Here is a 72089-nt window from a genome sequence, read left to right on the forward strand (position 1 = left end):
AAACTTTATGAACAAATAGTCAGAAGTTGAAAATATTTTTAATAATCATTTTCTAAATGTTGTGGATATAGTAGGATCCAGGTGTTCATTAGAAGATGCTAGGCTTTTAATGGAAGAGGCCATGCCTATGCAATTTGATACAATTGAAATCTCACCCACTTCTCCCTCTGAAATTAGGAAAATAATAAACTTGCTTAAAAGCAAAAACTCACATGGAATTGATGGCATTTCCAGCAAAATACTAAAAGCTTGTTCTCAACAGATAAGTAAGATTCTCAGCCACCTGTGTAATAGCTCTCTGGAACAGGGCATTTTCCCTGATAGACTGAAATATGCTATTGTTATACCTTTGCATAAAAAGGGGGATAGATCTGATGTCAACAATTACCGTCCAATCTCCCTTCTAACAGCTTTATCCAAAATGTTTGAGAAAGTAATGTATTCAAGAGTAGCTTCACATATCTGTAAAAATGAAGTACTAACAAAATGTCAGTTTGGTTTCCAGAAACGTTTTTCAACAGAAAATGCCATATATGCTTTCACCAGTCAAATTTTGAATGATCTGAATAACCGAACACCACCCATTGGGATTTTTTGTGATCTCTCAAAGGCTTTTGATTGTGTAAATCATGAAATTCTGCTAGACAAGCTCAAGTATTGTGGCATGAGTGGGACAGTGCACAAATGGTTTAATTCGTACCTAACTGGAAGAGTGCAGAAAGTTGAAATAAGTAGTTCTCGTAACATGCAAAGATCAGCACATTCCTCAAACTGGGGAACTATCAAGAATGGGGTTCCACAAGGGTCAGTCTTGGGTCCTTTGTTGTTCTTATTATATATTAATGACTTGCCATTCTATATTCATGAAGAGGCAAAGTTAGTTCTCTTTGCTGATGATACAAGTATAGTAATCACACCTGAGAAACAAGAATTAACTGATGAAATTGTCAATACTGTCTTTCAGAAAATTACTAAGTGGTTCCTTGTAAACGGACTCTCACTGAATTTTGATAAGACACAGTACATACAGTTCCGTACAGTGAATGGTATGATGCCATTAATAAATATAGACCTTAATCAGAAGCATGTAGCTAAGGTAGAATATTCCAAATTTTTAGGTATGTCCATTGATGAGAGATTAAATTGGAAGAAACACATTGATGATCTGCTGAAACGTTTGAGTTCAGCTACTTATGCAATAAGGGTCATTGCAAATTCTGGTGATAAACATCTTAGTAAATTAGCTTACTACGCCTATTTTCACTCATTGCTTTCGTATGGCATCATATTTTGGGGTAATTCATCACTGAGGAATAAAGTATTTATTGCACAAAAGCGTGTAATCAGAATAATAGCTGGAGTCCACCCAAGATCATCCTGCAGACATTTATTTAAGGATCTAGGGACATTCACAGTAGCTTCTCAGTATATATACTCTCTTATGAAATTTGTTATTAACAACCAAACCCAATTCAAAAGTAATAGCAGTGTGCATAACTACAATACTAGGAGAAAGGACGATCTTCACTATTCAAGATTAAATCTAACTTTGGCACAGAAAGGGGTGAATTATACTGGCACTAAAGTCTTTGGTCACTTACCAAATAGTATCAAAAGTCTGACAGATAACCAACAAGTATTTAAGAAGAAATTAAAAGAATTTCTGAATGACAACTCCTTCTACTCCATAGAGAAATTTTTAGATATAAATTAAGGGAAAAAAAGAAGAAAAACAAAACAAAAATATTAAAAAAATAAAAATAAAAATAAAAAATAAAGAAAAACAAAAAACACAAAAAATAAAGTTGTTATATTAACTTAAGTATGTTGTTAAATTAACCTAATTATGTCATGTATTGGAAAATTCGACTCGTTCCATATCATTACGAAATATCGTATTCATGATCCATGGAACTAGTATTAATCTAATCTAATCTAATCTAATCTAATCTTGAAGTCTGAGGATATTTCGCTTGTCTCATATATCTCGTTTACCAGGCCGTGTACCAGGTGGAATAGCACACTCAAGGTATGTTCTCCAAGAATCTTAATAACTCCGATGGAATGTCATCTACACCAGGGGCCTTGTTTCGACTTAAGCCTGTAACTTCTGTATCAGATTCTTTTAGAAATATCGTATCCCCCATCTCATCCTCACCTATTACCTCTTCCCTTTCCCTAACGTTGTCTTCACTTTCTATCCTTTGTATAGCCCTTCCATGAATGCATTTCACCTTTCAGACCTCTCTTCTTAGTTTAGTACTGTCGTGCCATCTCAGCTCTTTATATACACGATACTATTTTTCTGGTGTTCAAATGTTTCTTTATATTTCATTTAGGTGACAGAATCTTTTTCATACTAACGCAAGTGTCAACAGCTTTCCACTTATGCTCCAGACATTTCTGCTTTGCGATTTAATACTTTCAATCAATCTTATTTTTTAGACGTCTGCATTTCCTTTCGCTCATTCATTTGCCACAACTTTACGTTTTACCCTTTGGTCAATTAAACTCAATAATTCGTGTGCAATGCAAGGACTTTTACAAGGCTTTCTGTTTTTATTTGTTTCATTCTCTGGTGCCTTCCCTATTTAATATTTCAAAGCTATCCATTCGTGTGCTATTATATTTCTTTCCCTTATTTCATTGAAACTTTGCATCTCTGTGAAATTTCAATAAACTCTGAATCTTTTAGTACTGCTATGACTTATGTCCTTAATTTCTTATATTTCCGCATCTTCTTCAGTTTTAATTTGCAATTCAAGAACAGTAAATTGTGGTGAGTCCACATCTGCATCTGGAATTATTTTGCTGTATAAAACATGGTTTCTAAATTTGTGTCTTACGATTATGTGATTAATCTGAAACATTCAAATGTATACAGTTCCTTCATGACGTAACATTCTTGCAGTACACTTATAGCAAGGGCTATCGATAATTAAATTGTAGCCTATGCAAAATTCTTTTTGTTTCAATGCAGTGCTGTTGGCAGATTCTGCATTAGAGTGTCAGACAATTACTGAAAAATGTTGACAAGCTCCCCGGAAGGTGAAGCTTGAGGTTAACAACCAATACACTACATAATGCCCACGTATCTGCCAGGTCGTCCGTTGGTGGCAGAAATTTGGCTCATTGTGTACTGAATATGTGGTGAAGATCAAACTCCAAGGTAGACAACGTTGACCCTAAGAGGGAAAGAAAAAGAGGAAGACAAATTTATGTTTACCGTTGAGTCAACAACGATATCATTGGAGATAGAGCACAGTTTATTTTACAAAGGAACAAGCACGATAACTGCCTTAAGAGTTTAGCGAAACCACATAAAATCCAAAACAAGGTGGACAGACGGGAATTTGAGCCCTAATTTTTTCAAACACTGCTCCACTGTGGAAGATCCCCTCGCTTCTAAACTGATACTCAGTTTAGCCGCTAGTTCATAGAGGGTGGTATATGTGACGTACAATACAACTGGTCAGCATTTCCACCCAGAATTTGCGAGTGTAAGTCAGACCTTGCTTCATCGTCCTTGGTGGGTCGTGTCATCGGATTTCCTCCTACCTGTTCTCGTCCCGTGCAAATTCTTCATTGGCACACTGGATGTCTCTGTCGGTGGAAGCTAATTATCTGAAATTGCTGTCAGTCAACTTTGGGGTATCTGTTTACTCGAAATTAACATTCAGAATGCCGTAAGATCACTTTTATTCCTATTAGATCAACAATGAAACACTCATGTCACAAACTACTCGTAACCGAGAGCATGGCTACCATCGAACAAGACAGGAAGAGAGAGCTCTTAACGCCGACTGCCGACTTTGGCGCGTAGTCCGTATCTCTTACTAGTTTCGTCACAGTTCGTGGATTTCGATCAAGTTCGTACTTACTAAGATATGCAATTGTTAATGAACAGGTGTGAATTTTAACCAGGAAAAATTATGATATATAGTTTTAAACATCCAGAGGCTCTTCCTAGTATTCCTGTTGTCATAAATAACTTTAATTATCAAATGTAAATAAACAAAATCGGTGACTTTGGCGCAAAGATGGCGGTACTTCCCGTCATGTGTGTTTCCCACGCTGACGCTTGTTGCTAAGGTCCATCGCCGACCCCCCCCCCCCCCCCCCACTCCCCCACTACGTGCGACATATGGTCGCCTCGTCACCTAGGCAGGCAGCGCGTGGGAAATGTTCTCCGACTCATGGCCGGCTCCGGACTACAGCACTTCCTAACAATCGTGAATACATCAATAAGATACAATAATTTATTAAAACTGGTAAAAATGTCTTCCTCACGTAAGAGGCACCTTACAACAGCCACAGCTGCACCTGCACTCGAGGTTCACTATAATTATGCTTTTGGTTCTAATAGCACGAATTCTGCTCGTATCGATATGCATGCGGCAGCGTGTGCTACCTAATACGTAACAAAACGTCGCATATAAAAATGGGATTTTCCGTGTCTCATGTCTGGATTCCTAATGGTGTTAGAAAGACAGGGTCAAGTGTTTTGTCTAGCCGTTCGGCTGGGTACCATTTGTATACCAAACACAAGGCTTGTCTTAGAGTAACTATCCTACAGTGTAGTGAAAAATTTTGAATAGTACACATCTGCTTCAATTTACAAACATGTAGGATATCGGTTGGTTCTTTTTGCATAAGGTTTGGTCTATGGTGTGCCTTTAGGGCCTTCTGGAGGCGTCATTTACTTTATGGACGGTTCCTTAGAAGAACCCAAAAAATATGGTTTTCCGTTACCAAAACCGGGTCAAGGATTCCAACACGGCAATGCACAGCAAACAGCTTAAATTTTTACCAAATGTTCCTAAGACCCCGTTTTCAAACACTGTTGAAATTTTTCTTGATATCTTTATCCGTTTCTGAGACGCAGAGGTTCAAAATTATCCTACTTGTACATGTAAAACACACGTGTAATATCGGGTGTGAGGAGAAAACATGGTTTCTTACCTGTTGCAGCATGGTGAAATATGCTGTAAAGTATCTCCGTTATCATCAGAAGTGTACTCGGAGCTTCATGTTATAGTACTGAAGCACATGCAGAATTTTTGAAGACATGAAATCCGGTTTGAGGTGTGAAATTAGTTTTGTGTTATTTCAGTTTCACCTAAGTGAATCTTAAAAACTTTACTGAGTCATAAATTTCTTTTCATGTGAGTCACATGCCTTGCTGTAGAAGGGAACAGAAGGAAACCAGTGGAAAAATGCTCGTGCTGGAGCACAAAAAGGCTAGTCAGCTCACGCTAAGACATAGAGCCAATAGTGGCAGTGGGACATAGACGGAAAAGTAATTAATACTTAAAAATGAAAGACAGTGGGTGTGGTATAGAAAGACCGAAAGAGACAATGGCAGTGTGAGAAAAAGGGGGAAGCAGTGGCAGTAGAATATAGATGACAATTACAAAACAGTGCTAGGAAAGTAGTGAAGGAGAGTGCGCCAGAGGAAGAGGAATAAAGAGAAAGAGAAAGTGGAGGCAGGTGAGAGTCAGTGATAATGTGTGTTTGACAACGAGAATGAGGAAAAGAGAGACAGTGTTGTGAGTAAAGACAGCAGCAGTTAGAAGGAAAGAATGAGATATTACCAGTAAGAGAGAGCAAGAGAGAGAATATGGCAGAGTGATGCGAACTATGGCTGTGATGCAGAAGACAACGACAGAGACACAAGTAATGAGGATGAGTTGGGCTGAATGAGTGAGTGAGAATGGGCAAGTAGGAGTCAGAGGGTATGAGGGACTTACAGCAATGGAATAGTGGGCGTGAGTGAGTTACGGTTTTGGGAGCTTGTGGGTGTGATAGGTGGATTGCGAATGTGTTCACATGCCATGAATTTTGAGATAAAATTTTAAAGGCACTGAGGAAGGTGGAGTGACGCAGCTGGTGCCACAATTTGCAGTGAGTTTTTTTTTTTTTTTTAACGGGAACACGTTATCCTTTTTGTGCTTTGATAGCAGCATTTTCCATTGTTAGTGTTTTCTTTACCTGCGATCGACGGGGGACTTCTTTTGTTTGTCTTAGCTTGAAGAAACGTAAGTACGTCGCCGTTACAACTCATGTTTCGTTAATACATTCCTTGGCACTTCTTTTCGAGGTGCACAGAACTGAAGTTGTTAAAACGCAGTATAACTTTCTCTTCAGGGCACCCCAGATGTGAAAGACATCGACGTTGTTTGTTGTTCGACATTCTACAGGAATAAGAAGGACTATTTTTAACAGTGCTACTCGGCAACTGGTATGTATAAAGACGATGGAACAAGATCGATAGGAATGAATTTCTGCGGTGAGTTTTGCGAATGTTACGCAAACCGTGTTCGGCGCTTGTGGTTCACCTCGCCGCCGCCTGGAGCCCCGCCGCTCGCTGGTCATTAGAGTAATGCGCAGTTCTTGTTTGCGCGGCCGATCTAATTAGGCAGAGTGATTTCTGCGCAAGCGGTCACGCGATGCGGCCCCGCGGTGGTTAGCGGCTCGCGAGGGCGGGGCTGGCCGGGCGGCAGGCTCACCCCCACACCCCCACACCACCTCATAACCCCTGCCTTACCCTACCCTATCCTACCCTGGCCTCCCAGCCGGGCGTTCCGCTAGGCCTGTGTGCAATGCACGTGGCACTTGAACAAGGATTTCTACGGTACTGCATAACACAGCAACAGGGTTTTCTTACCTTATTCCTAACTAGGTTCTACGTGACCTCCGTTGGTTACAGAAGACGACTTCTCGCCAAACTCGCTGCACCATGTCAGACTTGTCTTTTTGAGTTGCCATATTCCAGCTCTGAGCTATTCTAGAGAGGCCAGTAAGAGTGGAACAAACGTTATTTCCTTGATGAATACCTAAAAGAAAAAGTCAAGAGACGTAAAGTCCGGTGAATGTGAGTGCCATGCAGCTAGTGCACCTCGGCCCATCAACGTATCTGGAAATTATTAGGAAGCACTTGATGCCAGACATGCAACTGTTTTCTTAAAACACGCCAAACAGTCATATGTGGGACTCGCGGCTGTTGAGAAGCACGTGTGTCAGTTCTGTAGTACTGTTCATAAAGCTCTGTCTAACTTGCTCTAAGACGTTGTCAGACACACGGAGACAACCTGAGACTTTGCTATGTCTTACCAAACGTCCAGTTTCAATAAAACACCTGTAACACTCATTAACAATTGTCCTCATTGGGGGACCTTTACCAAACAAAATTACGTTGAGCAGTTGTCGCCGACTTCGACGACTGAAGTCAAAATACATAGCGCGCATTATCGGAACCGGAAACGCAGATATCTGTTTTGCTCCAACTACCGCTAGCGCTTGCAGTGATGCGATTCTGTACAAGCATCCTACGTGAGTCAAACTTGATCTATTTTCCTTAGAAATATCTCTGCAAGTTGCATGAAAAAGTTTGTAAGAATATTCAAAGTTGCAACATTATTTTTGATACTTTATCGAAGGTTTGGAATAAATTTTCTCCTTCCTTCTTTGTTCCCTAAAATACTGTAGGTCGTAAGTGGTGTACCTACGTATATCCTCCAAGTAAAGGAACACTTTCACTGATTTTGTACTTTGTTAACAAGATTTTTGAGAAATAACACTTATGCATTCAAAGATTTCTAATAATTTTTCCACGTTGCTATGTAGTTTTTTGGATAGTGATTTATACTAAGGATGACTGTTTTTAGTTCTAACTAAATTCATTTTTGTATCTCAAAAGGTAGGAATCTGTAACCCTAAACAGTAGAAATCTATGAATGGAGCAGGGAAGCTGCTCGCTACTTGACAAATGCTGCAGAAAGACTGACACTTGCTAAGGAACAACCGTCAGTTGCTACGGAATAACCGAAAATTGCTACGGAGCATCCGAGCAATTATTCTGAAAGAACACGTAAATACCGGGATGTGTTAACTGCAGCGAAGGCTGTTCACGAACGCAGTATATTAATTCGACCAGGCTGTAAGATCTTGGACTAAGATTGTTGCAGAACCGATTAGCACGGCGTTCAGAGTGATACGGAAACATGTCTGCAAGACGTCATTTGAGTCGTTACGATCTTGGACTAGCAGTTGGACGGATAGAAGCCGATCAAAGGGTGTTCATGGTAATGGGTGTTTCCGGAAGTGTCTCTGCCGGAATCATTTCGCAGCGATTAAGTCAGGCTGGTTTCTACCCCCCCCGAGGCCTGTTAAATGCATCCTACTTCAACCACGCCATTGTCGAGCAAGAGTTCGTTGGTGTAGGGAGCATGCTGGTTGGGGTCAGCTACAGTGGTCCACATTGTTGTTCTCCGACAAATCTCGCTTCATTGTGGCAAGTGATTCTGGCCTCCGGTTAGTGTGGAGAGAAAGGGGAACACATTGCACATCACATGGTGTTTATGAACGTCACTGGTACGGTTTAGGCGCTATGGCGTGATCAGTCATTATGCACAATGGCCCAACACCCGTGAATATCTTATAGCACAGTGCTATCAGTACTATTGCAGAAAGATTATTCTTGATCGTATAAGTCTGTTTAGGAGGGCGGTAGGGCCTGACTTTCTATTTATGGGCGACAATGCCCACACACACACGTAGCCGGCCGAAGTGGCCGTGCGGTTAAAGGCGCCGCAGTCTGGAACCGCAAGACCGCTACGGTCGCAGGTTCGAATCCTGCCTCGGGCATGGATGTTTGTGATGTCTTTAGGTTAGTTAGGTTTAACTAGTTCTAAGTTCTAGGGGACTAATGACCTCAGAAGTTGAGTCCCATAGTGCTCAGAGCCATTTGAACCACACACACACGTCCGCTGAGGTATCGGACGCAATGGAAAGTGAAGACACTGAAAGTATTGAATAGTCTACCTCTATAGGGTATAGACCCTGTAGAGGTCACCCGGGATGCTCTTGGTAGACGTGTTTTTCAACGAACATCCTCTCTCCAGTCAACATTCGTGTTAGTAGGTGGCAGGGGTAAAATACAGGGAACGAAAGGCTATTTAGAATTTGTACAGAAACCAGATGGCAGTTATAAGAGTCGAGGGACATGAAAGGGAAGCAGTGGTTCGGAAGGGAGTAAGACAGGGTTGTAGCCTCTCCCCGATGTTATTCAATCTATATATTGAGCAAGCAGTAAAGGAAACAAAAGAAAAATTCGGAGTAGGTATTAAAATCCATGGAGAAGAAATAAAAACTTTGAAGTTCGCCGATGACACTGTAATTCTGTTAGAGACAGCAAAGGACTTGGAAGAGCAGTTGAACGGAATGGATGGTGTCTTGAAGGGAGGATATAAGATGAACATCAACAAAAGCAAAACGAGGGTAATGGAATGTAGTCGAATTAAGTCGGGGATGTTGAGGGTATTAGATTAGGAAATGAGGCACTTAAAGTAGTAAAGGAGTTTTGCTATTTGGGGAGCAAAATAACTGATGATGGTCGAAGTAGAGAGGATTTAAAATGCAGACTGGCAATGGCAAAGAAAACGTTTCTGAAGAAGAGAAATTTGTTAACATCGAGTATAGATTTAAGTGTCAGGAAGTCATTTCTGAAAGTATTTGTTTGGAGTGTAGCCATGTATGGAAGTGAAACATGGACGGTAAATAGTTTGGACAAGAAGAGAATAGAAGCTTTCGAAATGTGGTGCTACAGAAGAATGCTGAAAATTAGATGGGTAGATCACATAACTAATGAGGAAGTACTGAATAGGATTGGGGAGCAGAGAAGTTTGTGGCACAACTTGACCAGAAGAAGGGATCGGTTGGTAGGATATGTTCTGAGGCATCAAGGGATTACCAAGTTAGTATTGGAGGGCAGCGTGGAGGGTAAAAATCGTAGGGGGAGACCAAGAGATGAATACACTAAGCAGATTCAGAAGGATGTAGGTTGCAGTAGGTACTGGGAGATGAAGAAGCTTGCACAGGATAGAGTAGCATGGAGAGCTGCATCAAACCAGTCTCAGGACTGAAGACCACAACAACAACAACAACCCTCTCTCCGAACCGTGCAGGAACTAAAAACCGCTTTGAGACGGGAGTGGGGTAATGTCCCCAGGGATTCCTCAACAGTTTTGATAGCCAGCATGAATAATAGGTGTAAAAATGTATTAGAGCTCGTGTCCGCAGCTCGTGGTCGTGCGATAGCGTTCTCGCTTCCCACGCCCGGGTTCGATTCCCGGGGGGGGTCAGGGATTTTCTCTGCTTCGTGATGACTGGGTGTTGTGTGATGTCCTTCGGTTGGTTAGGTTTAAGTAGTTCTAAGTTCTAGGGGACTGATGACCATAGATGTTAAGTCCCATAGTGCTCAGAGCCATTTGAACCATTTTTTGTATTACAGTCCGAAGAGACATATTCCTTACTGAGGGTCCGTTGGAAGTCTGACCTGTGTCAAACATGAAAGTTATTTTTATCTGTTATTCTGCATTTCCATATGGTGAAATCTGTACCATTTTTCCATATAAAAATACCACTCCCCCTCTATTACGCCTATACTGAGTTTCATACTTGTGATTACCGATCGCCGAAATATTATTTTTACGGTAGCATATAGAACTGTACAGTATTTTTGGTAATGTACCGATCCTGAAATAAATGACAGGTCCAAGGGGATGCCCCTGAAGCCTTTTTCTGGTGAATATGATCTTCCACAGGCGTACCTGTTCCCCAAGGATAGCGCCCGGAAGAAAAGCTCCTCTGAGAGTGGTGCCCTAAGTTCATACGGCACAGGTCGCTGATATAACACGAATGGTTTGAGACACCGGTAAACAGTGCCGCATGAAGAGGACTCCAATAAGGAGTGTGCGTAGCGTGGAGCTGTGGATTTTCCCTCATTCTCCAGCTCGATCCCACCACTGGACAGCCTCCATCAGCCTCACGCTCGTGCTGCACAGTCAGCACACGCTGCTGACTCCACTACCCAGCGGATGTTGTTGGACATGGGGCTCCGCAGTAGACAGCCCTACGCGTTCCCAAGCTGACTCAACGACATTGTTAGTTCTGATTATAGGAGTGGTGGGATGATCGAATTTTACCGTGGATCACTCGAAACGCATCACCTCATCGGATGAATCACGTTTCTTGTTACACGAGGTCGCTGATCGAGAACATATACGTAGTTATCCAGCCAGACGGCTGTTCTATAGACGCACCACGCCGCGGGTGATATGGGGAACATTCAGTTGGGCGTCAGGCTACATCTGGCAGTAATCTAAGGGACCATTACAGCTGTGTACTGCGTCAACTTGATCGCGGACACCGTACATCTCACGAGTCTATCGTCGCTTGTAATTCGAATGAATCTTGATGCCTCCCCCGGCGATGAGGGCACATTCCAGCAGGATAAATGCTATTTTTAAAAAGCGAGAAACGAATTACACTGGTTTGAGGAACTAGAGAGTGATCCCGGTTTTGTGTCTTGGTCACCAAAAGCGCCTGATCGGAGGCTTGGTAGATATGCTAATGCATTAATGCGGAACTGATTTACGCTAGAGGAAATGAATTCCTATTACGGCCGCGAGGTGCAAATCTGGCGCTGTACTGCACCTCATCGACGTCTCCGGTGCTCATATGGAACAAATAGTGTAATCAGCTGATGACAATAAAACAAACATTATACCTTTTTTCGCTTATTTGACCTTTCCTGCCCACGCCCCACTGCTAATACATTACATGTGGAAACATTTCTATACGTCTCTCTTGCATTCACAGTGCCGTGTCTTCATCAGGTGGTCAAAATTGGAAAAAAATATTTACAGCGTAAGTCTGTTCCGCATTAACGCAATACAATACCAGTATCTAAGTTTCGCTGCCGTATGATAATTACAGCCCACACAGAACCTCTGCGAGTAACTGCACTTTATTTATAACCATCCGATACCAAATAAAGGTAACAGTACGCATCCCCACGCAAATTACAGTCAACTCCAACCTCGAACAGTGACAGACCACTATCCTGTCATGCTCATTGAAAACTTTACCGTGAGTATCTATGGCAGTCATTTGTATTCGATGCTCGATCTCTTCGACGCCTTCTACCATGCAGAAATTTCCCCGTATAATGTTCTAAAATCGCATATGCGTAACATTCAGACCATTTGAAATTATCCACATTTAATTAGGATGTTATAACGCCGTACAAATATTTTAGTGATTGAAACTTCCTGGCACATTAGAACTGTGTGCCGCACCAAGACCCGAGCTGGTGGCCTTTGACTTTCGTGTGTAAGGGCTCCACCAACTTAGCTATCCAAATACGACCCACGACCCGTCCCCACACCTCCACTTCCAGCAGTGCCTCGTCTCCTATCTTCAAAGCTTCACAGATGTTCTCCTGCGAAACCTAAGACTGTTGGGACGGGTCATGTACTTGGCAGCTAAGTTGGTAGAGCACTTGCCCACGAAAGGCAAGGTTTCCGAGCTCGAATCTCAGTCCGGTACACAGTTTTAATCTGCTTGGAAATTTCAAATCAGCACAGACTCCGCTGCAGAGCGTAAATTTCATTCTGTATTACAGCGTTTCGCAGGTGACACAAAGGTGATCTAGTGTTCCCCTACGTATAGAGTGATGATATTCTCATGACTATACCAAACATCTGTACCACCTTCATCTGATGATTACATCATTAAGCCAACTCGGTCTGCTCGGTAATCCACCGTAACGTGCCTTTCTAGAAACGCAGGACTAGTGCAGTTTCTGGGCAACTCAATCAGCGGGAAAGGAAAGAGTCACAAGTATTACCACGTTGTTAAGTCCCCTAATAATCCGCAGTGTTCGGTGATTCTTGATTTAGTTCACTTATTGGCGGATTAGTCCGCAATAACTGTCGCTCCACCCAGTGAATCGCTTAAACGTTCTCGGAAGTCAGGTGTCACATAACAGCGGACAGCTGCAACCGACACTGCCTTTAACGGTCTCGTGACCACCACGCTGGGTGATGCCCGCAACTCTACCTGTCCCAGTAGATACGTCCTCAACTCCATCAGCAGCTGCGTTGCAACAACTAACTGAAAGTTAACTGCAGCGTCTCGCACTTTTCAGGATCAATTTATCACTTTCACTTGCCTGCGGCTCAGCATATGACAGAGAAATGTACCTGCAGTATGCTACCAGCAAAATATTTCACCAAATGCTTAAAGGAAGCCAGTTAACTATTTACACAGACCGCAAACCCCTAACATATGCTTCCCGTTAGAAACTGTAAAAATCATCGACATCCAAAATATATTGTCCCATACACTAAAGATACCAGGCACGTTAGTAGCGCGCCGAATATACAAGCAGATGGTCATTCCCGTATCCCACATCGACATAACAGCTAAGTTATAATGTTTTCGAAGCTCTTACTACGGCGCAGGAGTACTATGAAAAATTAAAAGCAAACGCAAGGTTATACGGCAACGTCTCAACATAGAATTCACATTGGTTTGTGTTGGGTTGGCAGAACAGCCAACACCGTGTTGCTAGAGGAGGCCGAAACGCACACGTTTTAGCTCACGCAGGCTGGCGTGAGGAGGGAAGAACTATACTGACGTGAGGTCTGATTCACAATATTGTCTGTTCAGAACTTCATTCTAATTACTGAATATGGCGTCTTGCTAGGTCGTAGCAAATGACGTAGCTGAATGCTAAGCTAAACTGTCGTCTCTGCAAATGAGAGCGTAAGTAGTCAGTGAACCATCTTTAACAAAGTCGGCTGTACAACTGGGGCGAGTGCTAGGAAGGCTCTCTAGACTAGACCTGCCGTGTGGCGGCGCTCGGTCTGCAATCACTGATAGTGGCGACACGCGGGTCCGACGTATACTAACGGACCGCGCCCGTTTTAAAGGCTACCACCTAGCAAGTTTGGTGTCTGGAGGTGACACCACAGTTTGTTACGGCTATGGTCCAGTGGCAAGCCATCTCCTCGCATCACAGGCAGCTTTGCGCTACGATTGTCCTGATACATTCACACTTAAGTACTGCTACATCTATAACTAAATATCTTTGCTGCTAAAAACATCCCATAATTACTGCACATGCTACCGCGCGGAACCTATCACTAATTCAGTATTTTGTAGTCCCTGAGCCAAATCCTGTTTCATCAAGTTACTGCCAAGGGGAAGTCGTGTGACATAGTTTGTAGCAGGCAGACGTCTATGTTGCACTCAGCTGCTCGATTACGATCTGAGCCAATAGGCGATCGCCAAATGCTGAACGACAATTTAGGCTTTTTCCTGTGATGCTAAATAACAATATTTTATAACTTTTAAATCGAAGTATACGTCTGCCTTTAATAGGAGTGCATTTCTTTATTTTGTTTTCTGAATAAGATTGCTCACCGTGCTAATTTCCTGTTCTAGTAACTAGTGGCTTTACCAACACGTTTTGGCTGAATTTATTTGATCGCCTAAGTACACCGTGACCTTACCCTCCAGGCAGCGACCCGACACGTCTCGCAGAGCCCTTACAAACTCTGATCAAGAGGCTGAGCCCAGAAGGTAACCCCCGCACAGAAAAGCTGTGTATTACCGGTAATCAAGTGGTAACTTAAAGTGCCAACACCCAGATGTAGGATCGAGGGTAGTGAACATCTATACCCACAGAATCACTGTAGCTCTTAAAGTATTAATTTTGGCAGATATCTCTCCTCCGCCACAATTTCATTCAACTTGTTAGAGTTTAGAGCTAATAGCAGTATTCTTCCTTTATTGGGGACAGCCGCCGTGGTGTTACTATAACGACTTACTGCTGGCTCTGTAATGCCACCATCCAGCATTTGTTGAACTTACTTCTGTCTTTACAAACGTAATTGTACACGGCTTACTGTAGAGTGGCATGTTAGGATTCATTATTCAGACTGTGTATTTGCAACCGACTGTAGCGAAAACTCCTGTGAGCAACTGTACACCACCTGACTTAACTGTTCTTTCCCCTGAGTGGGTTTCTTTGCTGGTTCTACAATATATCGTTCTGTTTCCCTGACTTTTTGAATGGTGGGACTACAGTGAGTTACTGCCTATTCTGCTCTTGCATTTTAGGTCAGCGAGCACTGTATCTCAGACTTTAATCATCTATATAGTGCGTCGCGGCCCACTCTTATCAGAGCTACAATTGCCTGTTACGCATCAGATCTAGTCGTGAGTAGTCTCTACTCTTGACCCAAGCCGGTTTCTGTACTTCGTAGCCAATTCCATCGCAGTGAAGTCAGAATACATAACTCCAGAATACCAATCATATTGCGTGTAAACATGCAATTGCCCTTCGGAAATTCAGGTCAAAATTGCTTCCTTAAAGGTTTATTTCTCTTCCCTACAGAATCTACGATTCTGAAGCCTGGTGGTGCTAACATCGGAGAGCATCCTTTTCTACCACTAATGCGTTAAGTACGTTCCTTGAAAGCGGAGAGATCCCTCCCAGAATCTCTAGCAGCAAGTAGTTCTCTGTCTTCAATCACCACCAGCAACACTGGCAGGTATGTATCATCAGTATCTATATTATCTATACTTCTCTAATTTCTTTGTCTGTTTAGGCAACATCTACACTCCTGGAAATTGAAATAAGAACACCGTGAATTCATTGTCCCAGGAAGGGGAAACTTTATTGACACATTCCTGGGGTCAGATACATCACATGATCACACTGACAGAACAACAGGCACATAGACATAGGCAACAGAGCATGCACAATGTCGGCACTAGTACAGTGTATATCCACCTTTCGCAGCAATGCAGGCTGCTATTCTCCCATGGAGACGATCGTAGAGATGCTGGATGTAGTCCTGTGGAACGGCTTGCCATGTCATTTCCACCTGGCGCCTCAGTTGGACCAGCGTTCGTGCTGGACGTGCAGACCGCGTGAGACGACGCTTCATCCAGTCTCAAACATGCTCAATGGGGGACAGATCCGGAGATCTTGCTGGCTAGGGTAGTTGACTTACACCTTCTAGAGCACGTTGGGTGGCACGGGATACATGCGGACGTGCATTGTCCTGTTGGAACAGCAAGTTCCCTTGCCGGTCTAGGAATGGTAGAACGATGGGTTCGATGACGGTTTGGATGTACCGTGCACTATTCAGCGTCCCCTCGACGATCACCAGTGGTGTACGGCCAGTGTAGGAGATCGCTCCCTACACCATGATGCCGGGTGTTGGCCCTGTGTGCCTCGGTCGTATGCAGTCCTGATTGTGGCGCTCACCTGCACGGCGCCAAACACGCATACGACCACCATTGGCACCAAGGCAGAAGCGACTCTCATCGCTGAAGACGACACGTCTCCATTCGTCCCTCCATTCACGCCTGTCGCGACACCACTGGAGGCGGGCTGCACGATGTTGGGGCGTGAGCGGAAGACGGCCTAACGGTGTGCGGGACCGTAGCCCAGCTTCATGGAGACGGTTGCGAATGGTCCTCGCCGATACCCCAGGAGCAACAGTGTCCCTAATTTGCTGGGAAGTGGCGGTGCGGTCCCCTACAGCACTGCGTAGGATCCTACGGTCTTGGCGTGCATCCGTGCGTCGCTGCGGTCCGGTCCCAGGTCGACGGGCACGTGCACCTTCCGCCGACCACTGGCGACAACATCGATGTACTGTGGAGACCTCACGCCCCACGTGTTGAGCAATTCGGCAGTACGTCCACCCGGCCTCCCGCATGCCCACTATACGCCCTCGCTCAAAGTCCGTCAACTGCACATACGGTTCACGTCCACGCTGTCGCGGCATGCTACCAGTGTTAAAGACTGCGATGGAGCTCCGTATGCCACAGCAAACTGGCTGACACTGACGGCGGCGGTGCACAAATGCTGCGCAGCTAGCGCCATTCGACGGCCAACACCGCGGTTCCTGGTGTGTCCGCTGTGCCGTGCGTGTGATCATTGCTTGTACAGCCCTCTCGAAGTGTCCGGAGCAAGTATGGTGGGTCTGACACACCGGTGTCAATGTGTTCTTTTTTCCATTTCCAGGAGTGTATGTTAATAAAACTTTCATCCATTATGCATGCGGATTATTGCGACTGTGACGAGTAAAGGTTTCTTGGAATGACTGCAACCAGCCGCCTTTTGTTTTGTTCTTTAGTTTTTATTATCTTATTACCGGTATCGAACAATGTAGCGATTCATCATCGGATGGTACATATTTATTGATTGTTTGCAGCAGTGTGGGAGTTGTCTAGCGTTATTAGTATCCGTTGGTTAGTTGTTAGTGCACACAGTATTCTGGAAAACATAAGGACTCTTTACCAGTGGCGTTGAAAGGAAATGATCGTATGGCATAGTTGGCCGGGATGTCCCATTCGGGCTCGGTCGCCAAGTGTGAGTCTTCTTTCATTCGGCGCTACATTGGGCGACTTGCGGCCGATGATGAGGATGGCAACAAAACACCCAGTCCACGAGCGGAGAAAATCTCCGACCCGCTCGGGAATCGAACCCGAGCCCAGTGCATGAGAAGCAAACACGTTACCATCCGGCTAAGCAGGCGGATTTCAGTGACGTTAATTTTCCTGCACTTCACACATTTCGCTACAGGCATCACGTTCCACATGATTTAGGTTTTGTAAAGCATTTGGAACGTGTTACCTTTGGCCACATGCTTTACTTTATGTGGTTTCTTATGTAATAATATGTTGTCTTCTTTAAAATTTGTGTTGAGCACCCGTATTTTATCCTTAGTAATTTACCTAGACAGTGCCCTATTACAAGCGCTGTTATATTCCCGATTATCCTATTTTACTGAACTGAAAGGTGATTGATTTCTCTAACATCGGATACTAATATTTGAGAGTAGCAGATTTCTTTATCGTGTGGTAAATCTTGTTTCAGAAATACACCACATGTTTTTCCTAGATGAATAGTTCAAGTTTCACTAAAGCGTAACTGCCAAACAAAGGCCTGAAGTGCTTTACTTAAATGCCTTTGCTGTTGAAATCCCAGTACAACATTAAAGTTATATGAATAAAAATCGGATTATTCAGAATAGCTACTCGCTAGTAAAATTTAAATGCGGCTTTGCAATAATGTTTATATTATGAGATGTCAGTAGTTAAAAGTTTTTTTTAATATTCTATTGTAACATAACTATTCAGTCTTGATGAGAGTCTATTGCTAAATTAGTTTCTGGGTCGTTATGTTAGTTGTTGAGCCTATTTTGTAATACATATTACAGCAGTATACTAAGAAGTACTGCTTTCATTCCTATAAGTTGCGTGTGCTATAACAACTAACTGGCTTCTACTATTCAGACTGTAACAAATGTAGGTACCATATGTTTCATTTGAGCTATATAGTGTGAATAAGTGAATGCTAATTCAGAAAACAAATAGTAATCAGAATGTACTGATCTAAACACTATGTCTATGCCAGTAAGCTCAATAATTAAACTGATAAAAGATAATCATGTCAATGTTAGTTGTGCTCCTCTATTTGTAATCAGCTTGCTATAATGGTAATTACCTTTCTTACTGTAATGTACAGATAGTAAGTATTATTGAGAGCTAGTTGTCGGTGAAATGTTTAATATTATTTCTATGTTGTTCATGTCAAACCACTGGTAAATTGCACATTACTTCATAGTTATAGAATCTTACATCAATTCCCGTTTCCTTTGCTACTATTTTCTTTCGACAGAAGTATTTCGAAAAAATTAGTACGATACCTTCTCCATTACAGACAGCCACAGTTATCTTCAAGTCGTTTCATAGGAGGAATATGGTCGGTATGTCCTGCAGTGTTGTGTCAGGCTTTTCTCTTGACAGGACTAACAGTATTGTTTGGGAGGTACTTGTCAGTTGCTCCCGCCCCTTTCCCGACAGTCAGCCGTGGTCCAGTCATGTAGCTCTGTACATTACCTCAAGCGTCGCTTAGCGCTGACCACAGTAAAGTGTGACGTATCAGGAGCTGCTCGATCATTATACCCGACTCTTTCTACTCTCCTAAGCACAGTCATTGCCCTATCTGGACTGCTGACAGCAATTTGGCACTCGCAAGTGACTCCTTTCGCTGATTTCGTGCGATTTTTGCCAACCACCCTCCGCAGTGCTCGACCATTCCTCTCCGTCAGTACGAGAAGTCTGCCTGGTCTTGGTTTAGCTGTCTTTGTCTCTTCGTATTTCCACTTCGCAGTCGCATCACTGCACTACTGTGTGTTGCAAGTCTACAGGCACATCATGCCTTGTTGCGTCTGCTGCCTTGTAGTACCGTTCCGCATTCCCCCTCGTGCATCAGAGCATACTCGGGTAGCTTCGCGGTATACGTCTCCATGTGTGGAGTAACTGGGTTTTCCTAGCTCTTTGTGTCATGTATTCTCCTATACAGTGTGATTTTTTTTATTACCTTAGGATCTTCCTTTCATTCCCATGTGATTTCAAACCTTGTAGCCGGCCGCTGTGGCCGAGCGGTTCTAGGCGCGTCAGCCCGGAACCCCGCTGCTGCTACGGTCGCAGGTTCGAATCCTGCCTCGGGCATGGATGTGCGTGATGTCCTTAGATTAGTTACGTTTAAGTAGTTCTAAGTCTAGCGGGACTGATGACCGCAGATGTTAAGTCCCATATTGCTCAGAGCCATTTGAATCATTTTTTTCAAACCTTGTACATACTAACGTTGAGGTGAGGCTTTAATACAAGGTAACTCGTAACGCTGGAACATCATGTATTTACATTAATTATTCAATAAGAAGTTCGTCATTTGGCTTCTTCACCTAGAAAAGACTACATTAAAATTTTACCACATTCGGCAACACAGCCACCCCAGGAGTAGTTTGCTGAAAGTTCTCAACTACTGCTTGGAAGATTTCTTCAATTTATGGTTGACTTGGGGAGGCGAGCAAACTGTGAGGTCATCGTTCCCATCGATTTAGGAAATAATGGGGAAGGAAGCGACCGTGCCCTTTCAAACGAACCATCCCGGCATTTTCCTGAAGCGATTTACGGAAATCGCGGAAAACCTGAATCAGGAAGGCCGGACGCCTGTTTGAACCGTAGTCCTTCCGAATGCGAGTCCAGTTTGGTAATCACTACGCCACGTCGCTCGGTTTCAATTTATGATGAAATTTAAAGTCACTGTATACATGCTAAGGGCTGCACACCTTATTTCGGCGCTAAGGCACTCATCGATCTCAGAATCGATTCACTTATATTTGATTTTTGCTTTGACTACTGTGTTAACCCTTTATGAAAACAATTCCAGTGTTCTTGTAGTTCGACACTCGTGGCTACAATATTAAATCATTTTCCTTCGTCATACTGGCTGTAAAGGGCACTAAAAAATAGAATATGAAATATAAATGTAGATGGAAAAGGCTTTCCAGGAGAAATAAAATGTTGCAAGAACATCTGTTATGGCATCCACGACTATTTAGCTGTTGAAATTGGAAGCTGAGGCTGAATATGCAGGCTGAGTCAAAGAATAGTGTATGCATGAATAAATCGTTCTCGGTTTTCAAGCTGCCTCAATTCGAATAAAATCCTCGAGCTTTCGATGTCTATCTCCGCCATCGTCGTCAGGAGTTCACTGACTGCCGGGACTGCTACGGTTTCTCGCTTATATAGGCATGATGACATCATCAGCAGCCAATCAGATAGACCCAATGTGGCGCGCGAGCGTTTTATTCATGTATGCCGTCGCGAAAGACCCTTTGGACAGTAGTACACGCAGATTGCAGAGGATATTGACGATCGTAAGGTGCGAAAAGGAAGCACATCAGAGAAAGATGTATGTGTGCCCTCTGTTTTGATTCTGCAGACAGTGACCGTACCGAGTTTAGAGATGGACATTATTGGCAACATTTATTCTAGTGTACAACCAGGCCCCACAGATTAGTGTGTACTGCTGCTGTAAAACTCCAATAATTTGAATGGAGTGGGAGTTTTGGTCTGCGGGAAGGTGGATGGACATATTGACGGACTGTCGCACATGTTGAGCACAGTGTATCGGCGGTGTGTTTCTCCTTTCAACAGTGGTTTGTGGAACATTCCCATACGTGCAGACCATGTTCTGGTCTCCGCGTATTACAAACGGACGTTAAGACTAACTAGTTGTGGGGGCACCGGTGGTCGACTTAACGTCATCTAGGGAAGAACTCTGGGCACACATTGGATCTGCTGTGCCACCGAGAACAGTTGAAAACCATCTGCTTGCAGCAGGACTAAGAGCACGTGTGCCTCTGGCCAGACCACCACTGACACAAGACACAGCTGAACGTGGCTGCTCTGGTGCCGTGAAAGAATCGAATGGAGAGTGGAATGGCGCCCTGTTGTCGTGAGTGTTGACACTGGGTTCTATCTGTACGCGAGTGATGGCGTAGATCTGATGAGCTGCCTAGTCCAGAGCGCACTGGCTCCGTTCCATGTTTCATAGTGCGAGAGTCCATCAGTTACAACTCGAGGTCACATTTGTTTTATCTATTGGTTAAAGCAACCGGTGCGCACTACATTGCGCATACCATTATCCCCGTGCTATTGGCAAATCAGGACAGTGCACATACACATACGGCTGCTGTGATGTAATTTGCTTTCTGTGGTGTACAACAACTGGCCTTGCCAGCAAGATCACCATATCTCTCGGCAGCTGAACATCTGTAGAACATGGTGAAGCGGGAGCTCATTCGTTGTCTAGAAGGAACATTTCAGAATTTCAACAAAAGGAGGAAGAGACTGCGATAGACCAGTCTATCGCAGAAGGCCATTATGATCGTTTGTATGCGGGAATACACGCCTGCATTGCCGCCAGAGGAGGTGGGTGGACTGTGTGTTGACGTGACTGTTTCTTTATCTTTCACTGTGACCTGTGAGTTTCATTCGGTCTGAATTTGTTGTCGTCTACTCTTACAACCTGGTCAACAAAATGACCTTGTCCTTGATGGTGTTGCATTTTTATACTTTTCACCAGTCTAAGTCATTTATTGGGTACTTACTCTGGGCTTTTTTTTTCAGAAGACATATATCCACGTACTCAGAAATATGCGCGAAAGAGAACTTTCTGTTTATTTGACAAAAGAGATTACATCATCAGTAGCACAAGAATCCCGAAGCACCTGACAAGAGAGGCGCTTGCTAGGCTGGCAGCTCACAGACGAACGGGAGCGGGACTTTGCAGCGGATGTTCCTGACTTTGCCTGTTGCCTCCCACACGGCACCGCATTCACCTTCCATGGACGGTGGACCAGCGCTCTCGTCCCAGTGGATGTAGCCAACGGAGTCGAGTGGTTCACCTGAAGGCACAGAAGAAGAGCAGTCAGCAAACGGAATACCAGGAAGCTCATGCTGAATCGATTTAAGTTACCCAAACATGATGTTCACTGCCGATCGTGGGACTGAATGCTATTTGGTGATGTTGTGGGCATGTAAGGCAATATAGGTGAAGTAATACACTGAGGTCCAAAGCTAAAGCTACATACGGAAATTTTGCAGACTTGCGTTTATTTTGCCACATTTGCAACATTTAATCCGTTGCCTTCCTCCGACCTTAATGGGAATGAATGATGATGATGAAGACGACACAACAACACCCAGTCATCTCGGGGCAGGTGAAAATTCCTGACCCCGCCCGGAATCGAACGCGGGACCCCGTGCCCGGGAAGCGAGAACGCTACCACGAGTATATTGCTCGACGCATTTGTAGCAGTTCTGAAGCGAACGCCATGATGTGTTTCCTTCCGTTTAGAAATCGAGTTGAACTCAAGAGGGCTTAAGTCAGGCGAGTGCAGTAGGTGGAATAGCACTTTCCAGTCCCATAAGTCAAACAAATCAGTAAGAGCTTGCACTGTACGTGCTTGAGCATTGTCCTGCAAAATGATGGTTAGGTCCTGCAGAAAGTGTCATCACCTCTGTTTCTAAGCTCGTCGTAGGTTGTGTTCCAAAAATGAACAACTGCTACAAATTCGTCGAGCAATATATTGCGCCGCACGAACTCTCAACACAACTGGCACTGCGAAGAGTATCCTACGACTTCCACATCGCTGGCAACGGGTTACACACAATGCTGGTGACTACTTTGAAGGTCAGTGAAACTATTAAGGTATACCGGAGGTAAAAGAGTCCCCCCGTTCGGATCTTCGAGCGGGGACTACTCAGGAGGACGCCGTTATCAGGAGAAATAAAACTGGCGTTCTACGGATCGGAGCGTGGAATGTCAGAGCCCATAATCGGGTAGTTATGTTAGAAAATTAAAAAGGGAAATGGATAGGTTGGAGTTGGATGCAGTGGGAATTACAGATGTTCGGTGGCAGGAGGAGCAAGACTTCTGATCAGGTGAATACAGGGCTATAAGTACAAAATCAAATAGGGGTAATGGAGGAGTAGTTTTAGTAATGAATAAAAAATTAGGAGCGCGGGTGAAATTATTCAGGTAGTGAAGGGACACTAAAGTTTAATAGACATGGAGGACTGGAATTCGATAGTAGGAAACGGAAGAGAAGGACAAGTAGGTGAATATGGAATGATGGTAAGGAATGAAAGAGGAAGCCAAATGGTAGAAATTTCCACGGAACATAACTTAATCATAGCTAACACTTGGTTTAAAAATCATGAAAGAAGGTTGTATTCGTCGAAAAGGCCTAGAGGCACTGGAAGGTATCAGATATACTATACAATGATAAGACAGAGGTTTAGGAACCAGGTTTTAAATTGCAAGAGATTTCCGCTGAAAGAACCAGAGGTTGTAGAGAGTTTGAGACAGCACTAGGGAACGATTGAAAAGAACGGGGGAACGAGATAGAGTAGAGGAAGAATGGGTAGTAGCTTTGGGGGATGAAATAGTAAAGGCAGCAGAGGATAAAGTAGGTAAAAAGATGAAGGCTAGTAGAAATCCTTGGATAACAGAAGATATATTGAACTTAATTGGAGAAAGGAGAAAATATAAAAATGCAATAAATGAAGTAGGCAAAAGGAATACAATCGTCTCAAAATGAGATCGACAGGAATTGCAAAGTGGCTAAGCAAGAATGGCTACAGGACAAATGTAGGGCAGTAGAAGCATATATGACTAGGGGTAAGGTAGACACTGCCTATGGGAAAATTAAAGAAAGCTTTGGACAAAAGAGAACCACTTGTATAAATATCAGATTAAAATCCAGTACGAAGCAAAGAAGAGAAAGCAGAAAGGTGGAAAGAGTATGCAGAGGGTCCACACAAAGGCGATACTATGGAAATGAAAGAGGACGTAGAGAAAAATGAAATGGGAGATATGATATTGCGTGAAGAATTGACAGAGCACTGGAAGATTTAAGTCGAAACAAGGCCCCGGGAGTAGACAACATTCCATTAGAACTATTGACAGCCTTGGGAGAGCCAGCCCTGACAATACTCTACCATTGGGTGAGCAAGGTGTGTGAGACAAGCGAAATACCCTCAGACTTCAAGAGGAATATAATAATTCCAAACCCAAAGAAAGAGGTGTTGACAGGTGTGAAAATTACCGAACTATCAGTTAAATAAGTCACGGCTGCAAAATACTAACAAAAATTCTTTACAGACGAATGGAAAAACTGCTAGCAGCCGATCTCTGGGACGATCAGTTTGGATTCCGTAGAAATGTTGGAACACGTGACGCAATACTTACCCTGCGGCTTATCTTAGAAGATAGATTTAGGAAAGATAAACCTACGTTTCTTGCATTTGTAGACTTAGAGAAAGCTTTTGACAGTCTTGACTGGAATACCCTCTTTCAAATTCTAAATGCAGCAGGGGCTAAATACAGGGAACGAAAGGCTATTTACAATTTGTACAGCAACCTGATGACAGTTATGAGTCGAGGGGCACGCAAGAGAAGCAGTGGTTGGGAAAGTATTTGTATCCTATCCCCGATGTTATTCTATCTATATATAGAACAAGAGGTAGAGGAAACAAAAGAAAAATTTGGAGTAGGTATTAAAATCCATGGAGAAGAAATAAAAAAATTTGCGGTTCACCGATGATATTGTAATTCTGTCAGAGACAGCAAAGGACTCGGAAGAGCAGTTGAACGGAATGGACAGCATCTTGAAAGGAGAACATAAGATGAATATCAACAAAAGCAAAACCAGGATACTGAAATGCAGTCAAATTAAATCAGGTGATGCTGAGTGAATTAGTTTAGGAAATGAGACAGTTAAAGTAGAAGATGAGGTTTGCTATTTGGGGAGCAAAATAAATGATGATGGTCAAAGTAGAGAGGATATAAAATGTGGGCTGGCAATAGCAAGAAATGCGTTTCTGAAGAAGAGAAATTTGTTAACATCGAGTATAGATTTAAGTGTCAGGAAGCCGTTTCTGAAAGTATTTGTATGGAGTATAGCCATTTATGGATGTGAAACATGGACGATAACTAGTTTAGACAAGAAGAGAGTAGAATATTTCGAAATGTGATGTTACAGTAGAATACTGAAGATTAGATGGGTAGATGACGTAACTAATGAGGAGGTACTGAATAGAATAGGGGAGAAGAAGCGTTTGTGGCACAAATTCACTAGAAGACGGGATCGGTTGGTGGGACATGTTCTGAGGCATCAAGGGATCACCAATTTAGTATTGGAGGGCAGCGTGGATGGTAAAAATCGTAGAGGGACACCAAGAGATGAATATACTAAGCTGATTCAGAGGGATGTAGTTTGCAGTAGTTACTTGGAGATGAATATAATCTTGCAGAGGATAGAGTAGCATCAAACCAGTCTCTGGACTGAGGACCACAACAACAACAACAGCGTGAACCTTCTCCTCTACCGCAGAGCCACTTGAACGAGGGCGATGTTTTGCATTGCTGTCGGTGAACAATTACGATCAGCATAATGAGCAGCACTGGCATGATAGGGCTTTTTTTGATCTGCACTTGGAGCAATTAGTACGATCACCTGTGTCATTTTCGGCTTTGCTGTAGTGAATGCATGGAAAATTGGAAATCTGTGGTAAGTTCCTGTGGGACCAAACCGCTAAGGTCATCTGTCCCTAGGCTTACATACTACTTAATCTTAAATTAACTTACGCTAACGACACCACATACACCCATGCCCGAAGGAGGACTCGAATCTCCGGCGGGGGTAGCCGCGCGAACCGTGGCAAGGCGCCCCAGATCCCACAGCTACCCCGCGGGGCGAGTGATTGTGTGAGTTCATCAAAAACTATTAGGGTATAGGCACTGTTTTCCATTGTAATCAACGAGTTTCGCGCATAATTTTCATATTGTTATTAGCACAGAAGGAATGGCGGAAATCAAGAAGTGCACTAGTAAGAGTTTTCATAAAGATTTGATGAATAATTTCATATTCATTCATAATATATTAGGAGTAACTATATTTTGATTACTTTAGTCATCGATAAACTGTTTGTGTCAACTCCTTCCATTCACATGAAATAACTTCTCTGTACAATCGTCCTCATTAAGATTTATAGCTAGGACCTTCAATCATTGGCGTTATCCATTAAAGATCTGCATATTAAATTACAGCTCAGATCTTAGACGTGTTTCCGGCTCTTAATTAGTGTCCTGTGTCAGGGTAACATTTCACAAGCACAGAGTTTCACATGGACTATTGTCAGCATGCAATTAAGACGTTTTTGAGTAAGAAATTCTTAAGGTTATGAATATCTATTACACCATAACGTATATCCTACAGCAAACAGTTCAAATTAAATAGAATTGGTAGTTTATTGATGTAAAACATTAATGACACAATGTGAAAGGCTAAATCACTACACGCTTGTCCTCCTGCAAACTTTCACTACTTTGAAGTTCACCAAAGTCACTTACTACGTATCATACATCTCAGGCACTTCTAGTTAGTATTAACTAACAGAAACAACTCAGTATCAGAAAGGCCTTTGCAACAGTAATATATTATCAATGTGATGGTTATAGAAATATTTGAAACCTCCTTAACAATGAGTCCAAGTAAAGTAAGTAATATACAAGTAGAATGTTAAAAGATCTGCACCGCACAGCATTTCTAGTTGTACAAGTAGCAGCGTGTAGATGATCACTCTCGTAGGTAGTGTGCAACAACATGTTGGTGAATTTACGCTTTTCGAAAAATATCCAGCTGTGTATTATTTAACCAGCAATAATTAAAAAGAATGAAAGCATATCGTTGGACTGAAACTTTTACCCCAAGACTGCTTCAGTGAGTGAGAACTGTCATTACTTGACAACCGGTGATTTACTGCACTTCACTGTAACTAAAACAGAACAATTTGTCTTACATGTTGGGTGAATGATCGGTTACACCGCATTATGAGTTAATAACTTTTTCTCTCATTAACATCCACTTCCAAAGGCGGAAATATTCATTGATGACAGAAATATAAATGAATTACCAAACTACGTTTACTTATACGTAATAACGGATATACTTTTTATTTAAGTACTTTAAATCTACCTACACGTTTCGAAAAATATTACTATGAAGAGGGCCACTGTATTTAGATGGCAATAACGTTGCACTGAATGAGATTTGATTTCATATCCCATGTTTCTCAATAACACAGATCACAAACACAAATAATCGGTATTATTTAACTAGAGAGGATATAAAATGTAGACTGGCAATGGCAAGGAAAGCGTTTCTGAAGAGGAGAAATTTTTTAACATCGAGTATGGAATTAAGTTTCAGGAAGTTGTTTCTGAAAGTATTTGTGTGGAGTGTAGCCATGTATGGAAGTGAAACATGGACGATAAATAGTTTGGACAAGAAGAAAATAGAAGCTTTCGAAATGTGGTGCTACAGAAGAATGCTGTAGATGCGTAGATCACATAACTAAAGAGTAGGTACTGAATAGAATTGGGGAGAAGAGAAATTTGTGGCACAACTTGACTGAAAGAAGGGATCGCTTGGTAGGACATGTTCTGAGGCATCAAGGGATCACCAATTTAGTATTGGAGGGCAGCGTGGAGGGTAAAAATCTTGGAGGGAGACCAAGAGATGAATACAATAAACAGATTAAGAAGGATGTAGGTTGCAGTAGGTACTGGAAGATGAAGAAGCTTGCACAGGTTAGAGTAGCATGGAGAGTTGCAACAAACCAGTTTCTGGACTGAAGACCACAACAACAAGGTGCTGTGTTACATAAGGTAGTGGTCACATGACCAGTTTCTTAAATGGGGAGATCGAGCAGAGCTCATAGCGTTTAGTTTTCATCTTCTAGTCGGTGAGGCTGGTTCGACAAGGTCTGTGCAGCTGGGGTGTCACATCTACTATTCTTTATCACCCTCTACATTTCTAACTCTGAGGAACCTGCTGAATCGCTCTTTCCATTCCACCCAACAAACAATTTGCACGATATCTCCTTCCAGTGATCCCTCAGGCTCACAGATTTCTACAGGAACGTTTCTGAGTTGATTATGTACAGGCCCATTTATCAATATATAAACTTGCCTTCCAAGCTACTCAGAAATTATTCTCAATGGCTCATCAATTGACCAACTCTGAAACCGATCAGTTTAATTACTCAAATTTCGTCCTTTTGGTGTACATTGACTTCCATTAACGCTATAATCGTTGTAGACATTGCATTCAACTTCACATTCCCGAAAGTCTGTGCCCTTTGTTCCATCGATTTCGCCTAATCGCTCATCTTTGGCCACCAATGACAGTATGATTTACCACTGCAGGCACGGATCATAGCTCCGTCATCTTTTGTTTCTCTTAAGTCATTAAAATTGGCGATGTGCATAAACCGCCTCTTGCTCTATTGGCCTCCTGAATTCCATTAAGCCGATGGCACTGTTTGATCGTAAACTAACGTACAGACCCCACATACCAACACATATCCATCAACAGGCTGAACACACTCTCGTCAGTCATGCCATGGCCTCCATCCTGTTTATCCATATCCCCTGCCTCTTCCTGCAAACTCTCCCACTCCACACATCCAAATATACCAACACACCAGCGCTCCTCACATTGCCACATCTCTACACGCAACACAAACATCCCCTCCCACTGCTGGCTAATGGTCCAGGTCCTAAGGCTTGCAGCTATTCATTCTCAATATAAAGATCGCCTTTAGCTCGTGTTTTTGTAATAAACACTGAACATTTTTGACGTGGTCAATGAACAACCAAAGTAGGTTTAATTGTTTGTAATAATGGGCATCTTTTTTGTTTAAGTACTTTAAAACTATCTATACGTTTCTAAAACACTTCTGATGAAAAGTGACAAGATTACAATCCCCCCCACCCAATCTCAGGAATCAGCACGTTGGAATGCAATTACAACAATAATAACAGATATATCAACAACAAGGTACAACTAGGTAATGGCATCTCTTTAAAATTTAATCTATGGACACCCCTCGAAGCTAGAAAACAGTTTATGAAGAAATGGTAGGCTTTTATAAATGTCACATTAGCTGTTTGTGTGGTGAGTTTCAAGGACATAATCTTTATACTTACATAAATCTTAAATTCCTATTTATTGAAGGCAGTTGCAACTTACCGAGAACTGTCTCGTAGTAGCCTTTCTGCGGCTCGTAGCGGAATCCAACTCTCGCCAGAATCTGGCCGCAAATCACTTTTCTAATGACTTCTTCCTCCTCCTTGGAATTAATAATCACCATGTGGCCACCGTCTTCTTCACAAATACTTTTCGCCTCAGACCAAGTCGCACGTAACTGGGGCACTTTGTAATAACCCACACCATCATATTTCGTATATCCAGCACGAACGTCCCTAGGTGTTCCAGTCGTTGCCACGGTGTCGTTATTGCAGGCATTGGAGCGAAGAGTGGGAACTTCTGCAAACACATCTGTTTTACTACAGAATACAGATAAAATGCTTACGCTTTCTATAAAAATCAACACTTACTTTCTGTTATATATATTTCATCTGTCAGTTCGAAGTTTTGTGTAGTTGCTATCTACCTTTAATTTGTTTATGTTATTTTCCCCAGGCCCTGTGAATGTCATCAACAACTAAAAGACAATTACTGTCGATTTTGCACTTTCACTAGACAATTTTTTTATTCGTCTCAAAACACTTACAAAAGAAGCAACAGACCGCTACTGAAAGGTTTTGAAAGTTGATCGTCCAACAGCCTGATTCTGGATCCATAGTAGACAGCGAACACACAGTCTATCTCCGGACTTACAGCGTTCTCTAAACGCAGCTCTTTTGTGTTACTGTCATGACCGAATACAAACACCGTTTCATTCGTGCCTGTTCGCTGTAAATTTCAAACCATCCGCGCGGATCCAGCCGCACAGCCACGTACAGCAGAACTGAACTGTGCATATCACTTCAGCTGACGGAATTTATGAGAATGTTCTGTTCCAATACCATCTGACGCACACCTTCATATTACACAGGTTTTCTTATCCTACAGTTTTCGCAACCACCTATATGAATTAATAAAGCCACTGGATTTCATATTTGACTGTCGGGGTTACCCATCAATAACTTTTGATTCTAAACGTTCGACGCAGGCTGCTCTGAAATTCATAAAGTTGCGCTTCAGCATCAGCATTGAAGGTTTATCCTAAATTCTCTGGCACGCTGCGTACCATATATGAAACTTCGGGTAGTTTTGGATGCAAACGGGAAGAGCTTCCGTGGGCGCTAGGTGTGGTGTGATGTGCATATATTTTTTACAGTAGCAATTTTCTGTCTGTCCCAGTTGCTACGCTCCGGGTCAAAAAGGTGGTAACGAGCGGTTTATGACGTTACTTTCAGGGCAACCTTCATAAGCGTGGACCACACAATATATTTTACCCACGTGCACCTAGGTGGAAGAGCAGATATTGCTAGGCAACTGCTGCGTCATATGCAGAGCGAGGCATAATGGCGACGCAGCGTATGTAAACACATGTACTTTTTCTGTTGGTCACAACATGTACGATGGGGCACATTTTCACATGGTGGGAGGCTGATGCGTAGAAGATGACACCTGAATTTAAACAATGGAATTTTAATGCTTGCGAAGTACTTTTGCAACTTGTTCGTCATGGAAGGGATATCTCCTTACAACGTTAGTCACCAGGGACCGCATATGGTTAAACTACCATGAACCAAAGAATTTGCAAACACAAGCACCAGTATGGTGAGGTCAGATTTGAAATCCACACATCGCGAGGGAATACTATCAGTGCTGTGTCATACTAGGACCACGTAAGTAAATCATCATTCTGTTTGCAGTTGTTCTAACGATAATGTATGACTCTAAGCCCACCGCTTTGCAGTTGCGACAGTAACAGACCTGACTGACGTCTTCTCCGTCTATCTCGTGCTTGATAGATCATTCCATAAAAGTCTATAGTTAGCTCCATTAAAACTCTGACGTCCACACTTGTCCATACGCTAGTCATGTTTTCTGTCTATAGTACACATAAATCCTTCAATATCCTTCTACGTGTAATAGGACAAACATGGCAGACACATGTTCAGTCAATAACGATATCAAGTTATAAAAGCTCACAATATGTAACAAACTCAGTCCTGTTTTTGCATAACATCAAATAACACAAACATCATTTCTAATATCACAACCTTTTAAAAAACTGAAAATGAATGGAAGTAAATAATATTTGGATACAGCGGGATGTGAACCCGCTACGCACTACTTTTCAACTTAGGGCCTTCCAACTACGCCACACTGAAGTTCTGCAATGAACGACCTTGTATTTTATTTTACGGTCCTCTGAAGAAAAATTTAATCGCCCGTATGCTATTAACTGGCATTTAATTATAACAAATCCGACAAAGAATGGCACGTCTTCTAAGAATCTTCACTGTGACATTGCATTAAAACGGCTTAGTTTCATGATACGCGAGGTATAACACGAAAATAACAATATGGAAAGTCTTTAACTAACGATATAACGTTTACCGTCGTTTTATTACAAAAAATCATACAAATAAAAGTGCATTCTCCAGAGGTTAAATGTGCTGATGCTTAGGAACAGCATATATGCGGAGACTGAAAGTTTGTAACATAAAACCCAAAGTATACATTTCAGCTGAACTCGAAAAATACAATATGGCGCCTCAAAGGATCTGCTTTCGATACAGAGATCGTTCTTGCATCTTATTGCTTCCACTTTAGGAGGCACGCAAAATTTATTTGTGTTCCACGTGGCGAAGTGACTTCTCAACGTGATATAGCAGGAAGTGACGTAACCAAATTCGTAGAGCGCCACGTCAGTCTTAGCTAACAGGCCGAGGTGGCGACAGTTTAACGGTTTGGTTGTGCCCAAGATGCAGAGTCAATGTGCAGGCAGACTGTCTGGCCTCGCCCATTCACCCTGTGAGTGGACAGGTGACTTCTCCTTCGGCAGCATCCGAACAGACGCACGAGGGGAAGAGTTTGCTGGTTATGGTGCGCTCTAATGTTGGGCGCATTATGCAGCCTCTTAGGTAAATAGCGTCCAGGACCAGAAAGAAATCCAATGTAGAATCGGTCTGCCGGGTACCACAGGAGGAGGTTGGTTTTGAGGCCGTCCACAGTTCGTACCGGCGGCTGGTGGAAGTGATGCACCGCTGCGATCGCTCGCAGAGTGCATCGTTCCCAGGACTGATCGGGGTACTTAGGTTTTGAGGAGAGTGAAGGTACTCAATCAAAGGCTCCTTTTATTCTGTCACGGTATTGGCTGCAGATTTCCGGACCTGGTACAGGGGTAGAGAACTGCAGAACCCTCCTTAATAGGTCAGGAGTGCAATACAGAAAGGAAGCAGCTACTTGCGTATTGTACTACTTGTGGAACGTACATGGATGTTTCTCAGGCTGGGTGCTAGTATGAGGTCGTTTGCTGAACATTCGGTTGTCGATACGTAGAGAGCGAAATAGACTACATAGACAGTTAAGACACTTCGGATGTCAAACTTTTAACAGCAAATGCACTAAGTATTCGTAGCAAAGTTTCTACATTTCCTTTCCTCCAGGAAAATTATTGCATTCGAATTATTCTCGGAACCGATAGTTGGATGAAAAAATGGTTCAAATGGCTCTGAGCACTATGGGACAAAACTTCTGAGGTCATCAGTCCCATAGACCTGGAACTACTTCAACCTAACTAACCTAAGGACAGCACACACACCCATGCCCGAGGCAGGATTCGAACTTGCGACCGTAGCAGCAGCTCGGTTCCGGACTGAAGGACCTAAAACCACTAGGTCACAACGGCCGACGATAGTTGGATGAAACCCGAGCTTCTGAAATATTTAGCATACCATGGAACGCATATCAAAAAGACAAATTAGATGCTATAGTACGGGCAGTGCTCACTGGTGTGGCCAAAAATATTGTGTCTATAGAGGTAGAAACTGAGCCTGACTGTGAAATTACCCGGACGCTTGTAACAGCTCTAGGTGAACTCTAGTTAATTATCCGATGTTTTTATCGGACACCCTATTCCGTCAATACAATTTTAGAATCATTCAAAGAAAATCTACACTCGATAGCACGGAATTAACCAGATCATCGAATATTAACTGGAGGCGACTTAATATGCCGCGTGTAGATTGGTGCGTCTAGGGATTCATTGCAGGTGGTAAGGACAAGCTGTCCTGTGATGTACTTGAAATGTTTCTCAAAAACTGTCTTGAGCAGCTAGTTCGACAGCCAATACGCAATAAAAATATTTTAGACTTTATAGCTATTACTATGCCCGACCTTATCGACGGCGTCAGTATATAGACAGGGATTAGTGACCACGATGTCATCGTAGCGACTATGGATGCTACAGTCGAAGGGGCTAGGAGAATAGCAAGTTAGGCAACTGTGTCTGGTCATTCAGTACTAAGCTTGGGCAGATGGATATATATTTATTAATTTCCATTATTTCAAGATAGTTAATCTTCCTTTCTCTAATCTAACATTAACATTTTTCATCTCCGAAAATGGAGGTACTCTTAAATGCACTAGTTTGAAATCATTGATCCTAAAATATTTCACTGCACCATGTGTTTATCTTTGTACCTAATAATGGCGTAACAGCCTTAAAACGGTATGTAAAATGAATAATAAATATTGTAGACCATTACACAAGTGTTGCGTGTGTTTTCATTCAAAAAGAAAACTACATATATTTATTCCCCCCATGAACCATGGACCTTGTCGTTAGTGGGGAGTCTTGCGTGCCTCAACGATACAGATAGCAACCACAACGGAGGGGTATCTGTTGAAAGGCCAGACAAACGCGTGGTTCCTGAAGAGGGGCAGCAGCCTTTTTAGAGTTGCGGGGGCAACACTCTGGGTGATTGACTGATCTGGCCTTGTAACACTAAGCAAAACAGCCTTGCTGTGCTCGTACTGCGAACAGTTGAAAGCAAGGGGAAACTACAGCTGTAATTTTTCCCGAGTGCTTGCAGTTTTACTGTATGGTTAATGATGATGGCATCCTCTTGGGTAGAATATTCCGGAGGTAAAATAGACCCCCATTCGGATCTCCGGGCGGGGACTACTCAAGAGGACGTTGTTATCAGGAGAAAGAAAACTGGCGTTCTACGGATCGCAGCGTGGAATGTCAGATCCCTTAATCGGGCAGGTAGGTTAGAAAATTTAAAAAGGCAAATGGATAGGTTAAAGTTAGATATAGTGGGAATTAGTGAAGTTCGGTGGCAGGAGGAACAAGATTTTTGGTCAGTCGAATTCAGGGTTATAAATACAAAATCAAATAGGGGTAATGCAGGAGTAGGTTTAATAATGAATAAAAAAATAGGAATGCGGGTAATGCTACTACAAACAGCATAGTGAACGCATTATTGTGGCCAAGATAGACACGAAGCCCACGCCTACTACAGTAGTACAAGTTTATATGCCAACTAGCTCTGCAGATGACGAAGAAATTGAAGAAATGTATGACGAAATTAAAGAAATTATTCAGATAGTGAAGGGAGACGAAAATTTAATAGTCATGGGTGACTGGAATTCGGTAGTAGGAAGAGCAAGAAGGAAACGTAGTAGGTGAATATGGATTGGGGCTAAGAAATGAAAGAGGAAGCCGACTGGTAGAATTTTGCACAGAGCATAACTTAATCATAGCTAACACTTGGTTCAAGAATCATAAAAGAAGGTTGTATACATGGAAGAAGCCTGGAAATACTGACAGATTTCAGATAGATTATATAATGGTAAAACAGAGATTTAGGAACCAGATTTTAAATTGTAAGACATTTCCAGGGGCAGATGTGGACTCTGACCACAATCTATTGGTTATGTACTGTAGATTAAAACTGAAGAAACTGCAAAAAGGTGAGAATTTAAGGAGATGGGACCTGGATAAACTGACTAAACCAGAGGTTGTACAGAGTTTCAGGGAGAGCGTAAGGGAACAAATGGTAGAAATGGGGGAAAGAAGTACAGTAGAAGAAGAATGGGTAGCTCTGAGGGATGAAGTAGTGAAGGCAGCAGAAGAGCAAGTAGGTAAAAAGACGAGGGCTAGTAGGAATCCTTGGGTAACAGAAGAAATATTGAATTTAATTGATGAAAGAAGAAATGAAGCAGGCAAAAAGAAATACAACGTCTCAAAAATGAGGTCGACAGGAAGTGCAAAATGGCTAAGCAGGGATGGCTAGAGGATAAATGTAAGGATGTAGAGGCTTATCTCCCTAGGGGTAAGATAGATACTGCCTACAGAAAAATTAAAGAGACCTCTGGAGAAAAGAGAACCACTTGTATGAATATTAAGAGCTCAGATGGAAACCCAGTTCTAAGCAAAGAAGATAAAGCAGAAAGGTGGATGGAGTATTTAGAGGGACTATACAAGGGCGATGTACTTGAGGACAATATTATGGAAATGGAAGAGGATGTAGATGAAGACGAAGTGGGAGATAAGATACTGCGTGAAGAGTTTGACAGAGCACTGAAAGACCTGAGTCGAAACAAGGCCCCGGGAGTAGACAACATTCCATTAGAACTACTGACGGCCTTGGGAGAGCCAGTCATGACAAAACTCTACCATCTGGTGAGCAAGATGTATGAGACAGGCGAAATACCCTCAGACTTCAAGAAGAATATAATAATTCCAATCCCAAAGAAAGCAGGTGTTGACAGATGCGAAAATTACCGAACTATCAGTTTAATAAGTCACAGCTGCAAAATACTAACGCGAATTCTTTACAGACGAATGGAAAAACTGGTAGAAGCGGACCTCGGGGAAGATCAGTTCGGATTCCGTAGAAATGTTGGAACACGTGAGCCAATACTAACCTTAAGACTTATCTTAGAAGAAAGATTAAGAAAAGGCAAACCTACGTTTCTAGCATTTGTAGACTTAGAGAAAGTTTTGACAATGTTGACTGGAATACTCTCTTTCAAATTCTGAAGGTGGCAGGGGTAAAATACAGAGAGCGGAAGGCTATTTACAATTTGTACAGAAATCAGATGGCAGTTATAAGAGTCGAGGAGCATGAAAGGGAAGCAGTGGTTGGGAAGGGAGTGACATAGGGTTGTAGCCTCTCCCCGATGTTGTTCAATCTGTATATTGAGCAAGCAGTAAAGGAAGCAAAAGAAAAATTCGGAGTAGGCATTAAAATCCATGGAGAAGACATAAATAGTTTAGGGTCCGCCGATGACTTGTAATTCTGTCAGAGACAGTAAAGGACTTGGAAGAGCAGTTGAACGGAATGGATAGTATCTTGAAAGGAGGATATAAGATGAACATCAACAAAAGCAAAACGTGGATAATGGAATGTAGTCGAATCAAGTCGGGTGATGCTGAGGGAATTAGACTAGGAAATGACAAAGTATTAAAGGAGTTTTGCTATTTGGGGAGCAAAATTACTGATTATGGTCGAAGTAGAGAGGATATAAAATGTAAACTGGCAATGGCTAGGAAAGCGTTGCTGAAGAAGAAAAATTTGTTAACATCTAGTATAGATTTAAATGTCAGGAAGTCGTTTCTGAAAGTATTTGTATGGAGTGTAGCCATGTATGAAAGTGAAACATGGACGATAAATACACTCCTGGAAATGGAAAAAAGAACACATTGACACCGGTGTGTCAGACCCACCATACTTGCTCCGGACACTGCGAGAGGGCTGTACAAGCAATGATCACACGCACGGCACAGCGGACACACCAGGAACCGCGGTGTTGGCCGTCGAATGGAGCTAGCTGCGCAGCATTTGTGCACCGCCGCCGTCAGTGTCAGCCAGTTTGCCGTGGCATACGGAGCTCCATCGCAGTCTTTAACACTGGTAGCATGCCGCGACAGCGTGGACGTGAACCGTATGTGCAGTTGACGGACTTTGAGCGAGGGCGTATAGTGGGCATGCGGGAGGCCGGGTGGACGTACCGCCGAATTGCTCAACACGTGGGGCGTGAGGTCTCCACAGTACATCGATGTTGTCGCCAGTGGTCGGCGGAAGGTGCACGTGCCCGTCGACCTGGGACCAGACCGCAGCGACGCACGGATGCACGCCAAGACCGTAGGATCCTACACAGTGCCGTAGGGGACCGCACCGCCACTTCCCAGCAAATTAGGGACACTGTTGCTCCTGGGGTATCGGCGAGGACCATTCGCAACCGTCTCCATGAAGCTGGGCTACGGTCCCGCACACCATCAGGCCGTCTTCCGCTCACGCCCCAACATCGTGCAGCCCGCCTCCAGTGGTGTCGCGACAGGCGTGAATGGAGGGACGAATGGAGACGTGTCGTCTTCAGCGATGAGAGTCGCTTCTGCCTTGGTGCCAATGATGGTCGTATGTGTGTTTGGCGCCGTGCAGGTGAGCGCCACAATCAGGACTGCATACGACGGAGGCACACAGGGCCAACACCCGGCATCATGGTGTGGGGAGCGATCTCCTACACTGGCCGTACACCACTGGTGATCGTCGAGGGGACACTGAATAGTGCACGGTACATCCAAACCGTCATCGAACCCATCGTTCTACCATTCCTAGACCGGAAAGGGAACTTGCTGTTCCAACAGGACAATGCACGTCCGCATGTATCCCGTGCCACCCAACGTGCTCTAGAAGGTGTAAGTCAACTACCCTGGCCAGCAAGATCTCCGGATCTGTCCCCCATTGAGCATGTTTGGGACTGGATGAAGCGTCGTCTCACGCGGTCTGCACGTCCAGCACGAACGCTGGTCCAACTGAGGCGCCAGGTGGAAATGGCATGGCAAGCCGTTCCACAGGACTACATCCAGCATCTCTACGATCGTCTCCATGGGAGAATAGCAGCCTGCATTGCTGCGAAAGGTGGATATACACTGTACTAGTGCCGACATTGTGCATGCTCTGTTGCCTGTGTCTATGTGCCTGTGGTTCTGTCAGTGTGATCATGTGATGTATCTGACCCCAGGAATGTGTCAATAAAGTTTCCCCTTCCTGGGACAATGAATTCACGGTGTTCTTATTTCAATTTCCAGGAGTGTAATTTAGACAAGAAGAGAACAGAAGCTTTCGAAATGTGGTGCTACAGAAGAATGCTGCAGATTAGATGCGTAGATCGCATAACTAACGAGGGGGTACTGAATAGGATTGGGGAGAAGAGAAGTTTGTGGCACAACTTGACTAGAAGAAGGGATCGGTTGGTAGGACATGTTCTGAGGCATCAAGGGATCACCAATTTAGTATTGGAGGGCAGCGTGGAGGGTAAAAATCGTAGAGGGAGACCAAGAGATGAATACACCAAGCAGATTCAGAAGGATGTAGGTTGCAGTAGGTACTTACAGATGAAGAAGCTTGCACAGGATTGAGCAGCATGGAGAGCTGCATCAAACCAGTCTCAGGACTGAAGACCACAACAGCAACAACATTTAGAACAAACGTGAAACGAAAGTTGCTGTATGGGTGTGAAACTAGGAAGGTTAACACTACAACCACCAAGAGTTTGAGAGTCTTCCTCAGTCGATGTCTTAGGATAATTTTTAAAAATCTTTTGGCCAAATGTTATATACAACTAAGACCTTTGGAATCGACTTGAGAAGAATCTATCGTCATCCAACTAGAGAGAATAAAGTGGAGCCGGTTCGGACACACCCTCCGAAAAAGCCTGGATGCTGTATAGAGAGACTAGCTTTCTGCTGGGATCGTCGGGATAAAAGAGGACGAGGAGGGCCAGGGACAGCGAGGAGGTGGACTGTGTAGGAAGGGGCCTACGGGAGGGGAACACGTTTGCCCATTTTCAAATAACTCCCGGGAATTCAGCCAGGTAACACTTTCATGGACCGCCGATATTTCGGCGAGAGAACACCCCGCCATTTTCAAGGCAAACTGCAACTGACAGGCGGCGTACATGCAAGTTTAAAACCTCGGTTCTCGGACGGAAGCAGGAAATATAACACACACACTGAACACTAGTGCCACCAAAGATGACCAAAGTCAGACTATCGATAGGGAGACTACGAATACGCAGGTGAGGTAGCATTGACTCTGTCCCTCTGTTTCTTGACAAGGGAGAGAGCCGGATTCCAAACAGAGTTTAAACAAAAACCTCCACCCCTGTTAACGAGGTTGCTCGCTAATTTAATCTCAACTGCCTCCTTAATAACACTGTCCGAATAGCTGGACGTGCATGACAATATCTCGGTGTTATTATAAATCATGGGGCGACCAGTATCCAAGCAGCGTGTGGCAATAGCAGATCTATTTGGCTGCTGTAATCGTGTGTGCCGTTTGTGCTCAGTACATCGGTCCTCCACGGTCCTGATAGTTTGTCCAATATATGCCATGCCGCAGCTACAAGGAATACGATATACATCCGCCTTACGCAGACCAAGGTCATCCTTAACAGAACTCAAAAGCGCTCTAATTTTAGATGGAAGTCGGAAAAAAAATTCACATCGTATTTACGTAAAATACGACCGATCTTGTTAGAAGTGTTTCCTACGTAAGGCAAAAAGGCAGTAGACTTAGGTGTCGACTCAAAACTATCAACAATCACTCGATGTACAGATGGTCGATAGCGCAACCCACGTTCAATCTGTCTATCACTATAAGCATTTTGACGAAATGTAACTTCAAGACGGGTCAGATCAGCTGGCAAAGTCTCAGTGTCAGAAATGACATGTGCCCTGTGTACCAAGGTACGAAGTACCCCTTCACGCTGAGCCGGATGGTGACAACTATTAGCTTGTAAGTACAAGTCGCTGTGAGTACGTTTCCTGTAGACTGCATGTCCCAATGATCCATCATCCTTCCTCCTAGCCAACACGTCAAGAAAGGGAAGGCAACCATCCTCTTCCATCTCCATCGTAAAACGAATGTTCGGGTGGATCGAGTTCAGATGTTGTAGAAAGGAATTCAAATTGTCCCTACCATGATGCCAAACAACAAAGGTATCGTCAACATATCTAAAGAAACAGGCGGGTTTCAAAGGCGCCGACTCCAATGCACGTTCCTCGACGTCTTCCTTAAACAAATCTGCGATCACAGGAGACAACGGACTACCCATCGCAACACCATCTGTCTGCTCGTAATACTAGTCATTGAATAAAAAGAGATTAGTCAAATCAGCACCAAACCTGGCCTCAATTAACCGCAACGAATCAGACAGAGGAACACGAGTGAAGAGAGAGACTAGAACAAAACTCACTAGAATATCAGAGTCATTCAATCACAGTCCTTCCAAACGACGTAAGAAATCAGCGGGGTTCCTGGTATGATGTTCACACCGACCTACTTGTGGTCTCAACAGAGAAGCAAGATGCTCGGCTACACGATATGCCGGATCGCCGATGTTACTCACTATAGGACGGAAAGGAACCCCATCCTCGTAAATCTTCGAAAGACCATATAACCTAGGAGGAACAGCACTATAAGTGTTAAGACTCTTGATAGTGTCCTGCGACAAACCATTTTTCTTCAGGAGGCTGTTGGTCTTCCTCTCAACACTTTCTGTGGGGTCAACATCGATTCTGCGATACGCTGAATCAGATAGTAAACGTTTCAACTTTTGAACATAATCCTGTTCATTTAAAACAACGGTGGCATTGCCCTTGTCCGCAGGTAAAATAGAAATATCACGATCAACTTTGAGAGAGTGTAAAGCAGCCCTCTCTGCTGCTGTTACATTACTCTTAAGTGGACGAGCCCTAGTCAACACACGGCATGCCTCCCTCGTAACCCCCTCTGCAGCGTCAGCAGGTAGTTTGCAAATTGCCTTTTCAATTGAACTAATATAATCAACTACCGGCAAACTCTTCGGAGTGGGTGCAAACTTTAAACACTTCCCAAGCACAGATAAGATTGCGTCGTCAAAAGATTTCTCTGTGAGATTCATCACAGAACGTCGAGATATAACATCAGATTCCGCGCGATGGAAACGTTCAAACATTTCCAAATACCGGGCAGTAACGGAATTGTATTCCGTCATCTTGAGTCCATGAGGCACCGTCCAACCAATCCCAAGTGAAATCAGACAATTCCGATGCAACCATTAAATGAAAACGATACAATTCTTTGGAAACAGAATCCAAACGTCGACGAGTAAAACGAATCCTTTCACGAACAAGAGCCAAGCCAGCAAGTTGCTTGATGCGATTGGCGGCAGGAGAATTAAGACGGTGCACAACCTTGGCAAATGTTGGGACATGATTTTCGTCTCGACACCTCAATAAAAACGACAAAGCACATTGCAATCTAACTCGACAGCTACGAAGTTTATCCAACTTACGGGAACACCGATACATTTCCTCCCCGTAGAGGTAAACAATGTGAAACCTGAGTTTCTCCTGGCGTATACAACTTTCAAATAACTTCCGGGAATTCAGCCAGGTAACACTTTCAGCGATCGCCGATCGTTGTAGCTGCGGCATGGCATATATTGGTCGAACTATCAGGACCGTGGAGGACCGATGTACTGAGCATAAACGGCATACACGATTGCAGTAGCCAAGTAGATCTGCTATTACCACGCACTGCTTGGATACTGGTCACCCCATGATTTATAATAACACCGAGATATTGGCATGCACGTCCAACTATTGGGACAGTGTCATTAGGGAGGCAGTTGAGATTAAATTAGCGAGCAACCCCGTTAACAGGGATGGAGGTTTTTGTTCAAACTCTGTTTGGAATCCGGCTCTCTCCTTTGTCAAGAAACAGAGAGACAGAGTCAATGCTACCTCACCTGCGAATTCGTAGTGTCACTATCGATAGCTCTGACTTTGGGCATCTTTGGTGGCACTAGTGTTCAGTGTGTGTGTTATCTTTCCTACTTCAGTCCGAGAACCGAGGTTTTAAACTTGCATGTACGTCGCCTCTCCGTTGCAGATTGCCTTGAAAATAGCTGGTCGCTGAAAGTGTTGCCTGGCTGAATTCCGCGAAGTTATTTGAAAGTTGTATACGCCAGGAGAAACTCAGGTCTGACACGTTTGCACAGTTTGTGAACCTTGTCCGAAATCGAGTGTGCTCTCGCATCTTCGTCAAAGTCCTATGTTCTGCATGCGAGAGACTGAAAATAGGTCACTGTGGGGCATTCTGAAAAAAAAATCCATATTTTCGAGATGTCTGGAGACATACCTGTGCGATATTAGCTGAGTTCGAGAACCATAACTACGAATCACAGAACGCTATTGGCACAGATATTGTTTGCAATATGTACAATTTCTAGAGCTGCTTGACGAAATTTGAGCGCTCCCTAATGAGGACTGTGAGCACTGTGAATATTAATATGCTTAATGGACGCAACAGTTGTGTTCAGTATATGGCAATACACTCGCTAAGACAGCGATTGCAGATGTGAAATAAATTCATCTGCGACATTAGTCAGTAGTACTATAAAACATGTTTCAGACAAGAAACTGAAGTGGAAGATCGAATACTGTAAGAGACAAGCCACTAGTCAAAATAGTTTCGATAAGCTCATATTTCAGAAAAATATATTTATTTACTTTTATAAATATCTGGGGTTTGTACTGTGTGCTTTATACGGAGCCTGACATTTATACAACTGGATATGTACGTTATAGCACAAAAATCACTATTTTAGTTTATTTACAAATTTTGTACCTCTTATTTTATTACTATGGAGCTGATAAATCAAGAAAATATTGCTCTTGAGGTAGGAATCTGTAATTCCAGAGTTTACTAACAGTTGGAAATGTAAATTGTTTTTCATGTATTAGTAATTAAACAATTTCAGATCAAATCTAGTAATCTCAGTTTGTTTGAACATGTTTATCCTTCCTAAAAACTGATTATTGCACACACCTGTATTACTCAAAAATTTGTTACACGACTGGTTCCAGTCGTTACCACACCTTTGACGAGGTGTTCTATACTACTGGTCGCTTGTTAACGCAGTTTTGTCATGTGGCTCGTCACTAAAGTAGGAGGAGGTCTTGTTGACTAGTACATTTACAGTTTTCGTTTATGATGTACTTTATTTTGGTTTTCTGTTGTGTTTCAGAGAACAAAAGATGTTTTGTTAACGAATATAACCGGTTGTGTCGTAAATTTTTCAGTAATATAGCTGTGTACGTATCCTAAAAACTGTCAACCATCACCTCCTCAAAATAATGCATGTTTTTCTTTACCAGATTCGTATCTTTATAATCACAGGAAGGACATGGTAGGTGAAGCTCTCTAAGCAGTTTGTTCAAGAAGCTCACGAGTGTTATCAGTTGCGAGTGGCTGTCTGTTCTCCAGTAGGCTTATGCTCACGACCAGAACAAGAAATTTTATACAAACTGTGTAAGAGCACTGGAATATTTACACGTGTGGCACAGAGCTGCAAAGTAAGGGCAAAATAAGTCAATAAATATGAGAATTGTATTGTAGGTTGTAACTATAAATAACACGATAATGAGAAACACACTTTTGTGTGGATGTGCCATGTACTTTGTGCAGACAACTACACGCGGCAAATTAATTTAATAATAGTTATTTTTATTAAAAATGTCAATAATACGTTATTGCTTAAAGAGCGTTGGCGATCATAAACAGCTGAGTTCCTCTTACCTGTCGTCACCGCCTCTGTCTCCTGACTATGGTGCGCTATTTTAATATGATTCGTGACCTCCACATCGTATTTCGAACAGACGCCTGCTTTGTGGCCATCATGATCTGGACTGCATGTAACGGTTGTCTGTAAATGGAACAGATGAACTGTAATAGTCACTTCACTATTAACTTTAATCAGAGTACACATTACATCACTTACTTTGACAATTATTGCTGCGTTCCCATAAGGATAAGTTGTTTCTGCAGTACCCGGTGTCTGATCTGCCAACGTTGGAAATATCGGAATCCCAACTGTTAGAGCTAATGCAATTACTCCAGCATTCAGCACAAACGCTGAAAAAGAAAGTGATAGCAAGTGAAAGACTCTTAACAGTACCGCTGATTTGGGCAGATTGCATTCAGAACTTATATATTTGAGATATAGGGTCCTCATAGTACAGAACCAGCAGGTGTGTGAACTGCTGGAAGAGCAGAAGAATTTGACTCTGGAGACAGTGCCTTGTTCCAGTTACTTCGACTACTGCAGCATCCATCAAGATGAGGAACGCATAATTAGTGATTTCTGTCCTGCTTTAGATGCCCTCAGCAAGATGTGGATAATCTCTCGCAGTCCCTACATCCTGTACATTCAATATTCAACGCCATTAGGAGAATGAACTTCTTGTAGGTAAACGCTGTATATTTATGTACAGAATACAAGCATCATCACAATGTTAATCTCTTCAAATTCATGTGTTGCACTATATCATGTTTTGGCAGAGACCTCTACACGTACCATTACGAATGGCAGTGTAGAGACAGTACAGTACTTCTTCAAATATAGCTATAGTTGTTTGGCAGCCCAGGGGAAAGTGGTAATAATTTTAGTTGTTAAAACAATTCTTAATTCCGACAAAAGAAATTCACTCTGGTCATCGAAAAGTTGCGAATCTGTTTCATTTTCACTTTCGCAGTCTTATTTGATCGGGCATAGGTTGTCGAACGATAAATAAAAAATGCAAAACGATATATACACTGCTCGTACCAGAACGAAAAATGCTCCTAACATAGCACACAAAAGACGAATAAGTCCTAGCCAGTGTTAGGGGTGTAAAAAAAGAGGAACTAGCATCTCGTCTTATCTGACAGTTGCAAAGATATTTAAATCAATACATTTTGAATTATTCGCGCTTTTTTAATTGTTGATATGAATACTCATGTCATGTAATAATATGCAACATGTCAAGTGGTGTAACATATACGTTACGTCTTGTCGTATAACATAACACATTCCATCCTGTCTTCCAACATGACTTTCGTCATGCAGTCCAATATGACATGTGTCAGTAATGCTTAGGGTGCATGTATCCTCATCCGGGATAGTACCTATTGAAGATGCATCCCATTCTCTGGAAGCATATGAATTTTTGTCTATTTGCTCTTACACACCTCACCATACTTTTAACGGGGGATGGGTCTAAGAGAGTTCACTGCGGTGGGCAAGTAGGGTTAAAACTTAAAAAAGCGCGAATGTGTTAAAATTTTCTGATTTAAATGTCTTCGAAGCTGTCAGATGAGTCAAAGGTCCAATTCCATTCTTTTTCATCCCTAACTGTGCCCAGGACATATTCGCCTTTTTTCGCTACAATTTTTCATTCTGGTTCCCAATTTTCCCAACGATATTTTTGACGTCAGACTGCCATATCTTGGCAGCCGAAGCAGATTTTTGTTGACTCGGGCGAAGTCTTACCTGGTGTAGGTCTCTTATTGTCTTCCGAACAATGTTGCTTATATCGTGGCAATGGATATACCTTTCACAAAATAACAGAACGACCACAAATTACACGTATTTGTCTAGCTTCTTACAAAAGTTGAACCGAATCGTAAAAGTCTGAAACGTAGATCTGTTTTTTGCACTTATAATCCGAATTAGTCTAGATATTTTAAAACGAGTTTGCAATTATATTGTAATACTTCATTATTTATTTGATTCACTTTAAACTGTTTCTGTTCATTTAGATTTACTTTAAGCCATCGTATGTCCACAACGGACAGAGATTATGCGATAAACGAAATAGTTTCGACTTTATCCATTTCTCTACCTTAGTGCAAAGTCAGAACTGATTTGTACAAGTTTAAAGTAGTCTATAGAAGTGGCGCTGTTCAAAAACCTCCAAGGAAACCGTATTCTGAACGTAATATCGAAACAACCAAGGCACTTTCAAACGGATAAAACTTGTCTTAAAGCGAAAGTGGACCTAATTTCAACCATCACTCTCGCTCCAGTCCAGCGTTATTTATGGGTGACGGTTTTTAAACGTAAAATTCGAAAGAGGATGGCTGTTTTTGCATGTAAAATCCGAACGGCGCACGTAGAAATGGTGCCATTACCTGAGCATTAATTTCAGGCCAGTTAAAATCTTTTACAACAGGAATTAATGGCGCTGTAACGGTACTATATGTTCTGCGTTGCTAAAATTAATTTCACAACAGCCGCCAACAAGCAACAGCTACAACGGAAACAGAAGCCATTCACGAAGTACGACTGGTAGTACACATTGTAACAGCATATATACTCATGGATAAAAACACCATGGCACAAACAACATAGGCTAGCGACAAACAAGAAATAAAAAATGTTTAACATTATCAATATGCATTCCAAAAACCAAACAAACACCCAAAGACCAGCCCTGAAGACCCAATGGTACCGACCGGTCGCCGTGTCACCCTAAACCCAGAGGCCATCACTGGATACGGAGGGGCCCGTGGTACGCACCCTGCTCTCCCAGTCGCTATCAGTTTTCGTGACTGGTGCTGCTACTTCTCAGTCAAGGAGCTCCTCAACAGACTGGCCTCACAAGGTCCGAGTGGACCCCTTTTGCCAACAGCACTCGGCGGTGACCCAGCCAAGTGCTAACCAAGCCCGACAGCGCTTATTTCGTTGAGCCGACTGGAAATGGTGTTACCACTGCGGTAAGGACGTCGGCTAATATACATTCCAACCAACTCAAAAACGATTACAAATAAATATCTACCCAACTGACAATTGTCAAATAAAGTTTAAAAAGCATAATAACACTCCTTCTGTAATAACAATAATCAACCTAACACAAATAAAAATATAAACCTTCTCAATCGTTTTTTAACTGTAGGATTTCTGGCACCCACCTCGCGAGAGAAGTGTTTCAACGATAAGTCAAGTAAAGGATCTCGCGTGGCCTCCCTAGCGTTTTCGAATTAGGTTCCCCGCCGATCAGTCGATTCAGTGTCTCCTGTTGACACAGCAGCATAAAATTATCACTGCCACGGGAATGAGACAGCTTACGCATTTTCATGGAGTTTTCGCGTTTAATATATTCCGACAATAGACCGTATTTCAGAAAGGAAAGTTAATGTGCTAGGGTGTCACGCATCTCCTCCATTTCCATGTGTTAAGTACGCCGCCAAAATATGACATCATTACACAACGGGTCAAAGACGAACGCCCGATAGCGAACGCTTCGGTTGGCTAGCAACAGTCCCACTCCCGGCTACGCATATTCCATTCGCTTGAGAGCTTCACTAGTCGTCTACACTCATTTCTCGGGATGCCCCGTCTCCTCCAGAAACAGGCACGTCTCTTGGAGTAGAATTCTCAGGAAAGCATCAAGAAAATCTTGACATCGTTCGGGATCAAACGAGCCTGTAACAGTTCAGTGAGGCGAATAAGTGGGCCCGCCCCGGCTGAAACATCCGGCTCGTTGGCGAGCGCGAGGTCCCAGTGCGTATTTACAGGTCGTCTCTCCGTTTAGGACCTCTGCCTGTAGCTCTCGTAAATAACACAACGCATCTACGTTAGTAACTTAAAACCTTAACCCGATAACGGCGTAACGAACGAAAACGTTTTAGGCACACTGACTACTATACACTTAGGTGGCCTGCGACTCCGACTAGCCATCACAGTCGAAATATTTAAAAAAAAATGGAGCGAACAGACGCAAATGGTCGTTCTTTACATGCAGTAAAAAGCATTAAGCAAATAGCGAGTTATAAGTCATTTGAATTGATAAGTACAAATGGTCGTTTCAACTTTGTGATATAAACCACTGGTTAAGCAAATAGGTAAGTTACAAATCATTTGAAAAGAGAGGAAATACAATAAAAAAACAACCTGATTACAAGAGAGAGAGAGTTGATCATTCAGCAGATCTTTGGAGCCAGGACGGAAATGCTTCTAAATTTCTATCTGTTCTAAAATATTCATTTTGCACCCTTCATCCATTATGTGCAAGATTTACATATTAAACAGGGAAAGCTGTGGGTGTAAGTGCTTTTCAGCTTTAAAATGTTGTACAGAGTTGACTCGTAAGCAGTCTCGCGTTCTTCATTTAATAAATGTTCACGGAAGTGAGTCTTAAACGCCCTTCCTGTTTGTTCTATATAAAAGCTTAAAAAGAAAAAAACTTCAGTGTGGTGATCACCACTAATAATCTCACTAATCTTTTTATACGTAACGAGAGACATCGTACTGATGAGTATCTACAGTCAGGGGTATAAAAAGTTCAGTGCAGCGTATGCCCAAGCTTTTATATAGGACAAATAACAAGAGCATTTAAGACTCGGTTCCGTGATCATTTATTGAATAAAGAACGCGAGACCGTCCGAAGTAAATCTTAAAGCTGAAAAGCACTTACCACACCGCTTTCGTTACTTATTGTTGAAATCTTGCACTTAATGGATACAAGGTGCAAAATGAATGATTTAGTAGAGAGAGAAATGTATAAGCATTGTCGTCCGGGCTACAAATATCTGCTAAATGATCAGCTTTCTCTTGGAAACAGATTGTCTTTTGACTGTATTTCCTCTCTTTTCAAATGATTTGTAGCTTGTCTATTTGCTTAACCAATGGTTTATATCATATAGCTAAAACAACCGTTTGTACCTCTCAATTTAAATGACTTGTAACCTCGCTATGCTTTTTACTGCATGTTAAGAACGACCATTCTTATCTGTTTCCTCATGTTGCCTTAATGATTTTTAATGTAATTCATTTTTTATGTATCTTTTAAATGGTTTAACTGTGATGGCTAGTCGGAGCTGCGAGTCACCTATTTGCACAGTGGTCAGTGTGTCTAATACATTTTCCTACGTTACGCCGTTATCTGTCTGAGACTTTTAAGTTACTAACGTAGATGTGCTGTGTTGCAGATTTCCAGAAGGCTTTCGACACCGTTCCTCACAAGCGTCTTCTAACCATACTGCGTGCCTACGGCGTATCGCCTGAGTTGTGCGACTAGATTTGTGATTTCCTGTCACAAAGGTTACAGTTCGTAGTAATAAACGGAAAGTCATCGAGTAAAACAGAAGTAATATCCGGCGTTCCCCAAGAAAGTGTTATAGGCCCTCTGTTGTTCTTGATCAGTATTAATAAGAGACAATCTGAGTAGCCGTGTTAGATTGTTTGCAGATGATGCTGTCATTTAGCGTCTTGTAAAGTCATCAGATGATCAAAACTACTTGCAAAATAATTTAGATATGATATCTGTATGGTTCGAAAAGTGGCAACTGACCCTGAATAAGAAAAAGTGTGAAGTTATTCAAATGAGTACTAAAAGAAATCAGCTAAATTTCGATTACGCGATAACTCACACAAATCTGAAGGCGATAAATTCAGCTAAATACTTGGGGATTACAATTCCAAATAACATAAATTGGAACGATCACGTAGATAATATTGTGGGTAGAGCAAACTAAAGACTGCGATTCACTGGCAGAACACTTATAAGGTGCAATAGGTCTACTAAGACTGCTTACACTACGCTTGTCCGCCTATTCTGGAGTATTGCTGTGCGGTGTGTGATCCGCATCAGGTGGGACTGACGGATGACATCGAAAAAGTAGAAAGATGGGCAGCTCGTTTTGTATTATCGCGAAATAGGGGAGATAGTGTCACAGACATTATACGTGAATGGGAGTGCCAATCTCTAAAACAAAGGCGTTTTACGTTGCGACGGGAACTTCTCATGAAATTGCAATCACCAGTTTTCTCCTCTGATTGCGAAAACATTCTGTTGGCACCCACCTACATAGAGAGAAATGATCATCACGGTCAAATAAGAAAAAATTGGACTCGCTCAGAAAAATTTAAGCCCTTGTTTTTCCCGCGTGCCGTTCGTGAGTGGAACGGTAGAGAGACAGATTGAAGGTGGTTCATTGAACCCTCTGCCAGACACCTGATTGTGAATAGCAGAGAAATCACGTAGATGTAGATGTAGATGCAGCTATTGTTCATAAAAGTCCTAGGTAGATGCCCTAACTAGACAACTAGTAACCACTATAACATTTTCTAGGTTTAATAATGTTTTGTTTAGGCCTGGTGTACATTTTTTAAATGTGTTCAGGGACTGACAGACATTACGCGTTCCAAAAGAACATAATTTCAGTCCTAATACTGAATACACGAACTTCAGATTTTATTCCTATTCTCTCAACCTATTTCATACTCTTTGTTATACAGGAAAGCAGAGTTTCCGTACATGAGGTCTTACTTGAACATTATAAGCGAAAAATATGTAAGTGTGAATAGGATACGAATTCTTTTCTTCACGACGGATATTAGGTTTAGAATTATTAGGCAATCAACAGGTAAAAATATCCTGATTTCATTATGCGAATATCATTTGAGTAAATCGTAAGTTGTGCACTTTCACATTTAACTACTACGTTGTTGTACAACGAAGCGAAGGGAGAGCAGATTGAAAAGGAATCGAAATTTTGGCTTTCACGAAGATGGTTGAACCTCTAACACAAGTCACGTTTAATGGCGTTTTCAAATGTATTTTATGGAGTGACTTAAAGACGTCAGAAAGAACTTTACGTCTGTAAAGAATTCATTACTATAATGCTGAATAAATGCTTTGCGGTCACTACATGAGATATTAACCACATTGTTTAAAATACTTAAAACCACTTCTAGAACAAGTTCTGTTTACTGAATAAAAATTTCGAGCAACGTGCAAATATAATTTCCTCTAATGTGTTGCAAATCATACGACATATAAACAGTTACTTGTAATATCTTGATTGTCTTCATATTCTCGAGTGAATCTCCATAGATTACGGGTTCAGTAATATCGTCTTGAACACAGCAAAGAGGACGCAAGTGAAGATCGGAAGAGACGTACGATACTATGAGTGGGATTTGACAGACTACCGCAAGACCCAAGTGGAAACAAGGTCTATGGAGTGGACGAAATTCCCTAAAAGTTACTATTATCCTTGGGAGGGTCAGATATGACCAAATTTTTCTACCTCGTGTGCAAGATACATGAGGCAGGCGAAATAGGCGCAGACTTCAAGAAGAATGTAATAAAATTGCAATTCCAAACAAGGCGGGTACTGACAGGTACGAATACACTGACACGCTTTATTTACAGAAGAGTCGAAATACCAGTAGAATTCGACACAAGTAGCATAGATACAGAGAAAACTTTTGGCAATGTTGACTGAACTACATTACTTGACATTCAGAAGACAGTATGGAGAAAATATAGATAGCGAAAGTTTATCTGCAACTTGTGCAGTAAGCAGACTGCAGTTATTAGAGATGAAAGCTATGAAAGGGAATCAGCAGTTGGTATTGTTGAGCGACAGTGTGCTAATCTATCCACGGTACTACTCAGTCTGCACACTGAACAGACTGTCAAAGAAAGTAAGGAGAATTTTTGAAAGGGACTTTGATGTCAATGGGGGAAGTAGAAACGTCTTGGCTTGATGATGAAATCGTAATTATGTCAGAGACAATAAAGCAATTTTAAGACCACTTGAACGGAATGGATTTTGTCCTGGAGATGTGTTAAAACATGAACATGAACGGAAGGAAGACAGGGATAATTGTATGGGATCAAATTATATCAGTCGATAATGAGGAAATTAGTATCTGAAACGCTGTACGTAGTCTTTGGACAACAAAATAAATTACATTAGTTTAGGAAGAGAGAATATAAAACGCAGACTGGAAATAACAATAAAAGCGTAGCTAGCAAAGATAAATTTGTCAAAAAAGTATAGAAATGTAAATATCAGGAAATCGAGTGTAACATTGTACACATGTGAAATATGGCCAAATAGACAGTGCAGACATTATTGAAATATTTTGTAATGTGGTGCTACAATATAATGCTGAAGATATGATGGGCATACTGAATAACTGTTTATATAATGAATCCATGAGGCATCAAGGAATCGTCTCTTTGGAAGCAGAGAGACGAGAAGGGTACTGAGCGAGGTTGCTCAGTGGACACTATTCGCTGCTCGGCCGCCGAGCTGGACGGACGTGTGGCGGCAGCGCTAGGAGGGCTGGCGTACACGGCGGCTGTGTGGCTGTTACGAAGGTCAGCAGAGCGCTTTGTTTACTTTGCATCTTTCAGTGATTCAAAATGACAAAATGAACGAAATTAACTGTGAAAGAAGAGATACGGTTAGATTCACTTTTGACTGGACCTGCAAAAGACCAAAGGCTTTTGAAATCAAATGGTGATTTTCAGAAACAGTTAAGATCACAGGAGACGAAATTATTGGCGTGCATCTTCTTTTGTTTCCAATTGTCTTTTTGAAATTGATTTCCTCTTATTTGTGCTCCTCGATTGGTGGCAAAATGAAATTTAACCATGCAGACGGAACAGTTAGTGACGTTCTTGTTTCCCACGCTGGGCTAGGCATTCGAACAGTGAGAGTTTTCGAACTGCCGTTCGAGGTCCCTGCCGGAGCAATCAATGCTGCTCTTCAGCCCTATGGTAGGGTTATATCTAATATTACAGAAAAATGGTCTGAGCAATACATGTTTCCGGTTTCGAATGGAGTTAGATTAAGATTGAGCTCTTACGACATATCCCTTCTTACATGAATATCTGTGGCCATCGCGCTCTCATAATTTATGAAGGGCAGCCACGGACTTTGGCGTTATGTAACGCCACGGGGCACGTCAGAAGTGAGTGCAGTAGAAGGCGTGTTCCTGAGTTACCGACTAACGAGGCGGCTGTCCCAGGACAAGTTGTTAGCATGCAAGTGACGTACGCTGCCGCGGCAGCTAGCCGGGCCCCCTATCAACAGAATACGGCCGAGCAGGCGGGCCCTTCCGACGCGCGCACGGAAACGGGAAGCACCGCGGAGTTGACTAACGATGACAATCAGAATCTGGCCAGTAATGACGTCACTGAGGGCGCACCGCGCTTAGACTCTGAGTCTGACAACTCTTCCAACGGGCGACAAGCTTAATCGATAATACCTGGTGTAGACATGGTAGAGTACGAAGCAGTAGTTACACACGACAGGACCAACATCCCAGAGAGAACTACAGTGGATGGACATAAAGAGGAAGTGATGCAACAAATAACTGACAACCATACGGATGACAGGACACCACAGACAGGTTCAGGAAACGTCAAAGGAAAAGGAGGGGTGCAGGAAGACGAACCAATGACACCACCCATCTCACGTGTCGTAGAAACAGCAGCACCGGCCGACTCCGAAATTAACGGAGCTCAAAAATATTCCGCCACGAAGGCGGGACAGGTGACTTCTCCTCGACCTTCCATGGAGTCGCCAGGAAGTTCACCAAAGGTTTCACCCCGATTTCACCGAAATCATCAAAAAATAAAAAGAGACGAAGAGCACATCAAGCTGCAGAGAACTTGGCCCCTCCTTTAAGAGAGAAGCGGTCGGCGAGTCTTCGGATCGGAACAAGGAACAAGAACGGGCTGACAAGCCACACGGAACATTTGAACCCTTGCATGACAATAAGACATCAGATATGGACAATGAAACCCTACTTGGACAAGGACATGGACACGACATCACCGAGCCACGATTTAACTGGGCGGACGAAAAGGATGATCAGACCGATGCAATGGGGGCGGAAGGGGCTTTTGAGCAAGAATTTTTTTATTAAAATTTGTCACACTGAACTCTAACGAGAAAGAAGAAAAAGAAAAAAGAAGGAAAACCGTCGACGGAATGAAAGTAAAATAAAATAACACTATACATATCTAAACAGAAGTTATTGTACGCGGCTCCAATAACGTGTCCACTATTTACTGTCTTGTAGCGTCTCACAGTGGAACATACATATAACGTGACCACCTTAAACATAAACAAAATTCAGAGTCAAGCAAAGGTAGCTGCACTGAAGGACTTTCTGTGTCAGTCAGATACAGATATCGCCTTCCTGCAGGAAGTTAATGTCAAAGAATTGTATGTTTCAGGGTACAAGGAGGTGTTGAATGTGGCTCCAGAAAACGCGTGTGGAACAGCCATCCTAGCTAAAGAAGGGATCGAGATGACAAACGTGTGCCTTTTAGAGTTGGGGATGGGCATTAGCTGCAAAAGTTTTAACACCACTTTTATAAAATTTTCATTGGTGGAGATCTTAACTGTGTTTTAAATAAAAAGGATCAGCCACCAAATTTTAACTTTTCCCAAGAACTGCAGGCGTTGGTCACCAACATGAAGTGGTTTGACTCGTGGGCTCGTGGGAAATAAAATATCCGACGCTGGTTCGCTTAAATATCACTGGGCACCAACATGAAGTGGTTTGACGCGTGGGAAATAAAATATCCGACGCTGGTTCGCTTAACATATATCACTGGTGCTACACGGAGCAGAATCGACAGAATATATGTCACCCCCACTTTAGCCACCAAAGTCAGTAGTATCGAGGTGATACCAGCTGCCTTCTCTGACCACCTCGGAGTGAGGTGAAGCATCAAATTAACCAGGCAAAAGACATATTGGGGTCGCCGACTAACGAAATTAAATATAAATACCCTCTATGAAGACGCTCTAGCTTTAAAGATGCAAGAAACTTGGCAGTCTGCCTTAAGGATACGTACTGAATATAGAACAACTATTGAATGGTGGACTATGGGCGCTAAGAAAAAGATAACAGCAGCGCTGATATCTTACGCCAGAGAAAGGGCAATGTGGTCAAGACACACAATGGAGTTTTACTACTCTTGCTTATGAGACCTTTACGACCAACTAATGTCTCAAGAAGTCTTTATCAATATTAAAAATGTTAAAGCCAAAACGATAAGTATCAAGAGGGTACATTTGGAGGGATTACAAATCAAATCACACTCTGGAACGACGGTGGAGGCAGAAAACACCTCCATCTACCACTTGATACAACACACAAAAAACAGAAGAAGAAATTTTATTGCCAGCCTCAACGGAAGATAACAGAGTCCTGACAGAACAAAGGGATATCTTAAATGAAGCACATAGATTTTTTCAGAAATTATATTCTGGAGATGCTACTGACGTCAACTCAGTACAAGAGTTTTTACAAAACTCCGGAATAGAGGCAGTTGTTACAGAGGAGGAGAACAGAGGTTTAACGTCAGAAATTACGAATGACGAGGTTTTTGATGTACTCAAATCTGCACCTTCACGAAAGTCTCCCGGCCCAGACGGCCTGCCTGTGGAGTTTTATAGGACCTCTTGGCACCTAATAGGTTTCCAATTCACGGAAGTAGTTAATGACGTCTTGAGGGGAGAGGAAATTCCTGCTGCTTTCAAGGAAAATGTAACTGTACTACTTCCAAAGGGAAGGAGTACGGACACGAAAGATATTACTAATATGAGCCCGATCAGTCTAATGAACTCTGATTACAAGGTAGTTGCGCGTGTATTTAAAGAACGAATGGGACCGATTTTGGAAAAAGTCATTGGATGCCACCAAACGTGTCTCCCTCGATGTACCATTTTTAAGACTGTATGTGAATATCAAGACATTGTTTCTACTTTCTCATCATCGTCAGCGAATGGAGGCATTGCCTTCATTGATTTTGATAAAGCGTAAGACAGAGTTAACTACGGATATCTGTTCAGAACGTTGAAACACGTAGATTTGAATGACGGCAACTTGGCGGTTTTAATGAACATCGTCAGAGGCATACGAACCAAAATCTCAATCAATGGGCAATATACTAATGAAGTATTGATATCTAGTGGAGTTCCTCAGGGAAGCCCCTGTCCATGTTGTTTTATGTGATTTCTCTGGAACCCCTTTTACGGCTTTTGAACACAACCTTAGAAGGCATAACAATAAATGGGCTGAAGACGGTTACAAATGCATACGCTGACGATGTGGGAGTTCTAGTAAAGAGCGATGATGACTGTGCCCAGCTAACGGACAAGTTATTGCTTTAAAGCAGGGTAACTGGTGCGAGGATAAATGAAACGAAAATTCCTTTTTAAATTTACAGGGTCTTGACGATGTACAGCTACCGTGGGCAAACAGGGTGGACCGTCACACTGCTTTGGGCATACCTTTTTACAGTGCCCATTAAGAACAACGGCTGCTAATTGGAAACAGGTGTTTGGAAAGATCAGAGACAGCTTAATACTGAATGAAACGAGAGACTTAAATATCAATCAAAGAATTAAACTAATAAACTGTGCAGTTCTTTCGAAAGCTGCATATGTCGCTCAGATTTTACCAACACCTCCAGACATAGCGAAATCTATAATGAGCACCATCTGTCGATACGTATGGAAAGGCCATATTTTTAGAGTAGCAGTAGGAACGACTACATCGAGACCCGAAAACGGAGGCCTAGGGCTGACAGACCTTCGGAGGAATAACACTGCCCTCTTCATTAAAAGAATGCTAAAACTTATAGAGACGCAACCGAACAGCATAACTGCCGTTCTATTTGACCTTTTTAAACCCGGAAGCATGCAGCCGCCAGCAGATGTTCACAACATAAATTACAATCTAAATCGTATTAAGGATTTTTATGTAGAATTAAGCTACTTGACATGCATTTTAACAGACAAAAATAAGAGGACAAGTAAATATATAGTAGAGAAGTTACAATCACCCGAAAACCAAAATAAAGTGGAGCTGAAGTATCCCAACAAAAACTGGGAAAAAATATAGACTAATATAAATAACAAAACACTGACTAGGGAAGTGCAAGCGTCATGGTACAGAGTTGTCAACAACATAATTAGTACCAATGAATAACTGTACTCAATAGGACTACATGCAACAAATGTGTGCCAAAAATGTCACAATTTGGACTCCTTAAAGCATCGCTTCATCTGTAATGTATACAAGAATATTTGGAATGAAGTTGTATTGCAAGTCGCTTTTCTCAAACGGGCCGATGGAAGAGAAATCACACTACACGATATACTCTTCCCGGAAGAAGTTTCCTTTCCATCACAAAAAACAATGTCATCTTGTGACTATTCGGAAATTTTGTCAATTATGTTGTCAACAACAAAGGCAATGACAATCTACAAGAATATCGAGAATACTTCAAAATATACCGGAACAAAGACCATAAAAAGGAGTTCGGGAATATGATACAAATTTTGTTTCAGAAACAAGGCATCTGTTAATACCTAAATAATATGAAATCGACGGAACAAGACAGACTGCCAAAGTAGGGGATTGCTGTTGAGGGTGAAGTAGGGTGGGGACTTCGTGTGCCCCGGGGCCGATACGGTAGCCGTGAAGGCCTCAACAGAACCCCTGAAAAAGCATGTTTTCCCAAAAAGTAACAGGAGTCAAGCCACAGCACAAGAATAGTAGGGAAAAACTATTCTCATGCATAAGACGTGCATCACTGAAGAAGTTTAATTTCCTCTCTTAATTTTTACTTTTGCTTGTCTCTCATTTTTGTTTAAATTCTAATGGAAGAATAATTTTGCGTTCCGTTAATGCAGTCAACAGTATTATAGAGAGAGTTATTTTCACAGTAATCTTTTCGGATTACAGTTTTCTAACATTGTCTTCAAGATGCAATTCAGTTTCATACCCCTATATATATATATATATATATATATATATATATATATATATATATATATATAAAGTGGGGCATTGAAGCTCGCCGAAGAAGGCGCATAAAGGAGAGCGAATGGAAGGGCTAGAAGGGGTGATGGGAGGCCCTAACATAAGAAAAAAAAAGAAAAAAAGGGATTATCGCACTGGACTCGCATTCGGGAGGACGACGGTTCAATGCCGCGTCCGGCCGTCCTGGTTTTGGTTTTCCGTGATTTCCCTAAATCGTTCCAGGCAAATGCCGGGATGGTTCCTTTGAAAGGGCACGGCCGACTTCATTCCCCGTACTTCCCCAATCCGATGAGACCGATGACCTCCAACGAGAAGGATGGGGTGAGTGCTGGTGTCGTAAAAAGTGAGGACGGAGACTGTGGGTCGAATACAGTAAGTAGGTTGAGATGTGTGTAGGCTGCAGTTGTTATTCTGGAGTGTAGAGAGTTGCACAGGGTAGACTAGCGTTAAGATCTGCATCCAACAGTCTTCGAACAGAACACTAAAACAAAAGCTGTATAAATTTACACCACCAAATACCACCGGTAACGCACTGTACCTGTGGAGGCCATGTCGTGGCGCTGGAGTCAGCGGAAGACTTGATACTGAATTGCAGAGACAGCTGTGGGGTCAGCTCTCGCCACTTTCGGCACTGCTGGTTGCTGTAACACTCCTTATGGCAGACGGGATAGCGTAATCTGAGCGACGCCGTCTCTTCCAAAGCCAGCACAGTTACATAATTTATCGCTGGCATGTTCTACGAACAATTAGTTGGTAATTGTTGATAATGCAGCCGGTTTGGCCGCAGAAAGGATGCCGCTGATGACTTCGTAGAATACTAAACAAGTAAAAAACAAAATGGATTCCAAGACATCGCATCTCTGAAGCCGCTACGGTGATTGATTATGCAAACTGAAAAGCTCGTCACCGACAACAAAATAATTCCACTCTGCTCACGATAATGAAGCGAGCACACTTCTCAGCGACCTCTCTGCACTTAAGGAGGAACTGAAGAAACTATGATCCACTTCCTGATCAAACGACTACGATAACATAAAAATTCGCGTCACTGAAGCACATGCAGAACGTCGATTGAGTTAGGTGAAAGATCGATGCCGAGGGAGCATTTAGCAAAGCAGCAACGAAAACAGAGATTTTTTGTGCTCCACAAAGTATGCTGCGAATACACTGCCGACGCCTGGAGTGTGAATTTTTTTGAGAGAAGGTGATGTACTGGTGCACTCCTAACGGAACACGAGAAGTCCAGTTGTGCAGACACGTATTTAAGTGTGATTGGTCTATCAGCTCAAACGAGAGTCCCCGCATGTTCGAACACCGCAGAAGACGAAACTCGTCTCGGAAAATGGCAGAAAACCCAAAGAGATTCTGGTCATATATAAAGCACACCAGTGGCAGGACGCAATCAATACCTTCACAGAGCGATAACAACGGTGAAGTCACTGATCATAGTGCTACCAAAGAAGAGTTATTAAATACGGTTTTCCGAAACTCCTACACCAAAGAAGAACTGAATATTCCGGAATTCCAATCAAGAACAACTGCCAAGATGAGAAACATAGAAGTAGATATCCTCGGTGTAACAAAGCAGCTTAAATAACTTAATAAGGGCAAGGCTTCCGGTCCAGATAGCGTACCAGTCAGGTACATTTCAGAGTATGCAGATGCAATAGCTACATATTTAGCAATTACATAAAACCACTCCCTCACGGAAAGTTCCGTACCTAAAGACTAGAAAGTTGCTCAAGTCACACCAAAACCAAAAAAGGGAAGTAGGAGTAATCCGCTGAATTACACGCCCATTTCACTAACGTCGATTTGCAGTAGGGTTTTGGAACATATACTGAATTCGAACATTATGAAGCATCTCGAAGAAAACGATTTACTGACACATAGAAAGCACGGGTTCAGAAAATATCGTTCTTGCGGAACACAACTAGCTCTTTATACTCATGAAGTAATGAGTGCTATCGACAGAGAATGTCAAAGTGACTCTATATTTTTAGATTTTCAGAAGACTTTCGACACCGTTCGTCACAAGCGTCTTCTAACCAAACTGCGTGCCTACGGAATATCGCCTCAGTTGTGGGACTGGATTCGTGATTGCCTGTCAGAAAGGTCACAGTTCTTAGTAATAGACGGAAAATCATCGAGTAAAACAGAAGTAAAATCCGGCGTCCGCCCAGGAAGTGTTATAGGCCCTCCATGGTTCCTGATCTATATTAACGACATTGGAGGCAATCTGAGTAGCCCTCTTAGATTATTTGCAGATGATGCTGTCATTTACCGTCTTGTAAAGTCACCAGATGACCAGAACTAATTGCAAAATGATTTAGGTAAGATATCTGCGTGTTGCGAATAGTGGATATTGACTCTGAATAATGAAAAAAGTGAAGTTACTCACAGCAGTACTAAAAGAAATTCGCTAAATTTCGATTACGCGATAAGTCACACAAGTCTGAAGGCTGTATTTTCAACTAAATAGTTAGGGATTACAATTACAAATAACCTAAACTGGTACGATCATATAGATAGTGTTGTGGTTAGAGCAAACTAAAGACTGCGATTCATTGGCAGAACACTTAGAACGTGCAACAAATCTAATAAAGAGACTGCTTACACTACACTTGGCCGCCCTATTCTGGAGTATTGCTGTGTGTTGTGGGATCCGTATGAGGTGGGACTGACGGATGATATTGAACAGGTTCAAAGAAGGGCGGGTCGTTTTGTATTATCGTGAAGTACAGGAGATAGATACGTGAATTCCAATGGCAATCATTAAGACAAAGGCGTTTTTCATCAATCACCAGTTTTCCGATTGCGAAAACATTCTGTTGGCACTCACCTACATAGGGAGAAATGATCATCACGATAAAATAAGAGAAATTAGGACTCGCACAGAAAAATTTAAGCGCTCGTATTTCCCGCGTGCCGTTCGAGAGTGAAACGGTAGGACAGCTTGAAAGTAGTTCATTGAACCGTCTGCCAAGCACTTTATTGTGAACAGTGGAATAATGATGTAGATGTAGATGTAGATGATACACAGATGAGTGCGGGCGGCCGGCACACTGGAGAGCGGACGGTTTTGCGCGATCGTAGACATTCTGCAACAGCCAGTGAATATTTGCGATGCTCTGGTTTTCCGCCAAAACAAACTCACTGACAGTTCTTTGCTTGAAACACACCTCCGTTACAGACACCATTTTGAAGGTTCCATATTGCGCCACGACCTACCGGAATGTCATGAAACCACAGCGGCTTAAGCAGTAATAATACTTACAAAAAGGCCTCGAAGAGTTGACGATTCCATTCGGACGAGAATGTGCAACAGGCAGTAGGGACTTCTTCACGCAACAGGACATACTGTTTCACCCACCAAACGGGTTTTCTTCTACCTGTTGCGTCCGCGGCATGACTTCCTCAATTCCTACGGCAGTTTAACCAGAGTGAGATACCGATTATGGACTGTACAGTCTTCGACCAGAAATATTTTGATCGCCCCTTATGGCCAAAAAGTGCACCAGCAATGGATACGAACGGCCTTCGCAGGTGTAGGACTACACCGACTGCTTGCAGGGAAGGGGGACTGGCGCTTCACAACCAACGTTTGTGGTCTTCCCAGTCATCATCAGCAACTCGCCACAAAGTCAGAATTCTGCACCGACGGATGGCGGATCAGCGGTAACGTTTCACTTCTCGTAGCCAGTGGAATTGAGCAGTTCACCTGGCGGTACGCGATGTAACCTGTAGCAGTCCGATGGAAGGATTTGGGTTTTGGTTTGCCGATTGCGTGGAGAACGTTGACTACCATCATTTGTAGTGCCCACTGTGTAGTACAGAGAAGGTGGTGGTACGGACCGGAGGTGCATTGGTTAGAACGTTGTTTTCACTGCAGCTTCTTAGCAATACTGACCCAGCGAATGAGAAAGCTAATTACTTGACTTCAGTGTACCTAAAGCGAAACAATCAAACATACACAGTACATTGAGGGAAAGAACAGTCTCACCGCACTGTGAGTTAACAATGTCTTCTTTAGTTTACATCGACTTCAGGAATTTGAATTTCCACGATTTTCGACAGGTACCTCTTCACTGATCGCGAAATCCCTGTAGATGGAAATCCCTTGAATATACAGTACATAGCCACGTTAATTGCTGGGAGGTCAGTGATTTTACGTCATTCTCCAAATCGAGCAATATTTAAGTTAAGGTTGAGGGCGCTCCCTTGCCCTTGACGCGGCAAAGTGCCCCTAAAAGATGGAAGAATCAGCAATGGTAAACGTCATGATAGTGCAGAATGCAGTGGAAGCACTGCAATGAAGACACGAAATGTATATCCACAGGACATGTGACCTGTAACACATTCCGGACAAATCCGCTATTCAGATCTCCAGGAGTGAATTGCCAAGGGGCAGATGATCATGATAAAAATATAGAATAAGAAACGAAAGGGAAACGAAGCCTGGAATATCAGAAGTTTGAACGTGAGGAGCTAGAAAATCTATAAATGGAAATACAGGGGCTCAATGTAGATACAATGGGGATCAGTAAAGTGAAATGGGAAGAATACAAGGATTTATGGTCAGACGAGTAAACGATAACATCGACGGTTGCAGCAAATTGTGTAACAGGAGTAGTATTCGTTGTGAATAGGAAGGTACTGCAGAGAGTGGGTCATTGTGAACAGTTCAATAATAGGGCTGTTCTCATCAAAATAGACAGCAAACTAACACAGACTACAATAGTTCTGATACACATGCCGATGTCTCAAACAAAGGACAAGAGATACAGCTTATGAGAATACTAATCGGATAATTCAGTATAGAAATGGAGATGTAAATTTAATGGTCTTTGGGGGGCTCCAGCACGGTTGTGGGAGAATGGGGGAAGGAACAGAAGGAAGCGTTAGGGAAGAATGCGGATTTTGTAGTAGGAACTAGAGAGGAGGAAGGCTAATTGAGTTCTGCAATAAATATTTGTGAGTAACAGCGAATATTCTGTGTAAGAATCACAAAAGAGGGAGGTGTAGTTGGGAAAGGCTGTGAGATACGGGATGATTCAAGTTATATTACATCGTGGTCAGGCAGAGATTAGGAAATCAGATCTTGGATTTTAAACCATACCCAGGAGCAGATATAGACTCAGATCATGACAGTAGGGTAATATCAACAAAATAGTATAGTTGGAGTAGGATTCGTTACGAATGAGAAAGTAGGGCAGGGAGTAAGTTACTGTGTACAGTTTACTTTTGATGAAGAGTAGGCTGAAGTTTACGAGAGTACTCGGGAAGAACGTTCTCTGAGGCTACAGGTACTGCGGTAATGAATAGGACAACAGACAGTTCAGTTTATGAGAAGAGGCTATCTCTGAAAAGGGCAGTCACTGAAATTGGAAAGGAAATCGTAGGTACAATGAAGGTAATTGCGAGAAAACTATGGATAACAAAAGTAATACTTCAGTTGATTGACGAAAAGAGGAAGTACAAAAGGGATATTGAAATTCAGGATTACAGAAACAAAAGTCCCTTACGAATTAAGTGAATAGGTGGCGCAGGGAAGTTAGGTCAAAAGCAACTTTCGGTGAAACTAAAAGCAAGGGCGGTAACATAAATAGTGCAATGGAAATACTATTGCTAAGTGCAGAGGGAGAGCGGGAAGTTAGAGAGAAAATTGAACAGCTGTTTGAGTGGGATGTCATGTCTGATGTGACAGTAGAAGGAACGGGGGTTGACAGGAAAGAGGTTGAAGATCCAGTGTTAGAATCAGAATTTGGACGAATTACGATCAAAGAAGGCAGAAGGGACATATAACGTTCCATCGGGATTTCTAAAATTACTGGGGGAAGTGGCAATAAAACGATTATTCACGTTGTTGTGTAGGATATATGAGACTTTCGGAAAAACATTCTCACAATATCGAAGATAGCAAGAGCTGACAATTGCGAGAACTATCGCACGATCAGCTTAACAATGCGGCCAAACTCCTGACAATAACAATATACACGAGAGGAAAATTCAGGATAGCTTTACGGAAAGTAAAGGCAAAAGAGAGACAGCTCGGACGTTCCGGTTGCTAATAGATGCAAGATGGAAGTGGAATAAAGATACATTAATAGGATTTATTGACATGGGAAAAGTATTCGACAATGTAAATTGGTGCAAGGTGTTCGAAATTCTAAGAACTATGGGGTTAAGATATAGGAACAGATGGGTAATACGAGAGCCAAGAAGGAACAATAAATATGAAGACCAAGAATGAAGTGTTCGGATCAAAAAGGAAATAAGACAGGGATGTCGTCCCACATGTTCAATCTATACATTGAAGAAGCAACAACGGAAATAACAGAAAGATTCGGTGTGGCATTAAAACTCAGGTTGTAAGGGCATCAATAATAACATTCGCTGACGACATTGCTATCCTGCGTGAAAGTGTAGAAGAATTATTGCAGCTGCTGAATGGAACGAACAGTTTAATGAATACAGAATTTGGACTGAGAGTGAATCGAAGAAAGGCGAATGTACTGAGAAGTAGCAGAAATGAAAGCAGTGAGAGGTTTAACACCAGAAGTGGGGAGAAGAATTTAAGGAACTCTGCTACCTAGGCAGCAAAATAGCCCAGGATGGCCTAGCGAGAAGGACGTAAAAGGCAGTTTCATATTGACAAACAGTTGGTAAACAGAAAGAACTCAAAATTCTCTTACATATGCATGAAATACAAATTTTAGCAGAACAAGAAACAAGATTTTTGGACGAAAATGTTACAGAAACCAAAAATCACAGTATGCTAAAAAATTATGAAAGGCATGAGAATACTTGGTTCGGCCTTCTATATTCATAAAAATTAGTAGATAACGTTATATAATGCAAATACAGTTCAGAAAGACTCTCTCTTCTCACAGTGAAATGCAAAAACAAACAGTATACCTTTGTTAACTGCCATGCTCTAATTAATAATGAGAATAAGAAAAATCCGAATAAAGTAGACGATTGCTGGAAAACAAAAATCAAAATTTTCAAAATAAAATCTTATGTTATTAGGGGCTCTTCACATACAAATATGGAGAAAAATTCTTCGAAAAATAGTCCAAAAAAGAACGAACAAAAATGGCATGAGACTAATTAATCTTTCTAAAACACTGCAGCTGAAGTTAATGTCATCTTCCTTCAAAAAATTTCCAGGAAGTGCAAATAGATGGATATCTCCAAATATAACACTAAGGGTGTTCCAGTTAGGTAACGTGGTTACTTTTTAAAGTAATATTAAGGAAATCACGAATATAAAAGTAACAAGGAACAGGGAATTTGATCATTACCTGAGTAAAATCAAACCGAAACTTCTCCCTAATAAAAGTAAAGCTTGATTAAATATAACACAGACAGACTCAACTTCACAAAAGAGGTAATCAAACTTTTTCAAGAACAAATAAAAATTGTTAAATCAGGGAATTGGTAAGAAGTATTCAAACAAATCAATAGGGCTGCGAAGAATGTATTTGGATCAACGAAAATGAACAACAAAACCTGGCTGAATGGAACCTGTGAAAAAGCAGCTGCAGAAAGAACGAAAAACTAGAAAAAATTAAAATGTTCTGGGAAGACTGAGCACCTTGTTCAATTTAAAGTGTAATGCAAAGAAGCAGCAACAATAATAAATAGTGCTAAACGATCTTTTTGAGAAGACACAGTTTACTGACATTCAAAACAGCTTTGTTAAAAATAGCTCACGCAACTCCTATCATATATTTAAAGGGCTACCAAGCCCCAAGTATTTGATTCAGAGATGAAAATTATAAAATAGGCCTTAGGAATACCCAGAACTGTGAAATACTAAGAAAGTATTTTGAACAACCCTTGAACTCTGAAGGACCCAACTAAAAGCTAAAATTTCCAGATCTTCACGAAAACACAGGCGTATATCAACCACATACAGCTGACAAAATTTAGAAAAAGCAGTAAATAACTTGAAAAGCCACATAGCCTGTGGAGGAGATTAAAGTACTGCAGAGCTTATAAAATGGTCTCAACCAAAAATTATAACTAACTCTGAGATCATGTATGAAGTAATATGAGAAACTAAAAAGATTTCAGAAGACTGGAAAGTGGCTCAAATCCATCCTTTGCACAAAAAAATTATGAGCATGATGCACATAATTGCAGAGGTACTTCTCCGCCGTCAGTAGGTTATAAAATATTTTCAACAATATTACTAAATACGAAAAGTGATAAGCATGATGTAAATAATTACAGAGGTATCTCCGTTGCCACTTGGTTATAGAACATTTTCAACAGTATTACTGAACAAGATACGAGCAAGAGTTGGTAGACATTGGCGAGAATATCAGAGTGAATTTAGAAAGTCCTGTTCTTACTCAGAACGGACTTTCAACCTAAATTTCATAATCCATCACAGACTTAAAAACTAAGGACTTAGTTGTAACACATATATTTTAAAAAGGCATTTGATTCAGTTGATAGGGAAACGCTAGATCAAGTGATCCGAGAATCTTGCATTAAATCTCAACTAGCAAACCTTATTCGTGAAACGCTCACAGACATCAGGTTAAAAGAAAGGTTTCGGGATGACATTCAAAATAAAAACAAGTGTAAAGCAAGGTGATGGACTGTCTCCACTCCTCTTCAACTGTATCCTACATAAAAACATAACAGGATGGAAATAAAACCTAAAAGAACGTAAGCTGACACCGGCAACACTGGGGATTAAGAACCAAGTTACTGAAACTCAATGTCTAGCACTCATGTCAGCACTACAACACAACAATAAATCCAGAATGTTTTTATGCAAGTGAATGTTTAGTATTGAATTAAAAATGACACAAACTTGAAGGAAGAATCATTCGAAAAACACTGCCTGCTAAGAAATACAGAGGGGTGGAAATTAAGAAATAATGAAGTATATCGCAACATAGAAAACGTAACTGAAACGCTACCGAAGAGGCGACTGCTAATTTTTGGACATTTTTACAGAATGAACGACAACACGTTAAACTAATAAATTTTTAAATATATTCTGGAGAAGAACTCAACAATATCCTGAGCTCAAGAAGTTAGGACTGATTTGGAAAGAAACAACATAAGTGAAAATGATGCAACAGAAAAAGCGATTTTTAAGGATTCCAAGGTAGAAGGAAGAATACAGGGTCAAAATGGTCTGAGGAGAGGAGAAGGAGATATGGTGAGAAGATGAAAGAATCCTTGATGGAGAAGAAAGAATAGCCGGCCGCGGTGGTCTAGCGGTTCTAGGCGCTCAGTCCGGAACCGCGCGACTGCTACGGTCGCAGGTTCGAATCCTGCCTCGGGCATGGATGTGTGTGATGTCCGTAGGTTAGTTAGGTTTAAGTAGTTTTAAGTTCTAGGGGACTGATGACCACAGATGTTAAGTCCCATAGTGCTCAGAGCCATTTGAACCATTTGAAGAAAGAAGAACAGAGGAGGAAGATTTGAAAATGGTCTTAGTCCTTAGATGTCCCAAATGGAAAAGAATAATAATATAATAATCCCCGTGGAGGCCTGGGAAAAGAATAGGCCTCCGGTATGTTCTGCCAGTCGTAAAAGGCAACGAAAAGAACAAACCACCAATAAGGCTAACTCCCCTTTTAGTGTGATTAGTTGGTTCAGGACAGAACTAATGAAGCCTCGGACAAGCGCTGTCATGGTCGGGGATGACGCTTGAACCCTATGCCCGTCCACAATGGTAACGACGCTGCTAGCCAAACGGAAAATGATTCAAATCCAAATAGAGGTGTTTTGCGGGATATGCTTCCTGCAACCACTGTAGAAGGAAAACAAACACAGAGGATGAGATGGTCAGATGAAGTTAACCGACACCTCATGTTCTGTTATCACCAAACAACAAACTTAGGAACCAACACAACTGGATACAGAATACAAGTTTACACAACATTTATTACCAGATACCCAGAATTAAAATTTTTAACAGAACAACGACTAGCTGATCAGATCTGTGTAAAAATAAAAAATAACGGGAAACCCCAGTCAGAATTAGAAAACATCAAACAATGAGTACAACAAATACTGAAAAAAAATGTGCAATCAGAAGAAGAAGAAAATACAGTAATGGACTCAAACATCCCAGAGCAAACAAACAAAGAACAACACACATCAATTAAACAATCAGAGGAAAACAAAATCTTAAGACAGCCACCAGAACAGGAACAAACAGAGCACGAAGTAACACACATGTTAGATATAGCAGAAACATTTCAGCTGACATATACAGAATACGAAGATACAAATACAGACATTACACCATTCTTGCACAGACCACGAAATAACCCACAAGTCGAAACAACAAAAACAACTATCAATACACAAGAAAATAAATAAAAATACAACTATGGAAGATTTACAACTACTGGATTGTATAGGAGCACTCACTACACTAAATATACACACTAGGCAGAGATCAGAACCAACCAACACACAGAAGAAACCCACAAAACTAGCATGGCAACACAGGCTACAGATCAGAATAGAAAAACTGAGAAAAGACATCGGACAGCTAACACAATTTATAAGAAATAAAATATCAGACAAAAAACGAAAAAGGTGAGGTAAAATCTCACAACAAGAAGCGATAGAGAAATTAGATGAAAAGAAGCAGAAATTACAAGCATTGGCCAAACGACTTAGAAGATACAAAAAAAAAGTGAAAATAGGAGGAAACAAAACCAAACATTCAACACAAACCACAAGAAATTATACCAGACAATAGATAACACACACATTAAAATAGACAATCCACCAAACATAACAGACATGCGACACTTCTGGAGCAACATATGGTCAAACCCAGTACAACATAACAGACATGCACTGTGGATATAAGCAGAAACAGACACATACAAGATGATACCACAAATGTCTGAAGTGATAATTTTGCAACATGAAGTGACCCGAGCAATTAATTCTACCCACAACTGGAAAGCCCCTGGAAAAGATAAAATAGCAAATTTATGGCTAAAGAAGTTCACCTCAACACATACACATCTAACTAAATTATTTAACAGTTGAATTGCAGATCCATACACATTCCATGATACACTTACACAAGGAACAACTTATCTGCACCCTAAAGATCAGGCAGACACAGAAAACCCAGCAAAATATCGCCCCATAACATGCCTACCAACAATATACAAAATATTAACTTAAGTCATTACACAGAAATTAATGACACATACAACACAGAACAAAATTATAAATGAAGAACAAAAAGGCTGCTGCAAAGGAGCACGAGGATGTAAGGAGCAATTGATAATAGATGCAGAGGTAACATATCAAGCTAAAACTAAACAGAGGTCGCTACATTACACATACGTTGATTACTAAATAGCTTTTGATAGTGTATCCCACTCGTGGTTACTACAAATATTGGAAATATACAAAGTAGACGCTAAATTGATACAGTTCCTAAACATAGTAATGAAAAATTCAAATAATATCACATCACAGCCAATACAGATTAAGTGTGGAATATACCAAGGAGACTCATTATATCATTCCTGGTTCTGCCTTGCTCTGAACCCACTATCCAACATGCTAAATAATACAAATTATGGATATAACATTATTGGAACATACCAACACAAAATCACACATTTGCTACACATGGATGATCTAAAACTACTGGCAGCAACAAATCAACAACTCAACCAATTATTAAAGATAACAGAAGTATTAAGCAATAATATAAATATGGCTCTGGAACACACAAATGTAAGAAAAATAGCATAGTCAAGGGAAAACACACTAAACACGAAGATTACATATTGTATAACCACAGCGACTGCATAGAAGGGATGGAAAAAACAGATGCCTATAAATATCTAGGATACAGACAAAAATAGGAATAGATAGTACAAATATTAAAGAAGAACTAAAAGAAAAATATAGACAAAGACTAACAAAAATACTGAAAACAGAAATGACAGCAAGAAACAAGATAAAAGCTATAAATATTTATGCTATACCAGTATTGACCTACTCATTTGGAGTAGTAAAATGGAGTAACACAGACCTAGAAGCACTCAATACACTTACACGATCACAATGCCACAAAAATAGAATCCATCACATACATTCAGCAACAGAAAGATTCAGATTAAGCAGAAAGGAAGGAGGAAGAGGATTTATCGGCATAAAAAACCTACGTTATGGACAGGTAGACAATTTAAGAAAATTCTTTATAGAACGAGCAGAAACTAGCAAAACACACAAAACAAGCACTCATATACATACATCGGCTACACCGTTGCAATTTCATAACCACTTCTACAACCCTTTAGATCGCATAACATCAACAGATACGAGGAAAGTAAATTGCAAACAGAAAACACTACATGGCAAGCACCCGTATCACCTAACACAACCACACATCTAACAAGACGCATCCAATACATGGCTAAGAAAAGGCAATATATACAGTGAGATGGAAGGATTAATGTTTGCAGTACAGGATCAAACAATAAATACCAGATATTTCAGCAAGCATATTATTAAAGACCCCAATACCACAACAGATAAATGCAGACTTTGCAAACAACAATTAAAAACAGTAGATCACATCACAAGCGGATGTACAATACTTGCAAGTACAGAATACCCCAGAAGACATGACAGTGTAGCAAAAATAATACATCAACAACTTGCCATACAACATAAACAAATGAAACAACACGTTCCCACATACAAGTACGCACCACAAAATGTACTGGAGAATCATGAATACAAATTATACTGGAACAGAACCATTATAACAGATAAAACAACACCACATAACAAACCTGTCATCATACTCACCAATAAAAAGAAGAAATTAACACAACTAATCGAAATATCCATACCCAATACAACAAATATACGGAAGAAAACAGGAGAAAAAATTGAAAAATACATCCAAGTGGCTGAGGAAGTCAAGGACATGTGGCATCAGGATAAAGTTGACATTATACCAATTACACTATCAACTACAGGAGTCATATCACACAATATCCACCAGTACATCAACGCAATACAGCTACATCCAAACGTATACATACAACGACAGAAATCTGTAATTATTGATACATGTTCAATTACCCGAAAGTTCCTAAATCCAATGTAACATATACCGTAGAGTTAAAAGGAAGTCGCGCTTGATCAAGGTCCGCGTCACTTTCCATTTTTAACCAGACATAACGTCTGAGAAAGGGAAGTAATAATAATAATGATAGTAATAATATCGTAAGGTTGAATGACCTGATGCAAGTCTTTCTACTGGCTGCCACTTTGGATTCTTGCATGTCCCTAGCCTGATCCAGTTATCGCAATGGGGAAAGGGAACCTAGAGATTAGCGTGGAATCGGAACATTGTTTCTGACGAGGCCTCAAATAGTCTAGAGGTGAAGACTGGGTTAAAACGAAAACTGAAAAATCCGTATTCCGACAGAGACTCGATCACTCGACATCTCAGTTTCCAAGACCCAGGTTTACAGTTTCCTCTCTTAAAACAGGGTGAGAAAATGTGACCCAGCTGGGATACGAGCTTCTAACCTTTGGGCTAGAAGTCAAACGCCATATCAATTTTATTACTTCACCATCTTTTCTTCTTATTACAAAAATTATTACTATTAATTTCACAAGAAAGTCCCACAACCACGTAGGAAACGCGAATGTGGAATAAAAATAAACAAATAAATAAATAAAACTTTGAATACAGTAAGACACAAAGTCCATACTAATGTAAGCTCGGTTCTGTAGCGACTTTACTAATTATGCTAAGCTGTTTTTTCTTTTAAACACACGTCATCCGCTCCGTTAACTTTCCACCACTCATCAACCATTAGTGAAAGTTAAGTCCCTTCTCACATGAGAGTAGTTGTATACTTGTGCAACGTAACAAGAATCCGGCACCCTCATGCGGCCTCAGACAAGCCCTGCCGGCAAACTTTAAGGATAAGCAAAATAGCAAAGGTGTCGTGAAAGTGGGGCAGTTGTCGGCTCGCTAGTATGTAGAATACATATGTTGGCGAAACGCCGAATGATATTCTCCCCCGTCACCAGCAAGGACTGTACAAAATGACCATGCATCCACATTATTGTGTTATTCTTCGTGACTGGAAAAAGCAAAGTTGCAGGCCACCCAACAATATCAGTGGTGTAGGTGGTGTCAACAGATCCGGTAAGGAAACCCAACAGTCTCTGGGGCCAACACAGTTCGCCGTATGTTCACAAAAGGTAAACAGATGCTGAATGTCGGCTGTAAGAGCACGTGTGGTTCTTCAGCTTTACCCAGCAGACGTCATGTCAAAATAGTTTACGCGTGAGCTGCTGGATGTCAGTGTGCAATGGGCACAATGCTTCGGCAAAGGGACACGTGGCCGTCATGAGGTGCGCTGATGAACTGACTGATTGGGGGCTGGCATCGAGCTTTCATCTCCTCCCTGTCGCCCTTTGATCGACCGCTCCATCGGCCCTCCGCGTCCAGCATCCCTACCCCCATTCCTACCACGCACT

General features: G+C 41.9%; 1 protein-coding gene across 1 annotated transcript; it reads right to left on the bottom strand.

Annotated features, from left to right (window-relative positions):
* Positions 1 to 21875: 21875 nt before the first annotated feature.
* Positions 21876 to 58224, bottom strand: LOC124777757 (hemolymph lipopolysaccharide-binding protein-like). Its single transcript, XM_047253259.1, has 5 exons — positions 58099 to 58224; positions 43932 to 44065; positions 43730 to 43856; positions 29322 to 29618; positions 21876 to 22127 (listed from the first exon to the last, which is right to left on the bottom strand). Exons 1-5 carry the CDS (start codon positions 58109 to 58111, stop codon positions 21970 to 21972), a joined length of 729 nt encoding a protein of 242 aa, XP_047109215.1. The 5' UTR covers positions 58112 to 58224; the 3' UTR covers positions 21876 to 21969.
* Between the last annotated feature and the right edge of the window lie 13865 nt (positions 58225 to 72089).

Source organism: Schistocerca piceifrons, chromosome 2 (assembly GCF_021461385.2).
Source record: "Schistocerca piceifrons isolate TAMUIC-IGC-003096 chromosome 2, iqSchPice1.1, whole genome shotgun sequence".
NCBI lineage: Eukaryota > Metazoa > Arthropoda > Insecta > Orthoptera > Acrididae > Schistocerca > Schistocerca piceifrons.

Bases quoted from the DNA above. Each gene is read 5' to 3' on its own strand.
- LOC124777757 (XM_047253259.1), bottom strand. The intron at 43,857-43,931 runs GTAAGTGATGTA...TTCCATTTACAG, and splicing joins ACGCAGCAATAATTGTCAAA to ACAACCGTTACATGCAGTCC. The intron at 22,128-29,321 runs GTAAGTTGCAAC...CTGTGCCTTCAG, and splicing joins CTACTACGAGACAGTTCTCG to GTGAACCACTCGACTCCGTT.